Here is a 72089-nt window from a genome sequence, read left to right on the forward strand (position 1 = left end):
CATGAGTTGTGAAACAATTCCACATTTCCTTAAGTGTGTACCAAATTCGTGACTCAAATATTCTCCCCCACGATCTGATCGTAAGAACTTTATTTTCCTGTCACGTTGATTCTACACCTCACTCTGAAATTCCTTGAACTTTTCAAAGGTCTCAGACTTGTGTTTAATTAAGTAGACATACCCATATCTACTTAAGTCATCAGTGAGGGTGAGAACATAACGATAGCCACCGCGAGCCTCAACGCTCATTGGACCACACACATCAGTATGTATGATTTCCAACAAGTTGGTTGCTCGCTCCATTGTTCCGGAGAACGGAGTCTTGGTCATCTTGCCCATGAGGCATGGTTCGCATGTGTCAAATGATTCATAATCAAGAGACTCCAAAAGTCCATATGCATGGAGCTTCTTCATGCTTTTGACACCAATGTGACCAAGGCGGCAGTGCCACAAGTATGTGGGACTATCATTATTAACCTTACATCTTTTGGTACTCACACTATGAATATGTGTAACATCACGTTCAAGATTCAATAAGAATAAACCACTGACCAGTGAGGCATGACCATAAAACATATCTCTCAAATAAATAGAACAACCATTATTCTCGGATTTAAATGAGTAGCCATCTCGCATTAAAATAGATCCAGATACAATGTTCATGCTCAAAGATGGCAGTAAATAACAATTATTGAGGTTTAAAACTAATCTCGTAGGTAAATGTAGAGGTAGTGTGCCAACGACAATCACATCGACCTTGGAACCATTTCTGACGCGCATCGTCACCTCATCCTTCGCCAGTCTCCGCTTATTCCGTAGCTCCAATTTTGAGTTACAAATATGAGAAACCGCACCGATATCAAATACCCAGGAGCTACTACGAGTACTGGTAAGATACACATCAATAACATGTATATCACATATACCTTTGGTGTTGTCGGCCTTCTTGTCCACTAAGTACTTGGGGCAGTTCCGCTTCCAGTGACCATTTCCCTTGCAATAAAAGCACTGAGTCTCGGGCTTGGGTCCATTGTTTGGCTTCTTCCCGGTAACTGGCTTACTGGTGGCGCGGCAACTCCCTTGCCGTCCTTCTTGAAGTTCTTATTACCCTTGCCTTTCTTGAAACTAGTGGTTTTATTGACCATCAACACTTGATGTTCCTTTTTGATTTCCACCTCCGCTGATTTCAGCATTGAATATAACTCGGGAATGGACTTCTCCATCCCTTGCATATTGTAGTTCATCACAAAGCTCTTGCAGCTAGGTGGGAGCGACTGGAGGATCCTATCAATGACCGAGTCATCTGGGAGATTAACTCCCAACTGAGACAAACGGTTGTGTAACCCGGGCATAGTGAGTATATGCTCACTGCAGAACTGTTTTCCTCCATCTTACAACTGTAGAACTTGTCAGAGACTTCAAATCTCTTGACCCGGGCATGAGCTTGGAAAACCATCTTCAGCTCTTGGAATATCTCATATGCTCCGTGCTGCTCAAAACGCTTTTGGAGCCCTGGTTCTAAGCTGTAAAGCATGCCGCACTGAACCAGGGAGTAATCATCACTACGCGACTGCCAGGCGTTCATAACATCTTGAGTTGCTGGGAAAATGGGTGCTTCACCTAGCGGTGCTTCTAGGACATATGCTTTCTTGGAAGTTATGAGGATGGTCCTCAAGTTCCGGACCCAGTCCTTATAGCTGCTACCATCGTCTTTCAGCTTGGTTTTCTCTAGGAATGCGTTGAAGTTGAGGGTAACATTAGCGTGGGCCATTTGATCTACAAGACATATTGCAAAGATTTTAGACTAAGTTCATGATAATTAAGTTCATCTAATCAAATTATTTAATGAAGTCCCACTCAGATAGACATCCCTCTAGTCATCTAAGTGATACATGATCCGAGTCAACTAGGCCGTGTCCGATCATCACGTGAGACGGACTAGTCATCATCGGTGAACATCTTCATGTTGATCATATCTGCTATACGACTCATGTTCGACCTTTTGGTCTCTTGTGTTCCGAGGCCATGTCTATACATGTTAGGCTCGTCAAGTCAACCTAAGCGTTTTGCATGTGTACTGGCTTACACCCGTCACACCCGATCATCAGGTGGTGCTTCGAAACAACGAACTTTCGCAACGGTGCACAGTTAGGGGGAACACTTTCTTGAAATTTTATGAGGGATCATCTTATTTATGCTACCGTCGTTCTAAGCAAATAAGATGTAAAACATGATAAACATCACATGCAATCAAATAGTGACATGATATAGCCAGTATCATTTTGCTCCTATTGATCTCCATCTTCTAGGCGCCATGATCATCATCGTCATCGGCATGACACCATGATCTCCATCATCGTGTCTTCATGAAGTTGTCTCGCCAACTGTTACTTCTACTACTATGGCTAATGGTTAGCAATAAAGTAAAGTAATTACATGGCATTTTCATTGACACACAGGTCATACAATAAATTAAGACAACTCCTATGGCTCCTGCCGGTTGTCATACTCATCGACATGCAAGTCATGATTACTATTAAAAGAACATGATCAATCTCATACATCACATATGTCATTCATCACATCCTTTTGTCCATATCACATCACACGACATATGCTGCAAGAACAAGTTAGACGTCCTCTAATTGTTGTTGCAAGTTTTTACGTGGCTGCTATAGGTTTCTAGCAAGAACGTTTCTTACCTACACCAAAACCACAACGTGATATGCCAATTGCTATTTACCCTTCATAAGGACCCTTTTCATCGAATCCGATCCGACTAAAGTGGGAGAGACAAACACCCGCTAGCCACCTTATGCAACTAGTGCATGTCAGTCGGTGGAACCTGTCTCACATAAGCCTACGTGTAAGGTCGGTCCGGGCCGCTTTATCCCATGATGCTCCCAAATCAAGATAAGACTAGTAACGACAAGTAAATTGGCAAAATCGACGCCCACAACAACTTGTGTTCTACTCGTGCATAGAAACTACGCATAGACCTAGCTCATGACGCCACTGTTGGGGATCGTTGCAGAAATTAAAAAATTTCTATGCATCACCAAGATCAATCTATGGAGAGACTAGCAACGAGAGAGAGGGGAGTGTATCTTCGTACCCTTGAAGATTGCAATACGGAAGCGTTGCAAGAACGCGGTTGGAGGAGTCATACACGCAACGATTTAGATCGCGGTCGATTTCGATCTAAGCGCCGAACAACGGCGCCTGCGCGTTCAACACACGTGCAGCCCGGTGACGTCTCCCGCGCTTTGATCCAGCAAGGAGGAGGGAGAGGTTGGGGAATACAACTCCAGCAGCAGCACGATGGCGTGGTGGTGGTGGAGCAGCGTTTCTCCGGCGGGGCTTCGCCAAGCTCAATAGAGGAGGAGGGGGTGTTGGAGAGGGGGAGGGCTGCACCTTGGATGAGGTGCTGCTGCCCTCCCTCCTTCCCTCTATTTATAGGGCGAAGGGGGTAGGGGGCCGGCCCCTGATAATCCTCAAGTGCAAGGAATCATCGTAGCAATTTCCAAAGGTGGATGTGATAAATATGGAGTGTCGAACCCACAAGGAGCTAAAGGTAAGATCAACATTCTCTCAAGTCCTATCTGCCACTGATACGACTCTACGTACACCGAACATTTGCTTCCAACTAGATACGAGAAATAAAACTACGTTGTGGGTATGAAGAGGATAACTTTGCATGATATCGGAGAGCTAAAACATAAAAGTAGTTGTTGTTATCATAAAGTTAGAATATATTACTAAATAATATAAATAGCGAGTGTGGAATAATGATGGATCGGTGTGCGGAATTATCCTAGGCAATTGTTAACAAGACCGGTAGTTGTCATTGCAATTTAATATGAGGGAGAGGCATAAACTAACATACTTTCTCTTCTTGGATCATATGCACTTATGATTGGAACTCTAGCAAGCATCCGCAACTACTAAAGATCATTAAGGTAAAACCCAACCATAGCATTAAAGCATCAAGTCCCTTTTATCCCATACGCCACAACCCCCTTACTCGGGTTTATGCTTCTGTTACTCAAGCAACCCACTATAAGCGAATCATGAACATATTGCAACACCCTACAGCGGGAACCCCTCACGCTTGCGCGACATGGAGGGCACAATAGGACAGCACCAAAAAAAAACATACAACTTGTACCAATCTAGATCATCAATCAACCCAAAGACAAAAGATATCTACTCAAAACATCATAGGATGGCAACACATCATTGGATCATAATATGTAGCATAAAGCACCATGTTCAAGTAGGGATTACATCGGGGTGCGGGAGAGTGGACCGCGTAAAAGAGATGAGGATGGTGATGTTGATGAAGATGATCACTGCGACGATGATTCCCCTCCCAATGGCACTCCGGCGCCACCGAGAGAGAGGAGGAGAGGTTCTCCCCCTTGTGCTTCCTCCTCCATGGCCTCCCCCTAGATGGGGAGAGGTTCTCCCTCTGGTCCTTGGCCTCCGGTGATGATGGCCCCTCCGGGATCCTCCTCCATGGCCTACGGTGATGATGGCCCCTCCGGCAGGGAGCCAGAGAGGGCCTAGATTGATTTCTCGTGGCTACAGAGGCTTGCGCCGGCGGAACTCCCGATCTAGGTTATTTTCTGGAGGTTTCAGTATTTATAGGATTTTTTGGCATAGGTTTCACGTCAGGGGGGTCTCCGGGTTGTCCACGAGGCAGGGGGCGCGCCCTAGGGTGGGGCGCGCCCCCCACACTCGTGGGCAGCCCGGGACTCTTCTGGCCCAACTCTTGCACTCCGGGGGCTTCTTTTGGTCCATAAAAATTCATCAAAAATTGGCACATCATTTGGACTCCGTTTGGTATTTCTTTTCTGTAAAACCCAAAAACAAGGAGAAAATAGAAACTGACACCGGGCTCTAGGTTAATAGGTTAGTCCCAAGAATCATACAAAAAAACATATAAATGCATATAAAACATCCTAGATGGATAATATAATAGCATGAATACTTCATAAATTATAGATACGTTGGAGACATATCAGCCCCTCTAGATGAGATCTAGAGGGGGGCGGCGGCCAAGGGGAGGGGGCTTGCCCCCCAAGCCAAGGGGAGCGCCCCCTTTAGGGTTTCCCCCAAACCCTGGGCGCATGGGCCCTAGGGGGGAATGGCGCCCAGCCCACTTAGGGGCTGGTTCCCTTCCACATACAACCCATAGAGCCCTCTGGGGCAGGTGGACCCTCCCGGTGGACCCCCGGAACCCCTTCGGTGGTCCCGGTACAATACCGGCAAACCCCCGAATACTTCCGGTGACGATATGATGACTTCCCATATATAAATCTTCACCTCCGAACCATTCTGGAACTCCTCGTGACGTCCGAGATCTCATCCGGGACTCCAAACAACATTTGATAACCACATATTATTTCCCATAACAACTCTAGCATCACCGAACCTTAAGTGTGTAGACCCTACGGGTTCGCTAATCATGCAGACATGACCGAGACAGCTCTTCGGCCAATAACCAACAGCGGGATCTGGATACCCATGTTGGCTCCCACATGTTCCACGATAATCTCATCGGATGAACCACGATGTCGAGGATTCAAGCAATCCCGTATACAATTCCCTTTGTCAATCGGTACGTTACTTGCCCGAGATTCGATCATTGGTATCCCAATACCTCATTCAATCTCATTACTGGCAAGTCACTTTACTTGTTTCGTAATGCATGATCCCATGATTAACTACTTAGTCACATTGAGCTCATTATGATGATGCATTATTGAGTGGGCCCAGAGATACCTCTCTGTCATACGGAGTGACAAATCCCAGTCTCGATTTGTGCCAACCTAACAGACACTTTCGGAGATGCCTGTAGTGTACCTTTATACCCGCCCAGTTATGTTGTGACGTTTGGTACACCCAAAGCATTCCTACGGTGTCCGGGAGTTACACAATCTCATGGTCTAAGGAAATGATACTTGACATTAGAAAAGCTTTAGCAAACGAACTACACGATCTTGTGCTATGCTTAGGATTGGGTCTTGTCCATCACATCATTCTCCTAATGATGTGATCCCGCTATCAATGACATCCGATGTTCAGAGTCAAGAAACCATGACCATCTGTTGATCAACGAGCTAGTCAACTAGAGGCTCACTAGGGACATGTTGTGGTGTATGTATTCACACATGTATTACGGTTTCCGGTCAATACAATATAGCATGAACAATAGACAAGTATCATGAACAAGGAAATATAATAATAACCTTTTATTATTGCCTCTAGGGCATATTTCCAACAATTAACACCCATAGTTCACATCGTCATGTGACCAACACCCAAAGGGTTTACTAGAGTCAATAATCTAGTTCGCATCGCTATGTGATTAACACCCAAAGAGTACTAATGTGTGATCATGTTTTGCTCATGAGAGAAGTTTAGTCAACGGGTCTGTCATATTCAGAGCCGTACGTATTTTGCAAATATTCTATGTCTACAATGATCTGCACGGAGCTACTCTAGCTAATTGCTCCCACTTTCAATACGTATCCAGATTGAGACTTAGAGTCATCTGGATCAGTGTAAACGCTTGCATCAATGTAACTCTTTACGACGAGCTCTTTTATCACCTCCATAATCGAGAAATATTTCCTTAGTCCTTACTAAGGATAATCTTGACCGTTATCCAGTGATCTACTCCTAGATTAAAATTGTACTCCCTTGCCAAACTCAGGGCAGGGTACACAATAGGTCTAGTACACAGCACATCATACTTTATAGAACCTATGACTGTGGCATAGGGAATGACTTTCATTCTCTTTCTATCTTCTGTCGTGGTCGGGCTTTGAGTCTTACTCAACTTGACACCTTGTAATACAGACAAAAACTTCTTCTTTGACTGGTCCATTTTGAACTCTTTCAAAAACTTATCAAGGTATTTACTCATTGAAAAATCTTATCGAGCGTCTTGATCTATCTATAGATCTTGATGCCAATATGTAAGCAGCTTCACCAAGGTCTTTCATTGAAAACTCTTATTCAAGTATCCCTTTATGTTATCCAGAAATTCTATATCATTTCCAATCAGCAATATGTCATCCACATATAATATTAGAAATTCTACAAAGCTCCCACTCACTTTCTTGTAAATACAGGCTTCACCGCAAGTCTGTATAAAACTATATGCTTCGATCAACTCATCAAAGCGTATGTTCCAACTCCGAGATGCTTGCACTAGTCCATAGATGGATCGCTGGAGCTTGTACACCTTGTTAGTACCTTTAGGATTGACAAAACCTTCTGGTTGCATCATATACAACTCTTCTTTAAGAAATATCTATTTAAGGAATGTAGTTTTGACATCCATTTGCCAGATTTCATAAAATATGGCAACTGCTAACATGATTCGGACGGATTTAAGCATCACTGCAGTTGAGAAAATCTCGTTGTAGTCAACACCTTGAACTTGTCGAAAACCTTTTTGCGACAAGTTGAGCTTTGTAGATAGTAACAATACTATCAGTGTCCGTATTCCTCTTGAAGACCCATTTATTCTTAATGGCTTGCCGATCATCAAACAAGTACACCAAAGTCCACACTTTGTCCTCATACATGGATCCCATCTCAAATTTCATGGCTTCAAGCCATTTCGCGGAATCTAGGCTCATCATCGCTTCCTCATACTCCCTCCGTTTCGAAATAGATGACTCAAATTTGTACTAACTTTAGTATAAATTTAGGTCATCTATTTTGGAATGGAGGGATTAGTTCGTAGGTTCATCATGGTCTAGTAACATGACTTCCGGAATAGGATTACCGTACTACTCTGGTGCAGATCGTACTCTGGTTGACCTACGAGGTTCGGTAGTAACTTGATCTGAAGTTTCATGATCATCATCATTAGCTTCCTCACTAATTGGTGTAGGAATCACTAGAACTGATGTCTGTGATGAACTACTTTCCAATTCAGGAGAAGGTACAATTACCTCATCAAGCTCTACTTTCCTTCCACTCACTTCTTTCGAGAGAAAACTCCTTCTCTAGAAAGGATCCATTCTTAGCAACGGATATCTTGCCTTCGGATCTGTGATAGAAGGTGTACCCAACAATTTCCTTTGGGTATCCTATGAAGATGCACTTCTCCGATTTGGGTTCGAGCTTATCAGGTTGAAGCTTTTTCACATAAGCATCGCAACCCCAAACTTTAAGAAACGACAACTTTGGTTTCTTGCCAAACCACAGTTCATAAGGCATCGTCTCAACGGATTTTTGATGGTGCCCTGTTTAAAGTGAATGCAGCTGTCTCTAATGCATAACCCCAAAACGATAGTGGTAAATCGGTAAGAGACATCATAGATTGCACCATATCTAATAAAGTGTGGTTATGACATTCGGACACACCATTACACTGTGGTGTTCCAGGTGGCGTGAGCTATGAAACTATTCCACGAAGGCCAAACTCATAACTCAAATATTCGCCTCTACGATCAAATCGTAGAAACTTTATTTTCTTGTTACGATGATTCTCCACTTCATTATGAAGTTCTATGAACTTTTCAAATGTTCGAGACTTGTGTTTCATTAAGTATATATACCCATATCTGCTCAAATCATCTGTGAAGGTCAGGAAATAATGATACCCCCCATGAGCATCAACACTTGTTGGACCGCATACATTGGTATGTATTATTTCCAATAAGTCACTAGCTCGTTCCATTGTTCCGGAGAACAGAGTTTTAGTCATCTTGCCAATAAGGCATGGTTCGCAAGCATCAAATGATTCATAATCAAGTGATTCCAAAAGTCCATCTTTATGGAGTTTCTTCATGCGCTTTACACCGATATGACCCAAACGGCAGTGCCATAAATAAGTTGCACTATCATTATCAACTTTGCATCTTTTGCCATTAATATTATGAATATGTGTATCACTATGATCGAGATCCAACAAACTATTTTCATGGGTGTATGACCATCAAAGGTTTTATTCATGTAAACAGAACAACAATTATTCTCCGACTTTAAATGAATAATCGTATTGCAATAAACATGATCAAATCATATTCATGCTCAACGCAAACGCAAAATAAGATTTATTTAGGTTCAACACTAACCCCGAAAGTATAGGGAGTGTGCGATGATGATCATATCAATCTTGGAACCACTTCCAACACACATCATCACTTCACCCTTAACTAGTCTCTGTTCATTCTGCAACTCCCGTTTCGAGTTACTAATTTTAGCAACTGAACCGGTATCAAATACACAGGGGTTGCTATGAACACTAGTAAAGTACACATCAATAATCTATATATCAAATATACCTTTGTTCACTTTGCCATCCTTCTTATCCGCCAAATATTTGGGGTAGTTCCGCTTCTAGTGACCATTTCCTTTGCAGTAGAAGCACTCAGTTTCAGGCTTAGGTCCAGCTTTGGGCTTCTTCACGGGAGTGACAACTTGCTTTCCATTCTACTTGAAGTTCCCTTTCTTTCCCTTTGCCCTTTTCTTTAAACTAGTTGTCTTGTCAATCATCAACACTTGATGCTCTTTCTTGATTTCTACCTTCGTCGATTTTCAGCATCACGAAGAGCTCGAGAATTTCTTTTGTCATCCCTTGCATATTATAGTTCATCACGAATTTCCAATAACTTGGTGATGGTGACTAGAGAACTCTTTCAATCACTATCTTATCTGGAGGATTACCTCCCTCTTGATTCAAGTGATTGTAGTACCCAAACAATCTGAGCACATGCTCACTACTTGAGATATTCTCCTCCATCTTTTAGCTTTAGAACTTGTTAGAGACTTCATATCTCTCAATTCGGGTATTTTCTTGAAATATTAACTTCAACTCCTAGAACATCTCATATATTCCATGACGTTCAAAACGTCTTTGAAGTCCCGATTCTAAGCCATAAAGCATGGTGCACTAAACTATCAAGTAGTCATCATATTAAGCTAGCCAAATGTTCATAACGTCTGCATCTGCTCCTGCAATAGGTCTGTCACCTAGGGGTGCATCAAGGACATAATTCTTCTGTGCAACAATGAGGATAAACCTCAGATCACGGACCCAGTCCACATCATTGCTACTATGATCTTTAAACTTAGTTTTCTCTAGGAACATATAAAAAACATAGGGAAGCTACAGCGCGAGCTATTGATCTACAACATAATTTGCAAAATACTATCAGGACTAAGTTCATGATAAATTAAAGTTCAATTAATCATATTACTTAAGAACTCCCACTTAGATAGACATACCTCTAGTCATCTAAATGATCACGTGATCCATATCAACTAAACCATGTCCGATCATCACGTGAGATGGAGTAGCTTCCAATGGTGAACATCACTATGTTGATCATATCTACTATATGATTCACGCTCGACCTTTCGGTCTCAGTGTTCCGAGGTCATATCTGCATATGCTAGGCTCTTCAAGTTTAACCCGAGTATTCTGCGTGTGCAAAAACTGGCTTGCACCCGTTGTATTTGGATGTAGAGCTTATCACACCCGATCATCACATGGTGTCTCAGCACGACGAACTGTCGCAACAGTGCATACTCAGGGAGAACACTTATACCTTGAAATTCAGTGTGGGATCATTTTATAATGCTACCGCCGTACTAAGCAAAATAAGATAAACATCACATGCAATCAAAATATGTGACATGATATGGCCATCATCATCTTGTGCTCATGATCTTCATCACCGAAGAATCGTCATGATCTCCATCGTCATCGGCACGGCACCTTGATCTCCATCATAGCATCATTGTCGTCTCGCCAACTATTGTTATTACAACTATTGCTACCTCTTAGTGATAAAGTAAAACAATTACATGGCGATTGCATTGCATACAATAAAGCGACAACCATATGGCTCCTGCCAGTTGCCGATAACTTTGTTGCATAACATGGTCATCTCATACAACAAATTATATCACATCATGTCTTGACCATATCACATCACAACAAGCCCTGCAAAAACAAGTTAGACGTCCTCTACTTTGATGTTGCAAGTTTTACGTGGCTGCTACGGGCTTCTAGCAAGAACCGTTCTTACCTACGCATCAAAACCACAATGATTTTTCATCAAGTGTTTTGTTTTAACCTTCAACAAGGACCGGGCGTAGTCAAACTCGATTCAACTAAAGTTGGAGAAACAAACACCCGCCAGCCACCTATGTGCATAAGCTCGTCTGTAGAACCAGTCTCATGAACGCGGTCATGTAATGTCGGTCCGGGCTGCTTCATCCAACAATATTGCAGAATCAAAGTATGACATGCTGGTAAGCAGTATGACTATTATCGCCCACAACTCTTTGTGTTCTACTCGTGCATATAACGTCTACGCATAGACCTGGCTCAGATGCCACTGTTTGGGGAACGCGGTAATTTCAAAAAAAATCCTACGGTTACGCAAGATCTATCTATGTGATGCATAGCAACGAGAGGGGAGAGTGTGTCCACGTACCCTCATAGACTGAAAGCGGAAGCGTTATGACAATGCGGTTGATGTAGTCGTACGTCTTCACGATCCGACCGATCTTAGTACCGAACGTACGGCACCTCCGCGATCAGCACGCGTTCAGCTCGGGGACGTCCCTCATACTCTTGATCCAGTTGAGGCCGAGGGAGAGTTTCGTCAGCACAACGACGTGGTGCAATGATGATGAAGTTACCGGCATAGGGCTTCACCTAAGCACTACGACGATATGACCAGGTGTGTAACTATGGAGGGGGCACCGCACACGGCTAAACAATGTCAACTTGTGTGTCTATGGGGTGCTCCCTGGCCACGTATATAAAGGAGGGGAGGGAAGAGGTGTCCGGCCCAAGGGGGCGTGCCAGGTGTGGGGAATCATACTAGGACTCCCTAGTCCAAGTAGGATTCCCCTCCTCTTTCCTATTCCTAGTAGGAGAAGGAGGGAAGAAGGAAGGAGGGGGGCCCCTCCTAGTCCAATTCGGACCAACCCATGGGGGGGGGCGTGCGGCCACCCCTTGAGGCCCTTCTCTCATTTCTTGTATGGCCATTAAGGCCCACTACTTCCCCCGACGAATTCCCATAACTCTCGGGTACTCCAAAAAATACCCGAATCACTCGGAACCTTTCTGATGTCCGAATGTAGCCTTCCAATATATAGATCTTTACTTCTCGACCATTTTGAGACTCCTGGTCACGTCTGTGATCTCATCCGGAACTCCGAACAAACTTCGGTCATCAAATCACATAACTCATAATACAAATCGTCATCGAACGTTAAGCATGCGGACCCTACGGGTTCGAGAACTATGTAGACATGACCGAGACATATCTCCGGTCAATAACCAATAGCGGAACCTGGATGCTCATATTGGTTCCTACATATTCTACGAAGATCTTTATTGGTCAAATCGCATAACAACATACATTGTTCCCTTTGTCATGGGTATGTTACTTGCCCGAGATTCGATCGTCGGTATTATCATACCTAGTTCAATCTCATTACCCGGCAAGTCTCTTTACTCGTTCTGTAATACTTCATCCCGCAACTAACTCGTTAGTTACAATGCTTGCAAGGCTTATAGTGATGAGTATTACCGAGAGGGCCGGAGATACCTCTCCGAAACATGGAGTGACAAATCCTAATCTCGATATATGCCAACCCAACAAACACCTTCGGAGACACATGTAGAGCACCTTTATAATCACCCTTTTATGTTGTGACGTTTGGTAGCACACAAAGTGTTTCTCCGGTATTCGGGAGTTGCATAATCTCGTAGTCTGAGGAACTTGTATAAGTCATGAAGAAAGCAATAGCAATGAAACTAACACGATCATAATGCTAAGCTAACGAATGGGTCATGTCCATGACATCATTCTCCTAATGATGTGATCCCGTTCATCAAATGACAACACATGTCTATGGTTAGGAAACTTAACCATCTTTGATTAACAAGCTAGTCAAGTAGAGGCATACTAGGGACTATATGTTTTGTCTATGTATTCACACATGTACTAAGTTTTCGGTTAATACAATTCTAGCATGAATAATAAACATTTATCATGAAATAAGGAAATAAATAATAACTTTATTATTGCCTCTAGGGCATATTTCCTTCACTTTTTACCCATGAGGGATTGACAACCCCTCTCTTACGTCGGGTTGCAAGTATTTGTTCTTTGTGTGCAGGAGCTGTTTACGTGGTGTTGCGTGGTTCTCCTACTGGTTCGATAACCTTGGTCTCATCACCAAGGGAAATACCTACCATTGTTGTGCCGCATCATCCCTTCCTCTTTGGGGAAATGCCGACATAGTTCAAGCAAACATCAATATCGGGTCACTGGAAAGGAGTTTCGGGCAACCCCGACAAAGATATGGGCTTAATGGGCCGAGGGAGGGACATGCTAGCTCACAAGGGGCTGGTGCGCCCCTCCCTGACCGCAGGCCCTAGAGGAAGGAAAGGAGGGGGCGCCACCTCTTCCTGCCTTTCCCCCTTGGTGGGAGAAAGGAAAGGGGGGGGGGCTCCACCTCCTCCTTCCTTCCCCTCATTGCCAAAAGAAGGAAAAGGGGGGCGCCGGCCGAGGGCAGGAGCCCAAGTAGGATCCCTCCTACTTGGGCGCCCCAAGGCTGCTCCCCTCCCCCTCCCACCTATATATATACATAGGGAGGGGGCGCCTAGAACACACAACACGTCATTGAGTTGAACGTGTGCAGAACTCAAAGGTGTCGTACGTTCGGTGCTTGATCGGTCGGAACAAGAAGAAGTTCGACTACATCAACCGCGTTGTCAAACACTTCTGCTTTCGGTCTACGAGGGTACGTAGATGCACTCTCCCCCTCTCGTTGCTATGCATCTCCTAGATAGATCTTGCGTGAAGCGTAGGATTTTTTTTTTGGAATTGCATGCTACGTTACCCAACAACAACTTCTTGGTTTTCCTTGAAGATCACCATGGGCCACCCAAAGTGGCACGGGATGGAACCGACAAAGGGGATCCTCAGCCTGACCCACTAGGCCAGGAGTCGACATGGTGAGAGGCCCCCTAGTCGGGGTACCGTCAGATGGCCTCCTCCATTTCCTAGATCAGGCCTCCGGCGGCCAGCGCCATCCGGCAACAGACTGCATCATTGATCATCCTCTCAAGCTGCGGAATGCAGTGGCCACCGAAGGGTCCTTGTGAGGGTTCCTCTCTCCGGATCCGGTGGCCGCAACTGGCGTCTTGCACTGGCGAGGTTGAGGGATGCAACCAAAAGGCACCTTTGTGGGCTTTGGCGGCTCTCACTCTGGCCAGTTTGCCTTCAATGGTGAGATGCAATCTATAGGCGATGCCTTGCCATAGAGGGTATGGTTGTGTTGTCAAGGCAGTGGGATTTCTAGCCCAACGCATGTAGCTGTTGGCATCACGAAAAAATGATGGTGAGAACACATGATTAACTTCTATTCGTGGTGTGTGACGCCCTCGATTCAATCGTACACTAATCATACACGCAAATGTGTACGATCAAGATCAAGGACTCACGGGAAGATATCACAACACAACTCTAGACACAAGTTAAAATAATACAAGCTTTATATTACAAGCCAGGGGCCTCGAGGGCTCGAATACATAAGCTCGAATACACAAGAGTCAGCGGAAGCAACAATATCTGAGTACAGACATGAGTTAAACAAGTTTGCCTTAAGAAGGCTAGCACAAAAGCAACCTTGATCGAAAAGGCAAGGTCTCCTGCCTGGGAGCCTCCTAACTACTCCTAGTCGTCGCGGTCTTCATGAGGTAGTAGGCGCCCTCGTGGTAGTAGCAGTCGTCACATGTGGCATCTGGCTCCTGGACTCCACCATCTGGTTGCAACAACCAGGAAGAAGAAAGAAAGGGAAAGGGGGGGTAGCAAAGCAACCGTGAGTACTCATCCAAAGTACTCGCAAGCAAGGATCTACACTACATATGCAACATTATCAAAGAAAGGTTGTATATGTGGACTGGGCTGCAGAAATGCCAGAATAGAGAGAAGGCCTAGTCCCGTCGAAGACTAGCATCTTCTGGAAACCACCATCTTGCAGCAAACAGGAGGGAGTAGAGTAACATAAGGTAAGGTAGTAGTAGGGTTATCAACCTCGGCCAGAGATCCTTTCTCGACTCCCTGCGAGAAAGCAATCCCAGAGCCATACTATCCAATTCTCATCACCATCCAATTCTCATCACCATCCAATTCTCATCACAAGTATCCAGTTCTAGTTGTATCGATCGGGATACAACTCCAAGTGTCCGTTACCGTAGGACAGGCTATGCATAGATTAGTTCTTCCCTGCAGGGGTGCACCAACTTACCCACCACGCTTGATTAACTCCGGCCGGACACACTTTCCTGGGTCATGCCCGGCCTCGGCCAAACAATACGCCGCAACCCGACCTAGACTTAACAGAGAGGTCAGCACGCCGGACTAAACCTATGCCCCCAGGGGTCATGGGCCATCTCCCCGAAAACTCCTGCACGTTGCGTACGCGGCCGGTGAGCAGACCTAGCCTCCCTTATACAAGAGAAGGCGTAACCAATCCAACCCGGCGCGCGCCGCTCAGTCGCTGACGTCTATTAAGCTTCGGCTGATGCATACAACGCAGAACGCCCATACTATGCCCACGTGATGGTTAGTGCTATCAGGCCAGAGGCCCCTCGGATCAAATATCCAAATCGTAGTGGATTGGGAACGCGCGGTAACAAGCAGAGACTCACGAAAAATGTGACCCCGTTGCCCCGTCTCGAGGACTTGCGGCAAGGGCTAAGAATGCCCGGCCACGCCTCGTAATTATCTCACGGGCACCTTCCAGGTCAACCCGACTCCTCATCACTCGCAATTATGCTCGCGCGGGCACCCCTTAGGGTCGACCCGTCTTTAGTAACATGGTTCAGTGTAAAGTCATAGTAACCATAGTAACCGTGTGTCCAAACATCAAGGGGAAAACCCGAGGAATCACCCTCGGTGAATTTCACTCGATGTAATCATCAAGGTGAACGTAAGAGGAATCACCCCCGAGGTTCACACTTGAGGGGTTGCACGACAGAGTCGTATCGGAAGTGGTTAAGGCGGAATCACCCTCGATGACCACGACCGAATAGCTACACCACAGGGTTAACATCAGAAGTGCTGTAGAGGTCTCACCCTCGGCACTCGATAGTAACCCAGCAGTGCCGAGCAACTAAGGGGAAAGTGATGTGTGGTGCCGGGGCCTGGTCTTCAATCCCGTTGATCGGGTCTTCAATGATGAAGCAGGGGCAACAAGGACAAGGTGGGGGTCACTGATGGATCACTAACCAACCTATACTAAGCAGTTTAGGATAAGCAGGTAAGGTACAACAGCAAATACAAAAGCAGGCTATGCATCAGAATATGAGCATACAATAACAGTAGCAAAATCTAATGCAAGCATGAGAGAAAGGAATGGGCGATATGGGGATGATCAAAGGGGGGGCTTGCCTGGTTGCTCTGGCAAGGAGGGGTCATCGTCGACGTAGTCGATCACAGGGGCAGCATCGGTCTCGAGGTCTACCGGAAAGGAGTAACGGAGGGGGAACACCATAAATAACAGAGCAATCAAAGTAACACAACATATAACAAGGCAATACGCGGGGTTAGGGGTGACCTAACGCAGTACTAGCCTATACTGGCGAAGGGGAAACATCCAAGAAAGTATCCCCGGTGTTTCGCGTTTTCGGACGGATGAACCGAAGGGGAAAAGTTGCGTGTTTGATATGCTAGGGGTGTGTGGCGGAAGAACGGACTGTGTATCCAAATTCGTCTCGTCGTTCTGAGCAACTTTCATGTACAAAGTTTTTCCAACCGAGTTACAGATTATTTTATATGATTTCTAAGGTTTCAAATATTTTCTAGTAATTACTGGATTTAATTTAATTCGAAAAAAATAACTATAAATACTTTTGTCACCTAGTGTTACTCTAGCCTATGAGTATGCTAGTGGGGCCAGTGGGGTGGGTTGACCTAGTCAAAGATTGAATAGCCAAAGGATGAATAGTTTGGGCGGGTCCCATATGTCATTGTCTATGGTTAAACTAGACTTTAATTACATTAGATTAACTAATAGGGGGGGGTACTGTCATTGGCTGGTAGTTAATCTAGCAATCATTAACCTAAATCTAGATTAGCCTAAACTAATTGATCCTGGCCGGTCACACACACAGAACACACCACGCAACACACTCGACCATGGCCTTGGCCATGGCCAGCCAATAGTAGCAGTAAAGAAGCGCAACAGCAGCGTTGAGGCGAAGCAGCGGCATCAGTGAGCAAGGCAACAACAGTAGGGAGCAGTACCAGCGAGCAGCATAGAGCAAAGTAGCACGGCAGGAGCAGCGTTGGCATCAGGCAGAGCATGCAGCAGCGACGACAACGTCAAGCGGTCAGCACCAACAGCAGAGCAACAACGTGCGGCCAGGGGACGGCCGGCGCGTGGCCGGACGCGGCCAGCGGGAGTACGGGGCGTCGTGGCGTGGGTGGCTTTGGGTGTGCGTGGGCTGCAGCAGCAGTAGCAGGCCGCACCAGTAGCAGCAGTGGCGGCTCGCAGGCACGGCCAAGCTCGGGCGGGCTCCTGTAAGGAAGGAGGCGGCGACTACAGCGGCAGTCCGAGGCGGGGAGAAGGGGAACGGGCGGCGGCTCACCCCGGGGAAGCCGTGGACGAGCTCGGCGAGGCCGGGAGGCGCCGGTGGTGCAGATCGACGGTGATGGCCGCAGCGGCCGTAGTCGAGGAAGACGGACGATTCGGTCGAGGTGGGTGCTTCGAGCTCGAGTGGATCCGCGTAGGGGAAGCAGGGGAGGCAGGTGGAGCTCCTGGCGCAAGCTCGGACGAAAGGGACGACGCTGGCCGCGGAGACGATGAGGCGGTGACGGCGGCGGTGCCGAAGGTGGAAGACGACGAGGATCCGGGGAAGCAACGCCTCCCAGCTCGCACTGCTGGCTGTAGTAGACGCAGGAGATGCCGACGATGCTCCTCGACGTCTTCGCTTGGCTCGGGGAGGTCGTCGGCCATGGTCACGGCGAGGCGGCAGCAGCGGCCGCGTCGGGTGGGCGCAGGGGAGAAAGGGATCTGGGGAGAGGGAGAGTGGAGGACGGAGTGGGGAGCGAGGGGGCAAGTGGGGGAGGGGACCGAGGCGCCGCAGGGGGGCGGCATCCTTATCGCCTCCGCGGTGACGCCGACGAGCTGGTCCGGCAGGGACTGCTCGGTCGCAGGCGCCCGGTCGCGTGAGCAGTGGCGAAGAAAGGCGACCGAGGGAGTGCAGGGTTGGGCCGGCCTGGCTGGCCCGAGGCTCAGCGGGGCTGGGAGGTGGTCTAGGCCTGGGGGCTTCCCCTTTTCTTTACCTTTTCTTTTGTAATATACTTTTTTTTATAAAATAAACAACTAGCCCCTGTTTTATTATTTTTAGAGCATTTAAACACATTATAAAAATATGATCTCAACATGAAAAATATCCAGGGACTATTTGCCACACCTCGAACATTTTAGTTTCATGTTTGATAAAATTTGAATTTTGACTTTAAACTTGGTTTTGAATTTGAGTTTGAAATAAGATTTGGATCAAGCGAGGATTAGTAACAATAATGTAATGACGTGGCACCATTAGCAGGGTTTACTGTAGCATGACACCGGGGGTGTTACATGGTGCTTCGCTAGTATCTAGTCTCTAGTTATGGGGTGAAAACCCTAGGTCTGACCCAAGTTAGTTATACCCGATAATGGCGATGCTTTTGCATCGTTATCATGTTGAAGGCATTGTTGGGATATGCTTAGACTTGTTCTTTAGGGTGAAGACCTAGAATCCAGGATCTAGTGGTTGAATTTGATGACGTCGATGCTTGCCATCGTTTCCTTCCTGAAAAGAGGGGGTAATCGACTTCCCAGTTGGCGGAGACAGAAACTCGGTCCATGACCAAACAAATCGGGGAAAGTTGCATGATTGTCCAAGTAATCTGTATCCCACACGATGGATTTCTTTGAGGACCATGTTAGCAATGGCCACATTGAACCCGTTGATACAGTACCAATAGATGTTGTTTGAATTCTTATATGTCGCCTCCTTAATGAGGTTAAAATTCCCGCCCATTATCACCGAGAAGTTTGAGCTATTAATCTTGGTTTTGATTTCCACCAAAAAAGCTATAGGAAGTGAGTGGACGCCTGGAAAAGCTCCCAATATTTATGTGTGGCAATTGTCTTGATGGAAGAACTAAGAAAGAAACTCCCCAAGGTCCAGCACAACACCTTATAGGACTCTCTGCTGACGCCTAGTAGAAGGCCTCCCGAATGTCCATTAGTCGACACCCATTGCCAGCCGCTTTTTTCAAGAGGATCAATTGTTCCAAATTCAAAGAAAGAAAAATCAATCTCGATACTATTGGGGAGCAATTGAATATTGTTCTCGCTGACAATATAATCCTTCAGTTGGGTTCGGCGCCCCGTATGGCCAAAACCTCGAATATTCCAGAAGAAGGTCCTCATTGATTGTTTTTCTATTCTTCTAATATGCACCCCCTTGATGCCGATCGACTTCGGCTTGGATTTAAAGATAGCATTGGGTGCGTTGGGATCCCCCTGGTCGCCTTCGACCAATGCAGTAGCCCCTTTTATGGTGGGAAGGAAAGTGGAGGCCTCCTTGGCAGCCTCAGTTGCAGCAACCTTTCGGTGAGCCGCCTCGAATAGCGCCGCTTGGGTGAGTTTTGGCAAGGATCAAGTCAATAGTACCTGGCACACCCTGACATCCCCAACTAAACTAATCACACTATCCTAAATAAAAGAAGATATATGTGAGTATTCTAAACATTTTGGAGTTAAAGGTTTGAAAATACTTATATGAATACTTTCTTTCCTTCACCTTTTTGAAGTATTCTAAACATTTTCTCAAACCTCATGCTTTCACTTTCCTCTTGTATCTCCTCAAAAAAGAATTTTTTGCAAAATTTGTGGAGCATGCACACGATCATGACCTGCTATTTGACGTTTAAACTACTACTTCCTCCGTCCGAAAAAACTTGTCCCAAATAGGACCAAACAAATAAGTACGTATTTTTCTGCAGGGGTGCATTGGATCACTTTATTTTGAAAGGCTACAAGATGATAGTTAAAAGTTTCAAAAAAAATTGACCTTTTTTACATGGACATTTATAGATTTTCTCTTAGTATTTTTTTCAAGACAAATAGATTTTCTCTTAGTACTATTAAGGCTGCACAAAAATAACAAATTCGGGCCCAAAACCAGGAAAACTGGAGTAAGCCCATATTTTGCATGTATTTGTTTTTTCGTATATAGTATCTCACGTATAAACACGTACTCCAGTATATTGATGAAACCTTTTCTGCCTTGTTTCCTTTCCTTCTGCCTTTCCTCTTGTGTTCTACCGCATCCCATACTCTTCCTTCGCGAGAGAGGGCGACTGGGGACGGGCTGAAGCGCCACCGCCCGCGCCCCCGGTCCGGTGCCACCGCCATCACCTCCAGGCGAAGTGTCGCGCGGGCGCGCTGTAGCCGCGCGGCGGACGGGAAGCGCCGTCTCCGTCGAGCTTATTAGCTGCCGAGGCTACCGCTGGCCGCTGCAGCTTGCCGCCGCCGCCAGCCGTGCATCTCCCTGCTGCGTGCGCCCCCGGCTGCCGCTGGGCACACGCCGCAGCAAGGTCACCGCGCCCGACAGGTGAACGCCGCTCTTTGATCTACAGAACGCGTTTTCCAATCTAATTGGACGGTTTCTTGCGGATCTTGTTGTTACTATCTGCGTTGAGCAAACCCTAGATGCTAAGGAAAACCAATTTGGGATTCCACCTGTGAATACACGAAACAGTACATTGGGGATTGGTCTTACAATCGCTGTGGACATCTATAGTTTATCACTTTGATGTTTCCTTGGAGTTTCGATTACTGCCGTCCAGCTTGGGGAAGTTGGTTTGCTAGATTTGGGACCGGTTCACACTAAATAATTGTTTGTGGCTTTGATGGTTATGTGCTTTCTTTCGCCTGTAGCCGTTTTGATGTTCTAGATGTCAAAGTTGGGTCTTTGGCTGACTATATGGTCTTTGCTTTTAACCGACCCAGTCAGTTTTGGTAGGGAGAAATGCCTATGCCCGCCATATGCAGAATAACCTAGGGTATAGAAAAATGATTCAAGAAGTTCAATCTTGAGTGTGCAGGCTGCGTTTGTTAATTAAATTATGCCCCTGCATATCCTCATTATAGATATTATATGTAGGCTCCTTATCCATCTACCGTAGAACCCGTATCTGCTTCTCGCATTTCCCCTGCGTGTCACTAAGAAAGTAGGTCGATGATTATTGTAAGATTTGCTTTCTGTACACTATTTATTATGTATGTTGTGTGTATATTCATGGTGTTTGGCACTTGTGCATTATGTGTAAATATTGATAAATAAGGTCCAATTATGTGCTTTTGTCAAGGTGTCAGGTCACGGGGCTCGGGAAAGTTTCCGCAGCACTGTGTTGTAGCATGTCCCGGCGGCAGTGAATGCGGTTTTGTTTGCGAGGAAACATCTTTTGTTATCTCTTAGTTTCTCCCTTAGATAATATGTTATTTCTTGGATTGAGTTCTTGGGGCCTTCCCCTATTTAAAGAAGAGATGACATTGCTTAAGTTGAAGAAATAATAATTGATGTCCTTCCTTCTTGGTGCAATCTTTTCCTATGAGCACTCACAACTCTCTAGAGATATGTCCCTATTCCTAAGCCTTTTTGCCTACACCTGGTTGTGGTCTATGGGATCGTAGCACATAGCCAATGATGGCACATTTCGTATAACTCCTGTTATCAAGGTTAATAGTGCACTGTTGTACATACTCATGGTGAAAATCGCCCAGTGCATATTTCATTTATCTATTCTCAATTTCTAATTTCGACAGTTGCACTTAACATCATGTAGGTATTATCCTATCTTTTTTGGAGTTAGTTTTCTGTTTTTGTTCCACACTGTTGTGGCCTAATAATTACTCTATGAGCATTTAATTATATGCTCACATTTTTTTCTTATCTCTATTTTTGTTTTTTGCAATAAGATATAGGACATTTTGCTCACCACATCTTCCTTAGGGGTTTTGCCTTAAATCTGGTAATGTGCTGATATAGCTACCATGGGTTTTCTGTGATTCAATTGAGGCATGGAATTCTATTCCATTGTTTCATGTTGAGATCTATTGTCCGTAATATGTGTTATAGCTTATATTAGATTGCTTTCTTAAACTAGTATATGCCTGTACATGCAAAGCACCTTCTAGTCCAAAGTCTAAATGCACTAGCTTGAAACACCAAAAGTTTTATAGGAAAACACATGGAAATGTCAACAATGCTGACATCCATAAATCCCAAAATTCTAACAGCATGCCCAATAACCCTCTGCATCAAGCTCTGAAACATCTCTTTCCCCTGTATTCTCAGATCTATCTATCTACCTTCCTGTCTTCCCTTTTTTGCAATTGTTATCCTTGTTCTGTGCAGTATACTCTTTGTTGTTTCCTGCAATGATTGGTTTGATCCTGGGACACCCATGTGGTATATCTGAAGGTGAGTTAGTTGAGAGCCGCATGCCTTAGGAAGCAGGGTCTATGATGATGGGGTTTGGTGAGGGTGGCAAGGAGCCGATGAGCTCGCCGTGGGGATCGTCGAGGGATGACCAGATGATGCGCTCGCTGGTTGATGATTTTTCTTAAGTATAGATGAGGATGGTTACAGAATACTGTAGAGAGCACTGTTCAATTGGGACACTGTAGACGGGAATCCATGCAACCTAGACCATTGGATCGACAATGATCAACGGTTGATTTTGTGTCTCGATCCTAGGATTCAACATTTCAATACTGGTACACTATGTGGTACTCAACTGCAAAAACGTCCTACATTTGTTTACTGAGGGAGTAGTATAGTTAGCATTGATATTGGTTTCAACTATCCTATGTTAAATTTGTTTCATGAAGTATTTTGATAATGTCGTGCGTATATTGTTTCGTCACTGTGCTGAAGTGGCATTTTATTTTGCTTGAATCCAGGTAAATCGTTGAATGAACAACTGAAAATACTTTGTTGGAACTCTTGTCCTCTGTAGCTTTAAACTATGGAAATTTATACTTTATCAGGTAGAATAACTATATACATTAACAAGAATATCTGATATATACCAAAACTGTACTAATTAGTACATATATGGCTAAACATTCAATTTATTTCTACCTGCTGAGTTTTGATACTTGTTTTTTATTCATCGAAAGAATATATCCACATATTTTGCATTACCATTGCTTAGATGTGCTAAATGGTATATAGGTTATACATCCCCCCTCCCCTCCTGGGGCAGCAATTTTGGATTTTCAGAAGTAACTATGATTATTGGCAGTTCGAAACTTGATTTAAGAATAGCTATTGATGTTATGTTTTCCTTTAATAGGGCAATTCCCCTCTCAAGGAGGAAAGCACATATGTGAGTCAGGACCTTCTTGTTAAAACGTGAACCAGGGACATGCAGATGGATGACGTCATTGACGTGAGTTCTTTTCTTTTCCATAGTTTGCTTATAAAGACACATATGTTCTCCAAGCACATATACCCAATATTGTCTTGTTACTTGTCTTTTTTTTGTTATGATTGAATTCTTTCCAAATCGTGTTCGGAAGTGATGTATTTGCATGCCAATACAAACTACATACTATGTGTCTGTCATTGATTTTGTATTTTAAATGTAATTTGTTGGAAATTATTTGATAACCAGCTTGTGTCAGAAGACGATATTGCCTCCTATGAGGAGACAACTTCTGAAGATACTGAAGATGTAAGTCCGAAACACTGAATTTCTGTCGTATCATTTTCTTGCATCAACACCATTGGTTACAATTAAAATGTGAAAGGATGTTTTTCCTCAGTCTAATTGGTTAATATTGTGGGTTTTAAGTCACCTGAATCATGGAATCTAATTGAAAATTATAGGTGAAAGTCTGTGACGTATGTGGAGATGTTGGTGAGGAGAAGAAGCTCGCTGTTTGCAGCAGATGCAATGATGGTGCTGTGCATATGTGAGAATTCTTTATACTATTCTCTTTTCTGTAATCCTAGCCAGTTAAGATTATTGTATGGTGTGCCATAATACTTGTTTACATCTCCATAGTGTCTTATCTATTTTTTTCTCTCTACAGTTACTGTATGTTGGTAATGCTTAAAGAGGTTCCAGAGCGCGGGTGGTTGTGTGATGAGTGCCAAGCTGAGGTAGAAATTGAAATTGAAAAGAAGAAACTTGAGAAATCTCAAGTAAATTTTGTCATGGTTTCCATGGAGAATAAAGTTGGTGCTGAAAAGGTGAGACATAAAGAATCAGAAGTAGATAATGTCACAAGTGGTTGTACATCTTCCATAAAGGAGGGCGACACTGGGTTGTGCATGCTAAACAAAGCTTCTCATGATTGTGAGCCGATGTCCAATGATAGAAGTGGCATTTCTAATTTGAAGTCACTAGATTGAGAGATACACATCTTGGGAATGCACGATAATTATGTTTCATCTGTTTCTAAGGCTAAAGACGGGTCTAATGTGGCTCGTGATAGTGAAAAAGTGGGACATAAAGAATCAGAAGTAGGTAATGTCACAAGTGGTTGTATATCTTCCACAAAGGAGGGCGACAGTGGGTTGTGCATGCTAAACAAAGCTTCTCATGACTGTGAGCCGATGTCCAATGATAGAAGCGACATTTCTTATTTGAAGTCATTAGATAGAGATACACATCTTGGGAATGCATGATAATGATGTTTCATCTGTTTCTAAGGCTAAAGACGCGTCTAATGTGGCTTGTTGGAATAAAAGGTTAAACAGACAGAGTGAGGCCAATTTTTTAGAAGAGATCAAAGATGTGAGTGCTAAACTCTCGTGTTCTGTTTTATTTTTACCACTTATTCCAGGTCAAGTACGCATGCAAAATGTGATTAAGGCGTTTCATCTTTCTCTGACCATAGTGAGTTTTGAATTATTTTTAAATGACAATAGGTGAAAGTATGTGACATTTGTGGAGATGTTGGTGAAGTGGAGAAGCTCACTGTTTGTGGTAGATGCAATGGTGCCGAGCATGTGTAAGATTCTCTTTGCTCCATCGCTTTTTACGATGTTGGTTATTCTCGGTTGATGGTTGGCATATCACCGCGGTTAAGGTCAAATTATTGTTTTTTCATTTCTTTTGGCATGTAAACTGGAAGCTGAACGACTTATGTGGTGCACACTGATAAAGTAACAACTTACACAATCATTATGCTTTCCCACAATAGCAGGAACTAAGCTTCTCAATTCATCATTTCTTTTGCATAATCTCTTCTCAGAAAATTGTGGTATTTTTATGCTCTAAGGATGTTAACTCCTTTCTTTGTCCCAGTTATTGTATGCAGGTGATGATGGAAAAGGTTCCAGAGGTCATGTGGTTGTGTGAAGCATGTCAAACTGAGGTAGAATTTGCAGAGGAAAGGATGGAACTAGAAAAATCCCAATTAATGGTTGGTGCATGTAAATTAGAGTCCTTTGGAGGGCAAACGAATAAACCTGTGGATGATGCAAATAGTGGAAGTTATTTTGAGGATGAAATGGAGGCTGGACATGTGAGTAGTAAAACCTCAAACATGAGAAATCAATCCAACAGTATGGCTACCAAGAGGATAGGAGACGATGCAACAATTACATTACTGATTGGAAAAGATCTTTCTGAATCTGGTGGTGTATCCATGGAAGGTGACTCCGCAAAAAGAGTGCCGCTTTCACGCAAAAATTCACTCAAGCTGGAAACAGAGAAAGGAAAGGAACCTGCTAGGCCAATGCCAACACCATTGACATTGAATGCTCTGAAGAATCAGGCACCACCTCTTTGTGGTAATTTTTTATCATTATTTTCAACTAAGGAGCTTATACCTACAATCTAGAATGTTCAACTTCTCTTACAGTTGTGGGGACTGTCCCTACGAGCTGCTATTGGACAAAACTATAATCAGTAAGGTTTCCGCAGGTCCACTCCCGAAGTCTATTTCTTTCAAGAACTCAAAGGTCCCGAAGGTGAAACAACTGGTCATTGAAGTTCCTCAAAAGCCCAAAAATCTGAAGGAACCTATATCCTTAATTACAAAACAAGACGGGCCAGTGATCACACTTGCTAAGTCGACATCAGTCAAAAAGCCAAACTCTACTGAGCCAGTAAGTAAAGGAAAGTCTTCCATCTTACTAGATGTTGAGGAACCAAGAATGATGAATTCAGTAATGAGCCGAAATGTAACGAATAAGAGGGGCACTTCTATATCTGGATATCCCTCTGTTGCTGCATCAATGCTTGTGCCAGTTCCTTCGAAAGCAGAATCCGCAGCTCAGCATCTCAATAAACAAAATAAGACGGATAATTTAGGCATCGCTTATGGACAAGACGGTAGAAACTTTCCTGGTATATTCCCTTTTCCTTTCCTTTCCCTTTTAGACTCTGCTCTATTTCTGTGCTGTAGGAGTGTAGGTCATGTTTTTTATGGCATACTTTACACTATAGGATAACTATACTTATTTCTTTCAGCACCTAGTGAACCAAAGAGACAGCTTGTAGCAAAAATCCCGGGAAGCCTAACGTTAATTAGTGCTGAGACATCCTCAGGTATGCTTTGTTCTGGTGCACAGATGAAGGGAATTCAAATCCCAGATACTTCACTGGTTGATAAAATAAAGAACCCACCTAGCTTGAAGCCAGGTACTTCTTACAGCAGTTGCACAATGCATTGTCAACAATGTGATGAAGTGGGACATTCTACACAATTTTGTCCTGTTGGCAGATCTAGCTTGTTTGTAACAGAACCTTTGAGTGAGCAAACCAGTGACCAAACTGCCAGATGCAATAGAACATCTGAAGCTACTACTTTGTCTGCTACTGAAGACATTTTGAAATCAGCATATCAATCTGAGCCAAGTCCAAAACGCCGCCGCTATCATAACCCATCATATAAGCCTATAAATGTTTTATGTACCTCCATTAGTCATGAGGAAAGCAGTGAGCAGGATGTGAGAAATGGTATGCCTACTCCTAGTACTACAGCTCCTGTAGATTGTCACGAGCTAAAATACAAAGAGCATCAGGCTGCATCTGCCATGGGAGGAAGATTTGTGGACAGCAGTTCAACTATGTTGAATGATCCTGCGGACAAATCGCCAATCTTTTCACCTAGTGATGACAGAATAACTTCTAGTGTTCCAGAGTTGGCTTACATTTGGCAGTAATATTTCTACCTCTCTATCTCATATATATTTTGATGCTTATTCTAGATAGACTTGATTGCTACAGAGACCTGCCATTACCATTGAACTAATAAACCTAACAGGTGTAGTCAGGCCATCTTCGAAAGCAACTTTTGTGGAAACACTCCTTTAGGTGAAATCCATGAGATTGAAACAGATGGATGTCTAAAAATATCATAAGATGTTCCGAATGTTTTTGAAAAAATTGACACAAGATGCTTTTCGTATGTCACAAATTCCAAACCAAAATTTGATTGGCACTTGAAAAAAAGACAATTTTTCTCTATGAATAGTTACTCCCTCCGACCCTGAAGATAGGGCGTACAAGGCGAGGTCCAGCTGTTGTTTTCTTGCCCATACTACCCCTAATAATGCTTAGATGAATATTTAATGTCATGGGTGCATGCACCATGCACGGCCTGCAGTACCAGGTCGCTCGGTTTGATTGGTCAGATGGAGCCCTTGCATAGGGGTATTTCCGGGAGAGAGTCCAAAAAACTGCATGCACGGCCTCCTTTTAGCATTTTCTGGTAGAAAGATACATGCCTTGTTTTCATGATTGGAGGGAGTAACTCTCATTCTTTTGTTTATAATGAGCAACAAAAAAAAAGTCTTCTTTTTGTCGCTTTGCGTGGATCGAATTCGGACTTGAAGTTACAGGATAGATGCATCTTGTCTGAATGTTGTCAATTTTTATCAGTACTCTGGTTACTTTTTGGACCACCAGATGCAGATCTGATGTATCACACCCAAAGGGGTGGTTCATACACTTCATGTTTCATACTTGGTTTTGTATCATCTCATGTGTGCTTGATAGTTGCAACTATCCATGATTGCAACAAACTTGTATTTAAGTAATTGTTTTCATCAATATGTGTTAAAATTTATTTTAGTTACTTATCTTTGAACAGAGGTTGTTTTGAAATATGGAGGACTGGACGGTCATCTAAGTTTTGTAAGGGCTTGCAAGGACACTTATCATGTTCTGCTTCACAAAAGGTTTTGGATATAGCAAAGAAATTCCCTTCTAAAATCCGGCTTGAGCAACTTCCTCGCCGGAATATATACCCCCCACAGTTCCATGGAAATGGCCTTTCATATGACAGTATTGGTCTTTTTTTCTTTGCAAGAGATATCCAGAGGTATTTCACTTGAAGCTTTTCTCTTTCATTATTATATTTCAATTGTTTGAAAAGGATATTAGTTGAACTGCACACAAACTTATAATTTAAATTGCTTATATTTTTGCCTACAGTTATGAGAGGCATTACAGTAAGTTAGTAGAATGGATGCTGAAAGGCGATTTGGCACTCAGAGGAAACATTGAAACAGCTGAATTGCTCATATTTCCTTCCAATATCCTGCCAGAAAGCTTTCAAAGTAAGAAGTCGCTCACCTATTCAAGTGGTGCTTTTATCTTATCACAGTTTTACGCTGATAGATCTTACTTTTCCTTATTCTGCTTCAGGATGGAACATGTCCTATTATCTATGGGGTGTATTTAGAGTCAGAAGAAAAGACCCTAACCTTCCATATCATATACCCACAAGAAAACATTGTAATTTCAATGGGAATCTCTTGGCCGTGGGTCGAAGAACTCATGCTCACGCTTCTTCTGGCCCCAGTTTCTATTACTCACCTACTTGTGAAGACTCTCCACCTATCATGCCCTTGGAAGCTAATCATGAGGGTTGCCCCAATGGTGAGAGTTCTCTAGGTTAGCCTTTCTGTGGACGACCTTTAGAAGATCAGCATCATGATTCAGTTACAGCTAGCTTATCAACAAATAAAAATAGCGCTATTAATGAATTTTTCACAGCTCCAACAAGAAAAAAGCAGGTGGGTGTTATAATTTAATTTGACGTGTTGCATTTTTTTCCTTGCAATTGTTTTTTTCTAAATTAATCACTCTACTGGATGCATTTGATTAAAGAATAAGATGACACCTGCCATTGTGTGTGTGGATGTCATGCTTGTCTGCTTACGCCATCTTGGCTATTGGCCTTTGCCTGCTACATATTTGTTTTATAGAAATATTAATATGATTGCTTGTATCAACTCAAATGTTTACTCTTGGCTATACGTATGCGGAAACATGTTTATTCAGAACATTAAGACAATGCAGGAGTATTATCATAATGGTCAGTGAACATTTGTTTCATTTTCTCTTGATTTTCATTGTCTAATTTATTTATCTTGTTGAAAAACAGGTAAAGAGAGCACAACTGTCAACCATGACAGTGCAGAGGACCTGTGGGGACCCGGTCTAGTTGACCTACAACGGCGACCGCAATCAGTATGTCGCTAATTGATATCATAGGAACATCCACACAGACCAATCACGCACTTACATTGCTGGGACCAGATTGGTATACATGCATATATATACGTGTGTATGAAGGAATTCTTTGTGAAGTTTGGGTACGCTTAATATGAGCGGTGAGCAGAACATGTTGCTTCTCCCCTTCTCCCTAACGAAAGTGGGAGCTCGCCTAGGCAGATTGCGTAAGCTGTAGGCGGGTGCTGGGCGGAAGAAAAGTGATGACCAGGCGAGGTGAGTGGCGAAGAGAGGGAGCAAAATTGAGACAAGACAGGGGAAGGGTCTCAGGGTAGGGTTGGGAAACTTATCAGATCAAGAGGGGTGAGGGTGAAACAGAAGAGAGCTTGGTGGCGGGAGTAAGGACCCCCACTCTGCCGCGTGCTCCTCTTCCCCTGCTCGCTCACTGTTTGAGTGATTGGTGCTTGCTGCTGCTTGGTTGTTGGCGTTCGAATCACTTGTTTCATCAATGTGACTTTCTTGACTGCAGGTTTTTTTTCCTGCTGTTGCTATGTTTGATTGCTGATGCTGTTGTGTGGAACTGTTGATGTGTCATTTTTTGTTTACTTTTTGGATGTGTCGACGGATAAGATAGGAGCAGAGACAACCCAACCGGAGTCATCGAATGTCCATCCTTCGTTTTTATTTTCTATGCACGAAGTACTCAAAACAATCAAGGATAAATAGCATAATTCTTAAGCAATTGAAATATCAATATTTCAATATAACAATACTTCAAATAAAATTATTCCAATCTAAACATAAAGTTTTGGAATAAAATAGTTCAAGTTTTAGTCGGACACATGTTCTAATTGTCCATTTGAAATGCCCAAAGATGCTCAACTAGATCATTCTGTAGCTGCTCATGATTTTCTTGATATTGAATTTGATGATGCATTGAGATAAAATCTAAAATATCATAGATTTTGCTTTGAATTTGATGATGCATTGAGATAAAATCTAAAATATCATAGATTCTGCTTCGCTTTTGCTCTAGAAGCTGAATATGATCACCCACGTTTTAAAAATCCAAACCATGGTGAATTCCATCATTCTCATCCTTCACAATCATGTTGTGTAGGATAACACAAGATATCATCACTTCCCATAATCCCACAATTTAGTAGGTCCGCACTTGTCTTTGGGCAGTGACATCTTTTGCTATCCCTTGGGTCGGAGATGGTCTTGACGGAAGTCACACTCGGAGCATAGACCATCACAAAGATAATACTGCCATGTTGTAGTTATAATGACCATTGATGGTATAGCTGCACTCACGAGCTTCACACGCACACAACCTTGCGCACAATGAAGACTGCTGCAACACGTTGATGTCATTGTGAGACACAGACATACCAAAGAAAGAATGCTAATTCCATAAGTCATGTGATCCAACTACGTCAAGAATAAAGGTGGGCCTTTTGCAATGGTGACCTTGTTGAGCATATGGGCAATTCTTCTATTTTCGGTGCATGCAATCCATGGATCCAAGTATACCTATTAAACCTCTTGATTCTTCAATTGACATGAGCATTGCTGTGACTGTGGGAGTTGGTTCCCTCAAGTAGTCCGGTCCCAACACCTTCACCACTGAAGTGGCAAATTCGACCATCGCTTCAAAGCATGTGCTTTCAGACATCCAGAGGTCCTGATCGCACGAATCTATGGTAGTGCCATAGACAAGCATCCTCATTGCAGCCACACACTTCTGATAACCAGAGAACCCAATGGTTCAAATGGCACCCTTCTTCAGGATGAAGTAATCATCATAGGTCTGGACATCATGGTAGATGAGATCAAACACTTGTCGTCGCATCCAAAATTGATGGCGCAAATAGGGCTCGAATAGTGCATCGAGGGAAAAGTAGTGGTTGACCAACATTAGATGCCCTTGTGCCCTATTTCGTTTCAACAATAGATGTCACTTTGTTGAACCCTTGTAGTTTGAGAACATTCCCCTCCACAAGTACCGCGTCTGCAAGAGCTTCCATCATCATCATCATCGTCGTCGTTTCATCTTCATCTTCATTCTCCTCACTTGACGAAGATGACTCAGTGAACTCGTTGTTGAAGTACTCCTCGTACGAATCCATCGTGTTTGCCTCAAGTAAACAATGAGAACCTAAAATAATTTGGCAACAACACTTGGCTAAACACTTGTCGGACGTGCTGTTTGCCATGGACGGCGACAACAGGGCACATGCCGTACCCGAGATGGAACGACGACATAGTCCAAGGAGGGAAGGCGCCTGGATGGAGAGGCGGAGGTCCGACTAAGCCTGGACAGTGGTCAAGGTGGCACAGTTGTGATGTCGGTTGTCGAGGGAGCGGATACAGAGCACAAGGGAGGGACGGAAGGGGGGGAGGGCCCCGAGTGGGGTTTTTGGATAGGCCGGATATGTCGGAGTTCTACATGGTGGATGCGGCAAACCTCCCCTACGTTTGGTTTTGGTTTGTGGGATTTAGACATCTATATCAGTTCGGACATTTTTTGGTGACCGTCGTTGGATGACAAAAAATGTCTAGACTGTTTGATCCGGAGATTTGCACGTGATTTAGTGATCCACATTATAGATGACCTTAGGCGCTCATTCCACTTCTTTTGGTGCCTTTCGCTTAAAGTTTCCTTGTTCTAATCTCCGTGAACACGTTTGGATGTGTTGACGGATAAGATAGGGGCAGAGACAACCCAACCGGAGTCATCGAATGTCCATCCTTCGTTTTTTATTTTCTATGCACGAAGTACTCAAAACAATCAAGGATAAATAGCATAATTCTTAAGCAATTGAAATATCAATATTTCAATACAACAATAATTCGAATAAAATTATTCCAATCTAAACATAAAGTTTTGGAATAAAATAGTTCAAGTTTTAGTCGGACACATGTTCTAATTGTCCATTTGAAATGCCCGAAGATGCTCAACCAGATCATTCTGTAGTTGCTCGTGATTTTCTCGATAATGAATTTGATGATGCATTGAGATAAAATCGAAAATACCATAGATTCTCCTTCGCTTCTGCTATAGAAGCTGAATATGATCACCCACGTTTTAAAAATCCAAACCATGGCGAACTCCATCATTCTCATCCTTCTCAATCATGTTGTGCATGATAACACAAGATATCATCAACTCCCATAATGTCTCTAGATACCACAATTTAGTAGGTCCACACTTGTCTTTGGGCAAAGTGACATCTTTTGCTATCCCTTGGTCAAAGATGGTCTTGATGGAAGTCGCACTCGGAGCATAGACCATCCCAAAGATAGTACCGCCATGTTGTAGTCATAATGACCATTGATGATATAGCTGCACTCACGAGCTTCACACGCACACAACCTTGCAAACAATGGAGACTGCTGCAACACGTTGATGTCATTGTGAGACCCAGACATACCAAAGAAAGAATGCTAATTTCATGTCATGTGATCCAACTACTTCAAGAATGATGGTGGGCCTTTTGCAATGGTGACCTTGTTGAGCATATGGGCAATTCTTCTATTTTCGGTGCATGCAATCCATGGATCCCAGCATACCTATTAAACCTCCTGATTCTCCAATTGACATGAGCATTGCTGTGACTGTGGGAGTTAGTTCCCTCAAGTAGTCCGGTCCCAACACCTTCACCACTACAGTGGCAAATCCGACCATCGCTTCAAAGCATGTGCTTTCTGACATCCAGAGGTCTTGATCACACGAATCTACGGTAGTGCCATATACAAGCATCCTCATTGCAGCCACACACTTCTGATAACCAGAGAACCCAATGGTTCATATGGCACCCTTCTTCAGGATGAAGTAATCATCATACTTCTGGACATCATGGTAGATGAGATCAAACACTTGTCGTCGCATCCAAAATTGATGGCGCAAATAGGGCTCGAATAGTGCATCGAGGGAAAAGTAGTGGTTGACCAACATTAGATGCCCTCGTGCCCTATTCTGATTAAACAATCGATGTCACTTTATTGAACCCTTGTAGTTTGAGAACATTCCCCTCCACAAGTACCGCGTCTGCAAGAGCTTCCATCATCATCATCATCGTCGTCGTCGTTTCATCTTCATATTCATTCTCCTCACTTGACGAAGATGACTCAGTGAACTCATTGTTGAAGTACTCCTCGTACGGATCCATTGTGTTTGCCTCAAGTAAACAATGAGGACCTAAAATAATTTGGCAACAACACTTGGCTAAACACTTGTCGGACGTGGTGTCGGCCATGGACGGCGACAACAGGGCACATGCCGTAACCGAGATGGAACGACGACATAGTCCAAGGCGGGAAGGCGCTTGGATGGAGAAGCGGAGGTCCGACTAAGCCTGGGCAGTGGTCAAGGTGACACCATTGCGATGTCGGTTGTCGAGGGAGCGGATATAGAGCATAAGGGAGGGACGGAGTGGGGGATGACTGTCGGTGTCAAAACCGACGGATCTCGGGTAGGGGTTCCCGAACTGTGCGTCTAAGGCTAATGGTAACAGGAGACTAGGGACACGATGTTTACCCAGGTTTGGGCCCTCTCGATGGAGGTAATACCCTACTTCCTGCTTGATTGATCTTGATGATATGAGTATTATAAGAGTTGATCTACCACGAGATCAGAGGGGCTAAACCCTAGAAGCTAGCCTATGGTATGATTGTTGTTGTGTCCTATGGACTAACCCTCCGGTTTATATAGACACCGGAGGGGGCTAGGGTTACACAGAGTCGGTTTACAGAGGAGAAGATCTACATCCGAATCGCCAAGCTTGCCTTCCACGCCAAGGAGAGTCCCATCCGGACACGGGACGAAGTCTTCTGTCTTGTATCTTCATAGTCCAACAGTCCGGCTAAAGTATATAGTCCGGCTATCCGGATACCCCCTTATCCAGGACTCCCTCAGTAGCCCCTGAACCAGGCTTCAATGACGATGAGTCCGACGCGTAGATTGTCTTCGACATTGCGAGGCGGGTTCCATCTCCGAATACTCCAAGATGAATTCCGAACACAAGGACCATGTCCGGCTCTGCAAGATAAATACCACCGTAGAGAGAATAATAATCCATGAATCTAATCTGCTGACAATTCTTCGAAAAGTGACATCACGCCACGGTCCGGTTTTTATTCGAACCGTTTTTTACAACCTGCTTCCGCACATATCGCGAGGCGGTTTCTTTGGCACGTCTTGTCAAAGTAGAGAGCGTGTCCCCTTAATGCGGGATCCTCTTCAATACGGGCGTGGGTAACCCAACCGTACCACCAATTACGGTAAGTGGGGAACGAGCAGGCTCCGTCAGGCAAGCGGGGAGGCATAAAGTTTCATCGTCTTTATAAAGGGGAAAAGCTTCCTCCTTTCTACCCACGCCTTCTTCTACTTCTGCTTGCCCCTTTCCTTTTGCCCAAGCCCTAGCTCCCAAGCACTCATCCTTCCTACCAACAAAGGTCCCTCAAAAATGTCCGGATCCGGAGCAGGAGGCAAGTGGATGGCCTCCTCCGTCCAGGAGAAGGATACTAAAAAGCTGCGGGCGGCCAGATATTTGGCCAAGAAAATCGGCCACCGTCTTCCAACGGCGGGACAGATTGTCCCGACTCCGGAGCCCCACGAGAGAGTCGTTTTCCTCCCTCATTTCGTCCGCGGGCTCGGGTTCCCCATCCACCCTTTTGTTCGCGACATCATGTATTACTACGGGATTGATTTTCATGATCTACCCCCCAATTCTTTCCTAAACATCTCGACATTTATTGTCGTGTGCAAGGCCTTTCTCCGTATCTCGCCGCACTTCGGGCTATGGCTCAAGAGTTTCAACGTGAAGCCCAAAGTGGTGAATGGCGAACATGCCGAGTGCGGAGGTGCCATGGTGAGCAGGATGCCCAAGGTGACATGGCCGACGGGTACTTTCAATGACTCCGTCAAGGAGTGGCAGCAACAGTGGTTATATATCACTGAGCCGCGCGGCAAAAAGTGGGCCGCTGCTCCTGAGTTTCAATCTGGAGCCCCTTTGCGGCTCACATCCTGGCCCAAGAAGGGCGTGAACTGGTCGTCGTCCGACGAACTGTCAGTGATCCAGGCGCGCGTCAAAGGTATGGAGGACAAGGCCATCAGTCTTGTTGACGTGGTCCAGGTGATGCTGGTTTGCCTGATCCTTCCTTGCCAGCACAGAGCTGTGACTTATGGGAGTATGACCCGGCCGAACACCAGACCCTGCGGGAGCTTTTCGACTCCTCGCACAAGGACATCTGGAAGGTGCTCTTTAAGTCCGGCAAACCATGGCCGGACTCGGCCACAGACCGCGGGTACCAATTGTCCCACCCCGCCAGTCCGGTAAGTCGTCATCATATCTTGGCTATTCGCATGTTTCATTGATATGTCCCGAAGGAGATGTTTTTTAACGTGTCTTTCCACGATTGCCTCAGGGATGGACGAAGGTGGCGGAGCGGATTCATTGTCCGGCCCCACTACCAGAAGAACTGGCGGGACCTCTTCTGACGAAGATGCTGGTCCCAACGCCTTACAAGGTGCCGAAGAAAGAGGCCAACAAAAAGGCCAAGGAGACTAGGAGCGGTCTCCATCGTCGCGGTGCTTCGGACACGAAGTCCGAAGACTCCAGTGACCCTTCCTCCTCTGGAGAGAACGAGGAGGAGGAAGAGGATGAGGAGGAAGAAGAGCCCGAGTCCCCTACGAGGGGGAGGAAGAAAAGGAAAGCCTCCTCATCCTTAGAGGCAAATTCACCTAAGAGGGGAAGAACATCCGTCCCCGAGGCGTCCACCATGACTACCGACAGCAAACCAGAGTGGGATCCCAGGGCCCAGCCCCTGGTAAAATCGTAAGTGCATGAAATCCGAACATATTCATGCATCCAGAATTTACTAGAATGTAGTATTTTGATTCGCACCATGCTTTTTACAGTCCGGCGAGGTCTCCGGCCCAATAGGCCTCATCAAAGGACTCGTTGAGTTCCGATGCCTTGGAGAGTGAGACACCTCCCAGGGCCCCTTCCCCAAAGCCTGGCTGTGACACCGAGGTGTCGTCCAAAAGGGACCTGAGCCAAGGGGGGCGTACCTCAGGGGCCGGACGCGCGGGAGCGGCGGTTCCCATGAATGTCGATGGCGGGGGCGATCGTGGATCCAGCCCGCAGCCGGACACAGTCCCGGAGGCCCTTAAGGCTCCGGGATCAGGCAGGCAGCCCCTCTTGGCTGGAGGGGGCGACCCTACTCCGCCTGCGATCTCTGTCCAACCAGAGGTGTCAGGCGGCCTGTCGACAGCACTGGAGAGTGCGTCCATCATTGATGAACACCGCGCCCTTATGGGTGTCGTGATAGAAAAGATTCAGTCTGCCGAGAGCGGACTGAATGAATCCCGCGTCAGCCTTATAAAAGGCTTGGAGGTACGTGTAGAAGACTGTCATAGTATAGATAGTAGTCCCTGATACACTGTTCGGAGAGGACATGAACCAGACAGGTGATCAACTTCCCGTCCGCAGGAGACTTAGCTAATGACATATATATTTTATGAATCAGATGTCTGCAGCGACTGCCTCCTCTCATATTGCGGAGGTGTCCGGACTCAAGCAGAGTCAGGTGCGGGCCGAAGAGGAACTCGGCCGAGTGAAGAAGCAGATGGAGGATAAACAAGGTATGTTTTGAAACTTTTAGTAAGTTTTAGCACAAGTAAGTAGTTGTGACTATCTTAGAGTAAATATATCATGCACTCCAGGGGAAAATGCCGAAATTGAGGCGCTCAAGAAGGTTGTTGCCTTGGCCGAAAAGAAAGCGGCCGTAGAGCAGGCTCTCCATGAGAAACACGAGGCGAGGGTCGTGGAAGCTGAACGAGAGCTTCAGGAGGCCGCAGGGAGAAGCGAGAGCTTGGAGCAGAGTCTATCATTGAAAGAATTCGAACTCGCCCAAGCTCTCCGGACCGTGAATGAGGCTCGGGAGGAAGCCCAGGCTGCGCTGAAGGATATTCAGGAGGCGCGGAAGATTGTGGCCGGTAAGGGTTTTATATTTTTTTTGTTCAAAGCGCCTTACACTTTCGCAGGGAAGATTCATGGTGACCCATTGAATCCCGATTTTTCAGGGGCATTTGCGGATTTGCCGTGCAACATATCTGATGCTGCCCAATTCTGCCGAGCTGAGAAAAAGGAAACTACGGAGAAGCTTTTCTGGTCGCAGTATTTGGCGCCGAACTATCCGGTGCCATTTGTCGACCAACTCAAACAGCTGATCGAACTGCATCAGGCGGCCGAACTAGCCATGAAGGATTTGGTTATCCGGCTGTGGCCCGCCGAGCCTATACCGAGCAGTTTCTTTGGGCTCGTGAAGCGGATTGTGACGGTCTGCCCTCGGCTGGACGTCATTAAACGATCGGTTTGCATAGAAGGGGCACGAATAGCATTTGCCCGTGCGAAAGTGCACTGGGGGAAGCTTGATGCTGAGAAGCTGATGACCGAGGGGCCGCCGGAGGGGAAGAAGCACCGCAAGCCTAAACTATATTATGATGGTGTCCTGAAAGGCGCCCGCCTCGTGGTCGAGGAATGTACGAAAGACATTATTTTCCCATGAAAGCAGATGTGCTATCCTTTGTAAGGCAAAACAGAGTCACTTATATGTAGGTGCCTGCTATGTGTAAATTTTATTCCTGCGCGGTCGTTTAATATGTTAGTCTTGAGAGTTGGCTAGTCGTCGGCTTCTGCCCCCACGTAGGAACTACGGGGGTGTTCGGGATAAACCTGAACACTCTTTATCCCATTCTTGGATCCATGAAGGAGGTGTTCAGCACAGCGAACCAGGCAATCAGACTATAGGGCTTTATTACTCTCACCTAGCCATAGGAATTTGAGTATGGGAGGCGCAACCCCTGGTGTTCGGAAGACCGCACGGGGGATCTAATAGCGCCTGATCGGTGGACCGATCCTTCGCACACTGCATTTTATTATGGCATTTATGCGGAATAAATCCTTAATGATTTTACAACCTCTCGAACATCTGACCAGCTCTCGCCTTATCATGACAGTCGGTTTTCGGCTTTCTCTACTGAGGTGTTCGTCCGGCAGAACCAGGACACAATCGCAGTAGTTCTCCCAGCGCTACCTTAGCCGATATTGCGGAACATAAGGTACCAAAACATGGGAGCTGGGCAAACCCAACCAATGACCCAAGACATGATTCGGAGCTGATGCATATAATGCTATAAGTTCGGGGTGCCGATTGACCGAAAAGGTGTTCAGACTTTAGTCGCCGTAGTACGGGTGCAAGGAAGCCCCTGACGTTCGAAGGCATAACACGATGTTCAGATGCCGTTATGACAAAGTGTCGTTGAGAAATAACAGATAAGCGTCAAATGACTCTACATGCTGTATTTAAGTAATACGTCTATGCGTATGAGTACGGTGCATGTTATAAAAGAGAGGCATGACGGCAGGACCTGTTGGGGCCGGATGGTGGTTGGCTGTGCGTGAGTCTGGAGGAATATCCGGATTGTATTCAGGTGGGGTGGAGACCCCCCTGTGTGCGTCCGAGCTGCTTCTGAGTCACCGGTCCAGTTGTGCGCGAGGGAGAACCTGCAAATAATGCTTAAGAGGCATGTGTGAGCAGTGGCTGAGCCGTGGATGTGATCCGTCCGACTTACGCTGAAGGATCTGTATGAGCTATGGTTAGGTTGGGGTATCATGAAGTAGTTCGGACTCCTTTGTCGGTGTCCGGGAGTTTGGCTGTCGAATCTAAGTTCGATTGAAAAAAAAACCATGACTCGCTGCTTCAGTGAATAAAGTAGCCGAATATTCTTCGGCGCCGAGGCGAAGCTCGGTCTTGACCTCATTTGTGACTTCATCACGTGGGTCTTGGGTGGTAATGCGTCGAGTCGCAGTGTATCCTGGCGGTGCTGAATAGCTACTGCCTAGAGGTGTAAGATCGAAAGTTGGTATGACATTTTTGGCTATCCGGAGACCATCTCCGGGGTGGCGGGGCCTAGGTGGCTGTCACACCTATTTATGACTCTAAAATGAGTTTTTTGGTGGGTCTGATCCTTGAGTGATTGGTCCCTAGACTTGATAATCTGGGCTTCTTCATGCTCCTTCCGGTGCCGGCCTGCCGATTTGTTTAAAGACCCAACATTCTCTATTTGTGTGATTGGCTGCCGCTCCTGGGGTGCCGTGAATTTGACATGGGCGGTCAAGTATGCGGTTCAAGCTGGAGGGGCCCGAATTAAGATGTTGAAGTTTCTTCTCCCGCTCAACGGGTTGAGGATTATGGGCTCCTGTGTTGATCGCCGTTCCCTGGGCGCCATTTTTTGCCTTGGGACGCTTATATTTGTTGCACCAAGGTTTGTAGACTCTATTTTTGTTCGCTGATGCATCCGGGGTGCTTGCCATGTTGCTGTTTGGTATGTAATGCCGGTCTTGTGCGCAGCCCCTTGTCGTAGTGTGCTGTCGGCGGGGTGTAGGCCTGTGTTTGATTTTTAGTGCCTCCTCCTCGAATTGAGGTAGCAGCCTGCACTTTGGGTAGTATTTTGTTCGGCGCTCGAGTCCGTATTCTTTGGCTACCCGGGCCTTAGTCCATCTGTCTGTGAGCAGATTTTGTTCAGCTTGGAGCTGTTGCTGCTTCTTTTTCAGGCTTCTTGCAGTGGCTATAAGCCTGCGCTTGAAGCACTCTTGCTCTATGTGATCCTTTGGTACGCCGAATTCGTCGTCACCGAGGCTCACCTCGTCTTCGGAGGGAGGCATATAGTTATCATCCTCCAAGTATCCGTCCGTCGCGTGTTCGTTTGGGCTAGCCTGCCCGTGTTCCTGTTCGGCTTGCTTGAAGGTGGGTTGATCAGGATCGTATTCCTCTTCGGCACCATCTGGATTTTCTCCAGTGCCGGTATTGTTGTGGCGAGGCTTGGAGCGGCGCCGATGACGCCCATGTTTCGCTTTCTTCCCTGAGGGGTTATCTCCCGTTGCCTTATCGCCATTGGTTTCTTTGGGAGTATTCACCATTTCACCATATATATATATATATATATATATATATATATATATATATCATATGAAGAGGCGGCAGTCCAGCACCCTGTGGGCGGTGGTTCCTGTTCTTCTCCCGCATCATCGTCTATACCGTCGATGTCTTCGGAGTCGAAGTTAAGCACATCGGTTAAGTCATCGACCGTGGCTATTAAGTGGGTGGTGGGTGGGTAACGAATTTCTTCGTCGCCAGCTTCCCACTCGAGCTGGACATAGTTCGGCCAGGAGTCTCCTGACAAAGAGAGAGACCTTAATGAGCCCAGCACATCTCCGAAGGGGGAGTGCTGAAAGATATCCGCAGCGGCGAACTCCATGACTGGAGCCCAATTAGATTCGATGGGCACAGATGCACGCGGTCCGGGACATACTACCGGAGATGAGTCCGGGGGTCCGGAGGTACATATTTCCTGAGGAGAGGAGTCTGTGTTCGGCTCCAACGCCGATGAGCATGCGGCCTTTGGGGCGGGGTCCATCCACTCGTCCTCGGAAGGCACGACCTGCTCTGGAACAAAGTCCGGAGCTGTAGCAGGTGCGATGTTCCGAATACTGTCTGACTGCAGATCTAGGTCATGCGCGTCGTGATTTTTCGGCGCTCCTGACACGGGCCCAAATCCGTCGAAGATCAAGTCTCCGCGGATGTCGGCAGTGTAGTTTAGGTTTCCAAACCTGACCTGATGGCCAGGGGCGTAGCTATCGATCTGCTCCAGATGGCCAAGCGAGTTGGCCTGCAGTGCAAAGCCGGCGAACACGAAGATCTGTCCGGGGAGAAAAGTCTCACCCAGGACAGCGTGGTTGAAGGTTGGAGAAGCCATCTAGCCTTGTAGCGATGACACAGAGGAACTCTCAATGAAAGCACCAATGTCGGTGTCAAAACCGGCGGATCTCGGGTAGGGGGTCCCGAACTGTACGTCTAAGGCTAATGGTAATAAGAGACTGGGGACACGATGTTTACCCAGGTTCGGGCCCTCTCGATGGAGGTAATACCCTACTTCCTACTTGATTGATCTTGATGATATGAGTATTACAAGAGTTGATCTACCACGAGATCAGAGGGGCTAAACCCTAGAAGCTAGCCTATGGTATGATTGTTGTTGTGTCCTATAGACTAAACCCTCCGGTTTATATAGACACCGGAGGGGGCTAGGGTTACACAGAGTCGGTTTATAGAGGAGGAGATCTACATCCGAATCGCTAAGCTTGCCTTCCACACCAAGGAGAGTCCCATCCAGACACGGGACGGAGTCTTCTGTCTTGTATCTTCATAGTCCAACAGTCCGGCCAAAGTATATAGTCCGGCTGTCCGGATACCCCCTTATCCAGGACTCCCTCAATGACCCCGAGTGGGGCTTTTGGATGGGTCGGATATGTCGGAGTTCTACATGGTGGATGCCGCAAACCTCCCCTATGTTTGGTTTTGGTTTGTGGGATTTAGACATCTGTATCATTTCGGACATTTTTTGGTGACCGTCGTTGGATGGCAAATAATGTCTAGACAGTTTGATCCGGACATTTGCAGGTGATTTAGTGATCTACATTATAGATGACCTTAGGCGCTCATTCCACTTCTTTTGGTGCCTTCCGCTTAAAGTTTCCTTGTTCTAATCTCCGTGAACACGTTTGGATGTGTCGATAGATAAGATAGGGGCAGAGACAACCCAACCGGAGTCGTCAAATGTCCATCCTTCGTTTTTATTTTCTATGCACGAAGTACTGAAAACAATCAAGGATAAATAGCATAATTCTTAAGCAATTGAAATATCAATATTTTGATACAACAATAATTCAAATAAAATTATTCCAATCTAAACATAAAGGTTTGGAATAAAATAGTTCAAGTTTTAGTCGGACACATGTTCTAATTGTCCATTTGAAATGCCCAAAGATGCTCAACCAGATCATTCTGTAGCTGCTCGTGATTTTCTCGATAATGAATTTGATGATGCATTGAGATAAAATCTAAAATATCATAGATTCTCCTTCGCTTCTGCTCTAGAAGCTGAATATGATCACCCACGTTTTAAAAATCCAAACCATGGCGAACTCCATCATTCTCATCCTTCACAATCATGTTGTGCATGATAACACAAGATATCATCACCACGCATAATGTCTCTTGATCCCACAATTTAGTAGGTCCACACTTGTCTTTGGGAAAAGTGACATCTTTTGCTAACCCTTGGGTCGGAGATGGTCTTGACGGAAGTCGCACTCGGAGCATAGACCATCACAAAGATAGTACCGCCATGTTGTAGTCATAATGACCATTGATGGTATAGCTGCACTCACGAGCTTCAGACGCACACATCCTTGCACACAATGGAGACTGCTGCAACATGTTGATGTCATTGTGAGACCCAGACATACCAAAGAAAGAATGCTAATTTCATGTCATGTGATCCAACTACTTCAAGAATGATGGTGGGCCTTTTGCAATGGTGACCTTGTTGAGCATATGGGCAATTCTTCTATTTTCGGTGCATGCAATCCATGGATCCCAACATACCTATTAAACCTGTTGATTCTCCAATTGCCATGAGCATTGCTGTGACTATGGGAGTTGGTTCCCTCAAGTAGTTCGGTCCAAACACCTTCACCACTATAGTGGCAAATCCGACCATCGTTTCAAAGCATGTGCTTTCAGACATCCAGAGGTCCTGATCGCACGAATCCGCGGTAGTGCCATAGTCAAGCATCCTCATTGCAGCCACACACTTCTGATAACCAGAGAACCCAATGGTTCAAATGGCACTCTTCTTCAGGATGAAGTAATCATCATAGGTCTGGAGATCATGGTAGATGAGACCAAACACTTGTCGTCGCATCCAAAATGGATGGCGCAAATAGGGCTCAAATAGAGCATCGGGGGAAAAGTAGTGGTTGACCAACATTAGATGCCCTCGTGCCATATTCCAATTCAACAATCGATGTCACTTTGTTTAACCCTTGTAGTTTGAGAACATTCCCCTCCACAAGTACCGCGTCTTCAAGAGTTTCCATCACCATCATGATCATCGTTGTCGTTTCATCTTCATATTCATTGTCCTCACTTGACAAAGATGACTCAGTGAACTCATTGTTGAAGTACTCCTCGTACGAATCCATCGTGTTTGCCTCAAGTAAACAATGAGAACCTAAAATAATTTGGCAACAACACTAGGCTAAACACTTGTTGGATGTGGTGTCTGCGATTGACGGTGACAACAGGGCACGTGCCGTAACCGAGATCGAATGACGACGTAGTCCAAGGCGGGAAGGCGCCTTGATGGAGAGGCGGAGGTCCGACTAAGCCTGGGCAGTGGTCAAGGTGGCCCAGTTGCGATGTCGGTTGTCGAGGGAGCAGATACAGAGCACAGGGGAGAGACGGAGGGGGGGGGGGGGAGGGCCCTGAGTGGGGTTTTTCATGGGCCGGATATGTCGGATTTCTACATGGTGGATGCCGCAAACCTCCCCTACGTTTGGTTTTGGTGGGATTTAGACATATGTATCAGTTCGGAGATTTTTTGGTGACCATCATTGGATGGCAAAAAATGTCTAGACCGTCTGATCCGGACATTTCCAGGCGATTTATTGATCCACATTATAGATGACCTTAGGCTCTCATTCCACTTCTTTTGGTGCCTTCCGCTTAAAGTTTCCTTATTCTAATCTCCGTGAACATGTTTGGATGTATTGATAGATAACATAGGGGCAAAGACAACCCAATCAGAGTCATCAAATGTCCATCCTTCAATTTTATTTTCTATGCACGAAGTACTCATAACAATCAAGGATAAATAGCATAATTCTTAAGCAATTGAAATATCAATATTTCAATACAACAATAATTCTAATAAAATTATTCCAATCTAAACATAAAGTTTTGGAATAAAATAGTTCAAGTTTTAATCAAACACATGTTCTAATTGTCCATTTGAAATGCCCAAAGATGCTCAACCAGATCATTCTCTAGCTGCTCATGATTTTCTCGATATTGAATTTGATGATGCATTGAGATAAAATCTAAAATATCATAGATTCTGCTTCGCTTCTGCTATAGAAGCTAAATATGATCACCCATGTTTTAAAAATCCAAACCATGGCGAACTCCATCATTCTCATCCTTCACAATCATGTTGTGCATGATAACACAAGATATCATCACCTCCCATAATGTCTCTAGATCCCACAATTTAGTAGGTCCGCACTTGTCTTTGGACAAAGTGACATCTTTTGCTATCCTTGGGTCGGGGATGGTGTTGACGGAAGTCGCACTCGGAGCATAGACCATCACAAAGATAGTACCGCCGTGTTGTAGTCATAATGACCATTGATGGTATAGCTGCACTCACGAGCTTCACACGCACAAAGCCTTGCAGAGTGGAGACTGCTGCAGCACGTTGATGTCATTGTGAGACCCAAACGTACCACAGAAATAATGCTAATTTCATAAGTCATGTGATCCAACTACTTCAAGAATAATGGCGGGCCTTTTGCAATGGTGACCTTGTTTAGCATATGGGCAATTCTTCTATTTTCGGTGCATGCAATCCATGGATCCCAACATACCTATTAAACCTCTTGATTCTCCAATTGCCATGAGCATTGCTGTGACTGTGGGAGTTGGTTCCCTCAAGTAGTACGGTCCAAACACCTTCACCACTACAGTGGCAAATCCGACCATCGCTTCAACGCATGTGCTTTCAGACATCCAGAGGTCCAGATCGCACGAATCTGTGGTAGTGCCATAGACAAGCATCCTCATTGCAGCCACACACTTTTGATAACTAGATAAACCAATGGTTCAAATGGCACCCTTCTTCAAGATGAAGTAATCATCATAGGTCCGGACATCATGGTAGATGAGATCAAACACTTGTCATCGCATCCAAAATTGATGGCGCAAATAGGGCTCGAATGGTGCATCGAGGGAAAAGTAGTGGTTGACCAACATTAGATGCCCTCGTGCCCTATTCCGATTCAACAATCGATGTCCCTTTGTTGAACCCTTGTAGTTTGAGAACATTCCTTTCCACAAGTACCGCGTCTGTAAGAGCTTCCATCATCATCATCATCATCATCATCGTCGTCGTTGTCGTTGTTTAATCCTCATATTCATTCTCCTCACTTGACGAAGATGACTCAGTGAACTCATTGCTGAAGTACTCCTCGTACGAATCCATCGTGTTTGCCTCAAGTAAACAATGAGAACCTAAAATAAGTTGACAACAACACTTGGCTAAACACTTGTCGGAGTGGTGTCTGCCATTAACGGCGACAACAGGGCACATGCTGTAACCGAGATGGAACGACGACGTAGTCCAAGGCGGGAAGGCGCCTGAATGGAGAGGCGGAGGTCCGACTAAGCCTCTGCAGTGGTCAAGGTGGCACAGTTGCGATGCCGGTTGTCGAGGGAGCGGATACAGAGCACAAGGGAGGGACGGAGGGGGGTGAGCCCCGAGTGGGTTTTTTTGATGGGTCGGATATGTCGGACTTCTACATGGTGGATGCCGCAAACCTCCCCTACGTTTGGTTTTGGTTTGTGGGATTTAGACATCTGTATCAGTTTGAACATTTTTTGGTGACCGTCGTTGGATGGCAAAAAATGTCTAGACCGTTTGATCCGTACATTTGTAGGCGATTTAGTGATCCACATGATAAATGACCTTAGGCGCTCATTCCACTTCTTTTGGTGCCTTCCGCTTAAAGTTTCCTTGTTCTAATCTCTATGAACACGTTGGGATGTGTCGACGGATAAGATAGGGGCAGAGACATCCCAATCGGAGTAATCGAATGTCCATCCTTCATTTTTATTTTCTATGCACGAAGTACTCAAAACAATCAAGGATAAATAGCATAATTCTTAAGCAATTGAAATATTAATATTTCAATACAACAATAATTCAAATAAAATTATTCCAATCTAAACATAAAGTTTTGGAATAAAATAGTTCAAGTTTTAGTCGGACACATGTTCTAATTCTCCATTTGAAATGCCCAAAGATGCTCAATGATGTCTACTACACAACCTTCTTCTTGTAGACGTTGTTGGGCCTCCAAGTGCAGAGGTTTGTAGGACAGTAGAAAATTTCCCTCAAGTGGATGACCTAAGGTTTATCAATCCGTGGGAGGCGTAGGATGAAGATGGTCTCTCTCAAGCAACCCTGCAACCAAATAACAAAGAGTCTCTTGTGTCCGCAACACACCCAATACAATGGCAAATTGTATAGGTCCACTAGTTTGGCGAAGATATGGTGATACAAGTGCAATATGGACAGTAGATATGGGTATTTGTAATCTGAAATTATAAAAACAGCAAGGTAACTAATGATAAAAGTGAGCGTAAACAGTATTGCAATGATAGGAAACAAGGCATAAGGTTCATACTTTCACTAGTGAAAGTTCTCTCAACAATAATAACATAACTGGATCACATAAGTATCCCTCAACATGCAACAAAGAGTCACTCCAAAGACACTAATAGCGGAGAACAAACGAAGAGATTATGGTAGGGTACGAAACAACCTCAAAGTTATCCTTTGTGATCTATCTATTCAAGAGTCTGTAGTAAAATAACATGAAGCTATTCTTCCTGTTCAATCTATCATAGAGTTCATACTAGAATAACACCTTAAGACACAAATCAACCAAAACCCTAATGTCACCTAGATACTCCACTATCACCTCAAGTATCCGTGGGCATGATTATACGATATGCATCACACAATCTCAGATTCATCTATTCAAACCAACACAAAGTACTTCAAAGAGTGCCCCAAAGTTTCTACCGGAGAGTCAAGACAAAAACGTGTGCCAACCCCTATGCATAGGTTCATGGGTGGAACCCGCAAGTTGATCACCAAAACATACATCAAGTAGATCACGTGAATATCCCATTGTCACCACAGATAAGCACGACAAGACATACATCAAGTGTTCTCAAATCCTTAAAGACTCAATCCGATAAGATAACTTCAAAGGGCAAACTCAATTCATCACAAGAGAGTAGAGGGGGAGAAACATCATAAGATCCAACTATAATAGCAAAGCTCGCGATACATCAAGATCGTGTCATAGAGAAAACATGAGAGAGAGAGAGAGAGATCAAACACGTAGCTACTGGTACATACCCTTAGCCCTGAGGGTGAACTACTCCCTCCTCGTCATGGAGAGCACCGGGATGATGAAGATGGCCACCGGTGAAGGATCCCCCCTCCGGCAGGGTGCCGGAACGGGCTCCCGAGAGGTTTTTGGTGGCTACAGAGGCTTGCAGCAGCGGAACTCCCGATCTATCTTCTGTTCCAATGGTTTTAGGGTATATGGGAATATATAGGCAAAAGAAGTCGGTCGGGGGAGGCTCGAGGGGCCCATGAGACAGGGGGGCGCACCCAGGGGGGTGGGCACGCCCTCCTATCTCCTGGCCTCTTCGAAGCTTCCCTGGCTTGTACTCCAAGTCTCCCGGATCATGTTCGTTCCAAAAATCACGTCCCCGAAGGTTTCATTCCGTTTGGACTCCGTTTGATATTCCTTTTCTTCGAAACACTGAAATAGGCAATAAAACAACAATATGGGCTGGGCCTCCGGTTAATAGGTTAGTCCCAAAAGTAATATAAAAGTGTATAAGAAAGCCCGTAATCATTCAAAACAAATAGTATAATAGCATGAATGCTTCATAAATTATAGATACGTTGGAGACGTATCAGCATCCCCAAGCTTAATTCCTGCTCATCATCGAGTAGGTAAATGATAAAAGAAAGAATTTATGAAGTGTGAATGCTAGAAGGTGCACAAGTTTGATCAATGATAATTTCAATCACCTTTTCTAGCATGATTATTTGTCATAACAGTAATTCATCTCATAAAACTTCTCAAGATCAAGTAATAAGCTATTCACATGTTAAAGCATAGACCATAAACTTTCTTGAAAACTAGCAAACTTCATTCTTAGTCATCAAACAATTGCAATTCATCTTATTTTCAGGAAGGGTCTACGTTAGAGCTTTGATTTAGAAAACTTCACATACTCAACTATCATATAGTCTTCTACAATTGCTAACACTCATGCAATACTTATGGTTATGAAGTTTTAATCGGACACTGAGAAAGATAGGGGCTTATAGTGTTGCCTCCCAACATATTCACCTTTGGGTGATGTCAACAATAATAGTTCATGGTAACTTACATCCAATTGGATATATATATATATATATATATATATATATATATATATATATATACACACGAGGTGCTTGCCAAAGGATAAAATGAAAAAGGGAAAGGTGAAGATCACTTTGACTCTTGCATAAAGTAAAAGACATAAAGTAAAAGATAGGCCCTTTGGTGAGGGAAGCAGAGGTTGTCATGAGCTTTTATGGTTGGATGCACAAAATATTAATGCAAAAGAACGTCACTTTATATTGCCACTTGTATATGGACCTTTATTATGCAGTCCGTCGCTTTTATTGCTTCCATAACAAGATCGTATAAAGCTTATTTTCTTTACACTAACAAGTCATACATATTTAGAGAGCAATTTTTATTGCATGCACCGATGACAACTTACTTGAAGGATGTTACTCAATCCATAGGTAGGTATGGTGGACTCTCATGGCAAAACTGGGTTTAAGGATATTTGGAAGCACAAGTAGTATCTCTACTTGGTGCAAGGAATTTTGGCTAGCATGAGGGGGAAAGGAAAGCTCAACATGTTTGAATGATCCATGACAATATACTTTAACTGAAATGTGATAAAACATAACCCATTATGTTGTCTTACTTGTCCAACATCAACTCTTTAGCATGTCATACTTAATGAGTGCCTTCAATTATAAAAGATGTCTAAGATAGTATATTTATATGTGAAATCTCTCTTCCTTCAATATTCTTTCATGAATTGTTCAAATGACCAATACAATGCTTGCTAACCTTCAATAAATTTACAACCTCTACTTCTTAGATGTGAAGTCATTACTCCCCATGGGATAAGAAAATGAAACATATATAATTTCAGATTTATGACATTCAACTCATTCAACCATTTACTCATATGATATAAGTGAAGCACACGAGTAAATGACAAACTACTCCAAGAAGATATAAGTGAAGATCACTGAGTAGCTAAATAATTATGTAGCTATGTGAAGACTCTCTCTCATTTAAGAATTTCAGATCTTGGTATTTTATTCAAACAACAAGCAAAGCAAAACAAAATGTCATTGCAAGGATAGCACAACTCATGTGAAGAAGCAAAAATTTAGGCTCAACCGATACTAACCGATAGTTGTTGAAGAAGAAAGGTGGGATGCCTACCGGGGCATCCCCAAGCTTAGATGCTTGAGACTTCTTGAAATATTATCTTGGGGTGCCTTGGGCAGCCCCAAGCTTGAACTTTTGTGTCTTCTTAATTCCTCTCATATCATGGTTTCTCTATTTCTCAAAAACTTCATCCACATAAAACTCAACAAGAACTCGTGAGATAGGTTAGTATAAAACAGTGCAAAACTTTATCATTTTCTACTGTAACAAATCACTAAAATTATTATTCAACATTGCATACTAAATGTCTCTGCATATTTAATATTCCTATCCTCAAATAGAATCATTAAACAAACAAACATATGCAAACAATGCAAACATAACAGCAATCTGCCAAAACAGTATAGTCTGTAAAGAATGCAAGATTCATCATACTTCCCTAACTCCAAAAGTTATGAGAAAAACAATACGTTGTAGAAGATTTATCAGAGCTTAGTATGCAGAAATATTCAACATTATATCATTGTCTGACTTTTCTAGGGAATTTTTGCAACAGCGGTAAACTTTCTGTTTTCAAACAGCAACATGGATACTAGCAAAATAAGCATGGTAAGGGCTATCCTTGACTTTTTTATTGAAAATATAGATGCAAAACATTATTATAAATAACACCAACCAAATACTAACAAAATAAAATGACGCTCCAAGCAAAACACAAATCATGTGGTGAATAAAATATAGCTCCAAGTAAAGTTACCGATGAATGAAGACGAAAGAGGGGATGCCTTCCGGGGCATCCCCAAGCTTAGGCTCTTGGTTGTCCTTGAATATTACCTTGGGGTTCCTTGGGAATCCCCAAGCTTAGGATCTTGCCACTCCTTATTCCATAGTCCATCAAATCTTTACCCAAAACTTGAAAACTTCAACCACACAAAACTCAACACAAAACTCGTAATCTCCGTTAGTATAAGAGAATAAAACCACCATGTAGGTACTGTTATGAACTCATTCTAAATTCATATTGGGGTAATTACTACTGTATTCCAACTTCTCTATGGTTCATACCCTCCGATACTACTCATAGATTCATCAAAATAAGCAGACAACACATAGAAAAAACAGAATCTGTCAAAAATAGAACAGTCTGTAGTAATCTGTATCATTAGAATACTTCTGTAACTCCAAAAATTCTGAAATAAATTGGTGAACCTGAGGAATTTGTCTATTAATCATCTGAAAATATAATCAACCTAAAATCTTTCTCGAGTAAAAAATGACAGCTAATCTCGTGAGCGCTAAAGTTTCTGTTTTTTTACAGCAAGATCATATAGACTTCACCCAAGTCTTCCCAAAGGTTCTACTTGGAACTTTATTGAAACAAAAGCTACAAAACATGATTACTACAGTAGCATAATCATGTGGACACACAAAAACAGTAAGGGTAAATATTGGGTTGTCTCCCAACAAGCGCTTTTCTTTAATGCCTTTTTAGCTAGGCATGATGATGGCAATGATGCTCATATAAAAGATAAGAATCGAATCATAAAGAGAGCATCATGAAGAATATGACTTGCACATTTAAGCCTAACCCACTTCCTATGCATAGGGATTTTGTGAGAAAACAACTTATGGGAACAACAATCAACTAGCATAGGAAGGTAAAACAAGCATAACTTCAAGATTTTCAACACATAGAGAGGAAACTTGACATTATTGCAATTCTTACAAGCATATGCTCCTCCCTCATAATAATTTTCAGTAGCATCATGAATGAATTCAACAATATAACTAGAATCTAAAGCATTCTTTTCATGATCTACAAGCATAGAAAATTTACTACTCTCCACATAAGCAAAATTCTTCTCATTCGTAATAGTAATGGGAGAAAACTCAACAAAATAACTCTTATGTGAAGCATAATCCAATTGAAAACTAAAATCATGATGAAAAGTTTCATGGTTATCATTATTCTTAATAGCATACAAGTCATCACAATAATCATCATAAGTAGAAACTTTGTTCTCATCATAATCGACTGAAACCTCTTCCAAGATAGTGGAATCATTACTAAATAAAGTTGACACTCTTCCAAATCCACTTTCATATTCATCACAATAAGATTCAACATACTCCAAAATAGTGGGACCATTACTTCCTAAATTTGACACTCTTCCAAACCCACTTTCATCAATATAATCATCATAAATAGGAGGCATGCTTTCATCATAATGAATATTCTCATAAAAGCTTGGGGGACAAAAAATATCATCTTCATCAAACATAGCTTCCCCAAGCTTGTGGCTTTGCATATCATTAGCATCATGGATATTCAAGGAATTCATACTAACAACATTGCAATCATGCTCATCATACAATTTAGTACCAAACATTTTAATACATTCTTCTTCTAGCACTTGAGCACAATTTTCCTTTTCATCATACTCACGAAAGATATTAAAAAGATGAAGCATAAGAGGCAAACTCAATTCCATTTTTTGGTAGTTTTATTTTATAAACAAAACTAGTGATAAAACAAGAAACAAAAAGATTCGATTGCAAGATCTAAAGATATACCTTCAAGCACTCACCTCCCCGGCAACGGCGCCAGAAAATAGCTTAGTTGACGGGGTGTGAGTGCCGCTTACCTAGCCTCCCCGGCAACGGCGCCATAAAAGAGCTTGATGTCTACTACACAACCTTCTTCTTGTAGACGTTGTTGGGCCTCCAAGTGCAGAAGTTTGTAGGACAGTAGCAAATTTCCCTCAAGTGGATGACCTAAGGTTTATCAATCCGTGGGAGGCGTAGGATGAAGATGGTCTCTCTCAAGCAACCCTGCAACCAAATAACAAAGAGTCTCTTGTGTCGCCAACACACCCAATACAATGGCAAATTGTATAGGTGCACTAGTTCGGCGAAGAGATGGTGATACAAGTGCAATATGGATAGTAGATATGGGTATTTGTAATCTGAAATTATAAAAACAGCAAGGTAACTAATGATAAAAGTGAGCGTAAACAGTATTGCAATGATAGGAAACAAGGCATAAGGTTCATACTTTCACTAGTGCAAGTTCTCTCAACAATAATAACATAACCGGATCACATAACTATCCCTCAACATGCAACAAAGAGTCACTCCAAAGACACTAATAGCGGAGAACAAACAAAGAGATTATGGTAGGGTACGAAACCACCTCAAAGTTATCCTTTTTGATCTATCTATTCAAGAGTCCGTAGTAAAATAACATGAAGCTATTCTTTCCGTTCAATCTATCATAGAGTTCATAATAGAATAACACCTTAAGACACAAATCAACCAAAACCCTAATGTCACCTAGATACTCCATTGTCACCTCAAGTATCCGTGGGCATGATTATACAATATGCATCACACAATCTCAGATTCATCTATTCAAACCAACACAAAGTACTTCAAAGAGTGCCCCAAAGTTTCTACCGGAGAGTCAAGACGAAAACATGTGCCAACCCCTATGCATAGGTTCATGGGCGAAACCCGCAAGTTGATCACCAAAACATACATCAAGTAGATCACGTGAATATCCCATTGTCACCACAGATAAGCACGGCAAGACATACATCAAGTGTTCTCAAATCCTTAAAGACTCAATCCGATAAGATAACTTCAAAGGGCAAACTCAATTCATTACAAGAGAGTAGAGGGGGAGAAACATCATAAGATCCAACTATAATAGCAAAGCTCATGATATATCAAGATCGTGTCATAGAGAGAAAACGAGAGAGAGAGAGAGAGAGAGAGAGAGATCAAACACGTAGCTACTGGTACATACCCTCAGCCCCGAGGGTGAACTACTCCCTCCTTGTCATGGAGAGCGCCGAGATGATGAAGATGGCCACCGGTGAGGGATCCCCCCCTCCGATAGGGTGCCGGAACGGGCTCCCGAGAGGTTTTTGGTGGCTACAGAGGCTTGCGGCGGTGGAACTCCCGATCTATCTTCTGTTCCGATGGTTTTAGGGTATTTGGGAATATATAGGCGAAAGAAGTCGATCGGGGGAGGCTCGAGGGGCCCACGAGATAGGGGCACGCCCAGGGGGTGGGCGCCCTCCTATCGCCTGGCCTCCTCGAAGCTTCCCTGGCTTGTACTCCAAGTCTCCCGGATCATGTTCGTTCCAAAAATCATGCCCCGAAGGTTTCATTCCGTTTGGACTCTGTTTGATATTCCTTTTCTTCGAAACACTGAAATAGGCAATAAAACATCAATATGGGATGGGCCTCCGGTTAATAGGTTAGTCCCAAAAGTAATATAAAAGTGTATAAGAAAGCCCGTAATCATTCAAAACAAACAGTATAATAGCATGAATGCTTCATAAATTATAGATACTTTGGAGACGTATCACTCAACCAGATCATTTTGTAGCTGCTCGTGATTTTCTCGATAATGAATTTGATGATGCATTGAGATAAAATCTAAAATATCATAAATTCTCCTTCGCTTTTGCTCTAGAAGCTGAATATGATCTCCCACGTTTTAAAAATCCAAACCGTGGCGAACTCCTTCATTCTCATCCTTCACAATCATGTTGTGCATGATAAGACAAGATATCATCACCTCCCATAATGTCTCTAGATCCCACAATTTAGTAGGTCCGCACTTGTCTTTGGGCAAAGTGACATGTTTTGCTATCCCTTGGGTCGGAGATGGTCTTGACGGAAGTCGCACTCGGAGCATAGACCATCACAAAGATAGTACTGCCATGTTGTAGTCATAATGACCATTGATGGTATAGCTGCACTCACGAGCTTCATGCGCACACAACTTTGCACATAATGGAGACTGCAGCAACACGTTGATGTCATTGTGAGACCCAGACATACCAAAGAAAGAATGCTAATTTCATAAGTCTTGTGATCCAACTACTTCAAGAATGATGGTGGGCCTTTTGCAATGGTGACCTTGTTGAGCATATGGGAAATTCTTCTATTTTCGGTGCATGCAATCCATGGATCCCAGCATACCTATTAAACCTCTTGATTCTCCAATTTCCATGAGCATTGCTGTGACTGTGGGAGTTGGTTCCCTCAAGTAGTCCGGTCCAAACACCTTCACCACTACAGTGGAAAATCTGACCATCGCTTCAACGCATGTGCTTTCAAACATCCAGAGGTCCTGATCGCCTGAATCTGCGGTAGTGCCATAGACAAGCATCCTCATTGCAGCCACACTTATGATAACTAGAGAACCCAATGGTTCAAATGGAACCCTTCTTCAGGATGAAGTAATCATCATAGGTCTGGATATCATGGTAGATGGGATCAAATACTTGTCATCGCATCCAAAATTGATGGGGCAAATAGGGCTCGAATAGTGCATCGGGGGAAAAGTAGTGGTTGACCAACATTAGATGCCCTCGTGCCCTATTCCGATTCAACAATCGATGTCACTTTGTTGAACCCTTGTAGTTTGAGAACATTGAAGGAAATATGCCCTAGAGGCAATAATAAAGTTGTTATTTATATTTCCTTATATCATGATAAATGTTTAGTATTCATGGTAGAATTGTATTAACCGGAAACTTAGTACATGTGTGAATACATAGACAAAACAAATTACCCTAGTATGCCTCTACTAGACTAGCTCATTAATCAAAGATGGTTATGTTTCCTAACCATAGATATGTGTTTCATTTGATGAATGGGAGCACATCATTAGGAGAATGATGTGATGGACAGGTCCCATCCATTAGCTTAGCATTATGATTGTTACAGTTTCATTGCTACTGCTTTCTTCATGACTTATACATGTTCCTCAGACTATGAGATTATGCAGCTCCCAAATACCGAAAGTACACCTTATGTGCTATCAAACGTCACAACGTAAAAGGGTGATTATAAAGATGCTCTACAGGTGTCTCTGAAGGTGTTTGTTGGGTTGGCATAGATCAAGATTAGGATTTGTCACTCCATGTTTCGGAGAGGTATCTCTGGGCCTTCTCGGTAATGCTCATCACTATAAGCGTTGCAAGCAATGTGACTAATGAGTTAGTTGAGGGATGAAGCATTACAGAACGAGTAAAGAGACTTGCCGGTAACGAGATTGAACTAAGTATGATGATACCGACGATTGAATCTCAGGCAAGTAACATATCTATGACAAAGGGAACAACATATGTTGTTATGCGGTTTGACCGATAAAGATCTTCATAGAATATGTAGGAGCCAATATGAGCATCTGGGTTCCGCTATTGGTTATTGACCGGAGATGTATCTCGGTCATGTCTACATAGTTCTCGAACCCGTAGGGTCCGCATGCTTAGCATTCGATGACGATTTGTATTATGAGTTATGTGTTTTTGATGACCGAAGTTTGTTCGGAGTCCCGGATGAGATCACGGATGTGACGAGGAGTCTCGAAATGGTCGAGACATAAAGATTGATATAGTGGACTATGTTATTCGGACACCGGAACAGTTTCGAGTGGTTCCGGGTAACTATCGGAGTGCCGGAGGGTTATCGAAACCCACCGGGGGAACTAATGGGCCCTCATGGGCCTTAGTGGAGAGAGAGAAGGGCCACAAGGGCTGGCCGTGCGCCCCCCTTAGCAGTCCGAATTGTACAAGGGGAAGCGGGGCGACGTCCCCTTTCCTACTCCCTCTCCCTCTCCTTCCTCCCCCTCTCTTCCTTGTAGAGGAATTCTACTAGGACTAGGAAGTCCTAGTAGGACTCCCTCTCTTGGTGCGCCCCTAGGGCCGGCCAGCCTCCCCCTCCCTCCTTTATATACGGGGGCAGGGGGCACCCTAGAACACACCAAGTTTTGCCTTAGCCGTGTGCGGTGCCTAATGTCTGCTAGAACTACGTCGGTATTTCCCCAAACAGGAAGGGATGATGCAGTATAGCAACGGTAGGTATTTCCATCAGTGATGAGACCAAGGTCATTGAACCAGTAGGAGAACCTCCTCACACCACGTAAACAACACCTGCACACAAGTAACAAATACTCACAACCCGACGTGTTAAAGGGGTTGTCAATCCCTTTCGGGTACGGTGCCTCAAGTAGGCAAATAACGTGAGGTAAAAAGTGGTAGATAGGATAAATGGATCGTGGAACAAATAAATTGCAGCAAGGTATTTTTGTATTTTTGGTTTAATAGATCTGAAAATAAGTGCAAGAGAAAATAGATCGCAAAGGCAAATATGATGAAAAGAGACCCGGGGGCCGTAGGTTTCACTAGTGGCTTTTCTCGAGAAAAATATCAAATGGTGGGGAAAAAATTACTGTTGGGCAATTGATAGAACTTCAAATAATCATGACGATATCCAGACAATGATCATTATATAGGCATCACGTCCAAGATTAGTAGACCGACTCCTGCCTGCATCTACTACTATTACTCCACACATCGACCGCTATCCAGCATGCATCTAGTGTATTAAGTTCATGAGAAAATGGAGTAATGCAATAAGAACGATGACATGATGTAGAAGAGATCCGTTTATCTATTGCAATAGATATAGATCTCATCTTGTTATCCTTAGTAGCAACTATACATACGTGTTGGTTCCCTTTCTGTCACTGGGATCAAGCACCATCAGATCGAACCCACTACAAAGCACCTCTTCCCATTGCAAGATAAATAGATCAAGTTGGCCAAACAAAACCCAAATATCAGAGAAGAAATATGAGGCTATAATAAATCATGCATATAAGAGATCAAAGAATACTCAAATAACTTTCATGGATAAAAACATAGATCTGATCATAAACTCAAAGTTCATCGGATCCCAACAAACACATCGCCAAAAGACTTACATCATATGGATCTCCAGAGACCATTGTATTGATAAACAAGAGAGAGAGAGAGAGAGGGAGAGAGAGAGAGGAAGCCATCTAGCTACTAACTACAGACCCGTAGGTCTACAAAGAACTACTCACGCATCATAGGAGAGGCACCAATGGAAGTGGTGAACCCCTCCATGACGGTGTCTAGATTGGATCTTGGTGGTTCTGGACTCTGCAGCTGCTGGATCAATATTTCGTCGACTCCCCTAGGGTTTCTGGAATATTTGGGTATTTACAGAGCAAAGAGGGGGTTCAGGGGGCACCCGAGGTGGGCACAACCCCCAGGGCGCGCCTGGGCCTCATGGCGCGCCCTGGTGGGTGCTGCTCCCCTCGAGCAGCCCCTCAGGTGCTTCCTTGGCCCATTGGATTTCTGCTGCCCCAAAAAAATCGTCCAGGAGTTGCGTTGCATTTGGAGTCCGTTTGATATGATTTCCTACGATGTAAAAAGCATGCAGAAAACTGTTGGAAATATGCCCTAGAGGCAATAATAAAAGGATTATTATTATATTTCCTTGTTCATGATAATTGTCTTTTATTCATGCTATAATTGTATTATCCAGAAATCGTAATACACGTGTGAATACATAGACCACAATACGTCCCTAGTAAGCCTCTAGTTGACTAGCTCGTTGGTCAACAGATAGTCATGGTTTCCTGACTATGGACATTGGATGTCATTAACAACGGGATCACATCATTAGGAGAATGATGTGATGTGATGGACAAGACCCAATCCTAAGCATAGCACAAGATCGTGTAGTTCGTTTTGCTAGAGCTTTTCCAATGTCAAGTATCTCTTCCTTAGACCATGAGATCGTGTAACTCCCGGATACCGTAGAAGTGCTTTGGGTGTTCCGAACATCACAACGTAACTGGGTGACTATAAAGGTGCACTACAGGTATCTCTGAAAGTGTCTGTTGTGTTGGCACGGATCGAGACTGGGATTTGTCACTCCGGATTACGGAGAGGTATCACTGGGCCCACTCAGTAGTGCATCATCATAATGAGCTCAAAGTGACCAAGTGTCTGGTCACGGGATCATGCATTAAGGTACGAGTAAAGTGACTTGCCGGTAACGAGACTGAACAAGGTATTGGGATACCGACGATCGAGTCTCGGGCAAGTAACATACCGTCTGACAAAGGGAATTGCATACGGGGTTGATTGAATCCTCGACATCGTGGTTCATCCGATGACATCATCGAGGAGCATGTGGGAGCCAACATGGGTATCCAGATCCCGCTGTTGGTTATTGAACGGAGAGCCGTATCGGTCATGTCTGCGTGTCTCCCGAACCCGTAGGGTCTACACACTTAAGGTTCGGTGACGCTAGGGTTATTAGGAAGACTTGTATGTGATTACCGAATGTTGTTCGGAGTCCAGGATGAGATCCCGGATGTCACGAGGAGTTCCGGAATGGTCCGGAGGTAAAGATTTATATATGGGAAGTTGTCATGCGGACACCGGAAAGTTTCGGGGCCATATCGGTATTGTACCGGGGCCACCGGAGGGGTTCCGGGTGTCCACCGGGAGGGGCCACCCCTCTTGGTGGGCCACATGGGCCGCGTGGGGCAGGGAACCAGCCCCTGGAGGGCTGGGCGCCCCCCCTTGGGCCCATGCACCTAGGGTTGGGGGGGGGGACCCTAAAGGGGGCGCACCCCCTTTGCTTGGGGGGCAAGCCCCCTCCCTGGCCGCCGCCCCCCCTCTAGATCTCATCTAGAGGGGGCCGGCCCCCTTCCCCCTTCCCCTATAAATAGAGGGGCGAGGGGAGGGCTGAACACCTGATCCAAGGCGCAGCCCCTCCCCTCCCCAACACCTCTCCTCCTCCGTTGTGCGCTTGGCGAAGCCCTGTCGGAGTACTGCCTCTCCACCATCATCACGCCGCCGTGCTGCTGCTGGAGCCTTCTTCCTCAACCTCTCCTTTACCCTTGCTGGATCAAGAAGGAGGAGACGTCGTCCGTACCGTACGTGTGTTGAACGCGGAGGTGCTGTCCGTTCAGCACTTGGTCATCGGTGATCTGAATCACGGCGAGTACGACTCCATCATCACCGTTCCCTCGAACCTTCCGCACGCAATCGACAAGTGGTATGTAGATGCAATCTCTCTTCCATGACTCGTTGCTTAGATGAACTCATAGATGGATCTTGGTGAAACCGTAGGAAAATTTTTAATTTTCTGCAACGTTCCCCAACAGTGGCATCATGAGCTAGGTCTATGCGTAGTTCTCTATTGCACGAGTAGAACACAATTTTGTTGTGGGCGTAGATCTTGTCAATTTGCTTGCCGCTACTAGTCTTATCTTGCTTCAGCGGTATTGTGGGATGAAGCGGCCCGGACCAACCTTACACGTACGCTTACGTGAGACCGGTTCCACCGACTGACATGCACTAGTTGCATAAGGTGGCTGGCGGGTGTCTGTCTCTCCCACTTTAGTTGCAGCGTATTTGATGAAAAGGGTCCTTATGAAGGGTAAATAGAAGTTGACAAAATCACGTTGTGGTTATTCATAGGTAAGAAAACGTTCTTGCTAGAACCCAATTGCAGCCACGTAAAAGATGCAACAATAATTAGAGGACGTCTAACTTGTTTTTGCAGCAATTGTCATGTGATGTGATATGGCCAGAAGTTGTGATGAATGATGAATGATATATTGTGATGTATGAGATCATGTTCTTGTAATAGGAATCACGACTTGCATGTCGATGAGTATGACAACCGGCAGGAGCCATAGGAGTTGTCTTTATTTTTTTTTGTATGACCTGCGTGTCATTGAAGAACGCCATGTAAATTACTTTACTTTATTGCTAAACGTGTTAGCCATAGAAGTAGAAGTAGTTGTTGGCGTGACAACTTCATGAAGACACAATGATGGAGATCATGATGATGGAGATCATGGTGTCATGCCGGTGACGAAGATGATCATGGAGCCCCGAAGATGGAGATCGAAGGAGCTATATGATATTGGCCATATCATGTCACTACTATATAATTGCATGTGATGTTTATTATGTTTTATGCATCTTGTTTACTTAGAACGGCGGTAGTAAATAAGATGATCCCTTATAATAATTTCAAGAAAGTGTTCCCCCTAACTATGCACCGTCGCTAAAGTTCATCGTTTCAAAGCACCACGTGATGATTGGGTGTGATAGATCCTTACGTTCACATACAACGGGTGTAAGACAGATTTACACATGCAGAACACTTAGGGTTAACTTGACGAGCCTAGCATGTACAGACATGGCCTCGGAACACAGAGACCGAAAGGTCGAACACGAGTCGTATGGAAGATACGATCAACATGGAGATGTTCACCGATGATGACTAGTCCGTCTCACGTGATGATCGGACACGGCCTAGTTGACTCGGATCGTGTAACACTTAGATGACTAGAGGGATGTCAAATCTGAGTGGGAGTTCATTCAATAATTTGATTAGATGAACTTAATTATCATGAACTTAGTCTAAAACCTTTGCAAATATGTCTTGTAGATGAAATGGCCACCGCTCATGTCAACATGAACTTCAACGCGTTCCTGGAGAAAACCAAGCTGAAAGATGATGGCAGCAACTATACGGACTGGGTCCGGAACCTGAGGATCATCCTCATAGCTGCCAGGAAACAATATGTCCTAGAAGGACCGCTAGGTGATGCACCCGTCCCAGAGAACCAAGACATTATGAATGCTTGGCAGTCTCGCACTGATGATTACTCCCTCGTTCAGTGCGGCATGCTTTACAGCTTACAACCGGGGCTCCAAAAGCGTTTTGAGCAACACGGAGCATATGAGATGTTCAAGGAGCTGAAACTAGTTTTCCAAGCTCATGCCCGGGTCGAGAGATATGAAGTCTCCGACAAGTTCTATAGTTGTAAGATGGAGGAAAATAGTTCTGTCAGTGAGCATATACTCAAAATGTCTGGGTTGCACAACCGCCTGTCCCAGCTGGACATTAACCTCCCGGATGAGGCGGTCATTGACAGAATCCTTCAGTCGCTCCCACCAAGCTACAAGAGCTTTGTGATGAACTACAATATGCAGGGGATGGTGAAAACCATTCCTGAAGTATTTTCAATGCTGAAGTCACCAGAGGTTGAAATCAAGAAAGAACATCAAGTGTTGATGGTCAATAAGACCACTAAGTTCAAGAAGGGCAAGGGTAAGAAGAACTTCAAGAAGGACGGCAAAGATGTTGCCGCGCCCGGTAAGCCAGTTGCCGGGAAGAAGTCAAAGAATGGACCCAAGCCTGAAACTGAGTGCTTTTATTGCAAGGGGAAGGGTCACTGGAAGCGGAACTGCCCCAAATACTTAGCGGACAAGAAGGCCGGCAACACTAAAGGTATATTTGATATACATGTAATTGATGTGTACCTTACCAGTACTCGTAGTAACTCCTGGGTATTTGATACCGGTGCTGTGGCTCACATTTGTAACTCACAGCAGGAGCTGCGGAATAAGCGGAGACTGGCGAAGGACGAGGTGACGATGCGCGTCGGGAATGGTTCCAAGGTTGATGTGATCGCCGTCGGCACGCTACCTCTACATTTACCTACGGGATTAGTTTTAAACCTCAATAATTGTTATTTAGTGCCAAGTTTGAGCATGAACATTGTATCTGGATCTCGTTTAATACGAGATGGCTACTCATTTAAATCCAAGAATAATGGTTGTTCTATTTATATGAGAGATATGTTTTATGGTCATGCCCCGATGGTCAATGGTTTATTCTTAATGAATCTCGAACGTAATGTTACACATATTCACAGTGTGAATACCAAAAGATGTAAAGTTGATAACGATAGTCCCACATACTTGTGGCAGTGCCGCCTTGGTCACATTGGTGTCAAGCGCATGAAGAAGCACCATGCTGATGGACTTTTAGAGTCTCTCGATTATGAATCATTTGACACATGCGAACCATGCCTCATGGGCAAAATGACCAAGACCCCGTTCTCCGGAACAATGGAGCGAGCAACCAACTTGTTGGAAATCATACATACCGATGTGTGCGGTCCAATGAGTGTTGAGGCTCGCGGAGGGTATCGTTATGTTCTCACTCTCACTGATGACTTGAGTAGATATGGGTATGTCTACTTGATGAAACACAAGTCTGAGACCTTTGAAAAGTTCAAGGAATTTCAGAATGAAGTAGAGAATCAACGTGACCGAAAGATAAAATTCTTACGATCAGATCGTGGAGGAGAATATTTAAGTCACGAATTTGGTACACACTTAAGAAAATGTGGAATCGTTTCACAACTCACGCCGCCTGGAACACCTCAGCGTAACGGTGTGTCCGAACATCGTAATTGCACTCTATTGGATATGGTGCGATCTATGATGTCTCTTACTGATTTACCGCTATCATTTTGGGGATACGCTCTAGAGACAACTACATTCACTTTAAATAGGGCACCGTCTAAATCCGTTGAGACGACACCGTATGAATTATGGTTTGGGGAGAAACCTAAGCTGTCGTTTCTAAAAGTTTGGGGATGCGATGCTTATGTCAAGAAACTTCAACCTGAAAAGCTCGAACCCAAGTCGGAAAAATGCGTCTTCATAGGATACCCTAAAGAAACCATTGGGTATACCTTCTACTTAAGATCCGAGGGCAAGATCTTTGTTGCCAAGAACGGATCCTTTCTGGAAAAAGAGTTTCTCTCGAAAGAAGTAAGTGGGAGGAAAGTAGAACTCGATGAAGTACTACCTCTTGAACGGGATAGTAGTGCAGCTCAGGAAAATGTTCCTGTGATGCCTACACCAACTGAAGAGGAAAATAATGATGATGATCAAGGTACTTCGGATCAAGTTGCTACTGAACTTCGTAGGTCCACAAGGACACGTTCCGCACCAGATTGGTACGACAACCCTTTCCTGGAAATCATGTTGTTGGACAACGGTGAACCTTCGAACTATGAAGAAGCAATGGCGGACCCAGATTCCAACAAATGGCTTGAAGCCATGAAATCCGAGATAGAATCCATGTATGAAAACAAAGTATGGACTTTGACAGACTTGCCCGATGAACGGCGAGCGATAGAAAACAAATGGATCTTTAAGAAGAAGACGGATGCAGATGGTAATATTACCGTCTATAAAGCTCGACTTGTCGCTAAGGGTTATCGGCAAGTTCAAGGGATTGACTACGATGAGACTTTCTCTCCCGTAGCGAAGCTTAAGTCCGTCTGAATCATGTTAGCAATTGCCGCATACTATGATTATGAGATATGACAGATGGACGTCAAAACGGCATTCCTTAACAGGCATCTTAAGGAAGAACTGTATATGATGCAGCCGGAGGGTTTTGTCGATCCTAAGAATGCTAACAAAGTGTGCAAGCTCCAGCGATCCATTTATGGGCTGGTGCAAGCATCTCGGAGTTGGAACATTCGCTTTGATGAGATGATCAAAGCGTTTGGGTTTATGCAGACTTATGGAAAAGCCTGCGTTTACAAGAAAGTGAGTGGGAGCTCTGTAGCATTTCTCATACTATATGTAGATGACATACTTTTGATGGGAAATGATATAGAATTCATGGATAGCATTAAGGCCTACTTGAATAAGTGTTTTTCAATGAAGGACCTTGGAGAAGCTACTTACATATTAGGCATCAAGATCTATAGGGATAGATCGAGACGCCTCATAGGTCTTTCACAAAGCACATACCTTGATAAGATTTTGAAGAAGTTCAAAATGGATCAGTCCAAGAAAGGGTTCTTGCCTGTACTGCAAGGTGTGAGATTGAGCTCGGCTCAATGCCCGACCACGGCAAAAGATAAGGAAGAGATGAGCGTCATCCCCTATGCCTCAGCCATAGGATCTATTATGTATGCCATGCTGTGTACCAGACCTGATGTAAACCTTGCCGTAAGTTTGGTAGGAAGGTACCAAAGTAATCCCGGCAAGGAACACTGGACAGCGGTCAAGAATATCCTGAAGTACCTGAAAAGGACAAAGGACATGTTTCTTGTTTATGGAGGTGACGAAGAGCTCGTCATAAAGGGTTACGTCGACGCTAGCTTCGACACAGATCTGGATGACTCTAAGTCACAAATCGGATACGTGTATATGTTGAATGGTGGAGCAGTAAGCTGGTGCAGCTGCAAGCAGAGCGTCGTGGCGGGATCTACATGTGAAGCGGAGTACATGGCAGCCTCGGAGGCAGCGCATGAAGCAATTTGGGTGAAGGAGTTCATCACCGACCTAGGAGTCATACCCAATGCGTCGGGGCCGATCAAACTCTTCTGTGACAACACTGGAGCTATTGCCCTTGCCAAGGAGCCCAGGTTTCACAAGAAGACCAGGCACATCAAGCATCGCTTCAACTCCATCCGTGAAAATGTTCAAGATGGAGACATAGATATTTGCAAAGTACATACGGATCTGAATGTCGCAGATCCATTGACTAAACCTCTCTCGCGAGCAAAATATGATCAACACCAGAACTCTATGGGTGTTCGATTCATCACAATGTAACTAGATTATTGACTCTAGTGCAAGTGGGAGATTGTTGGAAATATGCCCTAGAGGCAATAATAAAAGGATTATTATTATATTTCCTTGTTCATGATAATTGTCTTTTATTCATGCTATAATTGTATTATCCGGAAATTGTAATACACGTGTGAATACATAGACCACAATACGTCCCTAGTAAGCCTCTAGTTGACTAGCTCGTTGGTTAACAGATAGTCATGGTTTCCTGACTATGGACATTGGATGTCATTGACAACGGGATCACATCATTAGGAGAATGATGTGATGGACAAGACCCAATCCTAAGCATAGCACAAGATCGTGTAGTTCGTTTTGCTAGAGCTTTTCCAATGTCAAGTATCTCTTCCTTAGACCATGAGATCGTGTAACTCCCGGATACCGTAGAAGTGCTTTGGGTGTTCCAAACGTCACAACATAACCGGGTGACTATAAAGGTGCACTACAGGTATCTCCGAAAGTGTCTGTTGTGTTGACACGGATCGATACTGGGATTTGTCACTCCGGATTACGGAGAGGTATCACTGGGCCCACTCGGTAGTGCATCATCATAATGAGCTCAAAGTGACCAAGTGTCTGGTCACGGGATCATGCATTAAGGTACGAGTAAAGTGACTTGCCGGTAACGAGACTGAACGAGGTATTGGGATACCGACGATCGAGTCTCGGGCAAGTAACATACCGTCTAACAAAGGGAATTGCATACGGGGTTGATTGAATCCTCGACATCGTGGTTCATCCGATGACATCATCGAGGAGCATGTGGGAGCCAACATGGGTATCCAGATCCCGCTGTTGGTTATTGACGGAAGAGCCGTCTCGGTCATGTCTGCGTGTCTCCCGAACCCGTAGGGTCTACACACTTAAGGTTCGGTGACGCTAGGGTTATTAGGAAGACTTGTATGTGATTACCGAATGTTGTTCGGAGTCCCGGATGAGATCCCGGACGTCACGAGGTGTTCTGGAATGGTCCGGAAGTAAAGATTTATATATGGGAAGTTGTCATGCGGACACCGGAAAGTTTCGGGGGCATATCGGTATTGTACCGGGGCCACCAGAGGGGTTCCGGGGTCCACCGGGAGGGGCCACCCCTCTTGGTGGGCCACATGGGCCGCGTGGGGCAGGGAACCAGCCCCTGGAGGGTTGGGCGCCCCCCCCCTTGGGCCCATGCACCTAGGGTTGGGGGAGGGGGAACACTGAAGGGGGCGCACCCCCTTTGCTTGGGGGGCAAGCCCCCTCCCTGGCCGCCGCCCCCCCTCTAGATCTCATCTAGAGGGGGCCGGCCCCCTTCCCCCTTCCCCTATAAATAGAGGGGCGAGGGGAGGGCTGAACACCTGATCCAAGGCGCAGCCCCTCCCCTCCCCAACACCTCTCCTCCTCCGTTGTGCGCTTGGCGAAGCCCTGTCAGAGTACTGCCTCTCCACCATCATCACGCCGCCGTGCTGCTGCTGGAGCCTTCTTCCTCAACCTCTCCTTTCCCCTTGCTGGATCAAGAAGGAGGAGACGTCGTTGTACCGTACGTGTGTTGAACGCGGAGGTGCTGTCCGTTCAGCACTTGGTCATCGGTGATCTGAATCACGGCGAGTACGACTCCATCATCATCGTTCCCTCAAACGCTTCCGCACGCAATCTACAAGTGGTATGTAGATGCAATCTCTCTCCCATGACTCGTTGCTTAGATGAACTCATAGATGGATCTTGGTGAAACCGTAGGAAAAATTTTAATTTTCTGCAATGTTCCCCAACAATGATAAAAATGATAAAAATTATGTCAATAGGTTAGTACCAAAAAATGATAAAAATTGATTATAAAACATCCAAGAATGATAATATAACATCATGGAACAATAAAAAATTATAGATACGTTGGAGACGTATCAGAATCCCCAAGCTTAATTCCTGCTCGTCCTCGAGTAGGTAAATGATAAAAACAGAATTTTTGATGTGGAATGGCTCCTAACATGTTCATCACATTCTTTTCTTTATAGCATGGACATATGGACTTTTATATGGTTCAAAGAAATACTCTATTTTTGACATGAAGACTTTAATACTCAAGCATACTAACAAGCAACCATGTGTTTCAAAATATCAACACTAAAGTAAGTTATCCCTACCCCATCATGCTCAATCATTGATCCATTCATGAAACACACTCAAATATCAGGTACACCCAATGCTCAAATATGATCATAGTGCCCCTTAGTTGGTGCTTTATAAGAGAAGATGGAGACTCAAATTCAAAATAAAAATTGCATAAGTAAAAGAAAGGCCCTTCGCGGAGGGAAGTAGTGATTTGTAGAGGTGCCAGAGCTCAAAGCTTAAATTGAGAGATAAAATTATTTTTGAGAGGCATACTTTTCCTACCAACGAAAACGACTTGGAGCATCCCAACACTTTCCATGCTAGATACATCATAGGCGGTTCCCAAATAGAAAATAAAGTTTATTCCTTTTTCGACCACAACTTTCACTTTCCATGGCTAACTGTATCCACGGGTGCCCTCCATACCAACACTTTCCAAGGAATTTATTATTTGACAACATAAAGTAAATTCATTTACTCATTTCGGGACTGGTCATGCCTAGTACTTTTGCCATACTCTCGTGCAATGACAAGTGAATAAACACTCATCGTGAGAATAACACATCCAGCATGGAAAATATTGGCTACCCTTTACCGCCTCGTGAGTAGTAGAGCACACAAAAGAGAAATTTATTTCGAACATTAGAGATGGCACATGCAAATTTGCTTAGAACGACATGGAAGCACTACAAAAAAATACACTTCCATGATGATACGTGTTTGTCACAGTAGGTCGCGTTTTTTGTCATGCATGTACATCCATGACAAATTTATGACAGAATCAAGATAGTCATACCTGTGCTGTCGTAGAAGTGTTCCATGACATTACCAAAATTATCATCACGGAAGTGTCCACTTCCATGACGATAAATCGCGCGTCACAGAACTGCTTTCGTCAAGGGTGACCGACACATGGCATCCACCGTAACGGAACACTGTTAAGCTATCGGGTTGAGTTTTGGATCCGATAACCTGTTAACAGCCCCGACCAATGGGGATTTTCCACGTGTAAAATCATCATTGGCTGGAGGAAACACGTGTCGGCTCACTGTTGGGACATATGTCATCCACTCATTGAACAGAAGGCGCCTATGATATGTTGACACGTGGCACGACCCAACAGAGGCCCATTCCTGTGAAAAGGCCGACCCGTTTGACTTGGTCAAAAGGTGGCGGGCCGGCCCACGGAAAGCCTGTTAATGGCCTGTTCGCATATAGCCCATTTACAGCCCGCTAACCGAGGGCCCGTTACGCCCTATCCGAATTAGGCCCAGTAGCGTCATCTGGGCCGTCCAATATGATTCAGCCTGTTTTAACTTCCGGCCCATGTGTGGCCGATGACTTCTTTCAGCCCATATGAGGACCTTTGTAACTCTTGGCCCATTCACGGCCCGTTGTGAAACTGGCCTGTAATGAACAGTGTATCACTTTATACCCATTAATGGCCCGTTATTCCATTGGGCCGTTTCCAGCCCAAGTTATCTTTCGGCCTTCTCAGGGCCCATTGGTTCTTGGGCTCATTTTCAGCATTCGGTTACATACGACCCGTTACTATCATTTTCTGTTTGTGGGCCAAATTCAGCCCGTCGTTATAGTCGGCCTGTTTACGGACCGTTAATACGTTGGGCCGTTTTCATGTCAAAAGAAACCCGTTGGGCTGTTTTCATAGAGTTATCAAATACGGCCTATTAACGGCCCGTTATGGTCCATGAATAGTACGGCCCATGATTGGCGAAATGATGATACGCCCCGTAGAAGGCCCATGGATCCTACGGCCCGTATGAGGCCCATGGATGGGATGCCCCGTAGAAGGTCCATGGACCCTACGGCCCGTAGAAGGCCCATTGATCCCTATGGCCCGTATAGAAGGCCGATGGATCCTACGGCCCGTATAGAAGGCCAATGGTCCTACAGCCGAACGAAGGCCCATGGATCATACGGCCTGCAGGAGGCCCATGGTTACAACAGTCCGTGTGTTGCCATGATTATTTTGGCCTAGTTTCCAAAAATAGGCTATTGTGGCCACTAGAAAAACACAGAAAAAGAACTGCAGTGACTACAAGCAAACAACTAAACAAGACAATAAGGAAATAAATAAGCAAGCAATTAAGGCTAGCCTATTACCGCTATTACACATATTACATCCACTGGGCATCAAAGTTCGCCAGCAGTGCAAATATAGGGAACAAAGCAGCATATTACATACACTTGGCCGTCAAAATTGGCCACCAGTGCAAATAAACGCGGCAGCAAAACAAGAGCATAACTGAAACAACTTCAGAAGAGCTCAAGAAACGTTATCCTGGGTATCCACCATGCTGGCAATAAGCTTAGCAAGCTGATTAGCTTTGTCCTGTTTGGCGCTAAAATCCTCCAATGCTTGCTGTTGCACCAGAAAGTATGCATATGAATGCTCCAGGGACTTTCGTAGTCCTTCCGCTTCTTGTCGCAGCACAGCTGATCGATGTCTTTCAGCTTGTAGTTGAGACTCAAGAAACCGAACTGATTCCGACAGTGAGTTTAAATAGCTTGTGGATGTGGTAGTGGCCAGTAATTCAAACACTAAACCAAAACAGTACTTTGGGGTTGTCTCGCTGTCTTCAAGATAGTCTTACTTAGTTGTTTTATCAGCTTTGTTGGAGACCAACAAGGATGTGTCGCTATCCTGAACCTTATCTGCATTACTTCCTTTACCATTACTTAATAAGGCACTCTTCCCCAATATTCTGTCAGCATTCTAAAAGAAGAAACAAACAGACACATATCAAGTTTAGCATGTACTAGTATATGAAACTCATTTCGGTGAACCAGTTCATTAGTAAGGTGGATAGGATTAAACTACCAAGTCTTCTATTGCCAAGTACTAGTACATAATAAAAGCATCAAACAAACATATATCTATGTCCTATGGTCACTGCATTGTCTTGCCAAATCAAAATAGAGACACGGTTCAAATCATATCAGTTCAAGACAAAGAAGCAGTGAAAGAATACAAAGCGTGGGAAACTACACGGCACAACAAGATTTCAGATGGGTACCACGGGTCTACATGTACAACAACACTATTGGCTCTATTGTGATGCTAGTAATGTGCATGATATGAAAGTCAACTGTATACACAATTGAAATTGAAATCAACAGAGCTATTGATAAGAGCAAACCTGTTAAAGAAACATGCGTGAACATACCTGCTGTGCCATTGGAGTTTCGATTGGATCCTTCAATTTAAAAATAAGTTTGTATCAGTAAATACAGTGATACAAGAGCAAAACAATCATAGTTAAAAAAGGCGAGCCTAAGCAAGCGCTTAAGCACGCCTAGGCTCTAGGCGTTGGCAAAACGCATTGCGCATAACTACGCATAATCTGTGCATAACTGCGCATAAGCATGCGCTTTGGTCAGTAAAGCGCAAGGCGGTGGCAAAACGCACAATTAACGCCTAGCGCTTTTTTGAAGGGAAAATTTTGTTTTTACCACTCTAGATTTTGCCAATTTTCCTTATGCCACTCTAGATTTTGACATTTCACTTTTGCCACTCTTAGTTTTTGACAATTATCACAATTGCCATTCCCGTGGCAAAAGCAAAACTTTCAGAGTGGCAATTGTGATAATTGTCAAAAGCTAAGAGTGGCAAAAACAAAATAAAATTATTTTGATTTTGCCACCGAATGGCAATTGTGATAATTATGAAAAAATAAGAGTGGCAAAAGTGAAATGTCAAAATCTAGAGTGGCATAAGGAAAATTGGTAAAATCTAGAGTGGCAAAAACAAAATTTTCCCTTTTTTGAACTATGATAGCAATGGAATCTTAAATTAGAACAGTTGTTCTTCAGGTTTAGCCACTTGCTCTACATGAACAGAGTACAGTAAGACGCAAGAATAAAATACTTAAAAATAGAAAATGATCTCATAGACCTTACCACATTCTTGGTTCGGGACCAGTACAGAACAAGGCGTTCCCAGTCATCGTCCAGTAAATGTGTCTCAGGAGAACGTAAGGGAATTTGATGAGTTTCTTTGCCGGTGAAGTACGTTTTCTTCAGGTAATTCTGATACTGTCACCAAGCATTCTTCAAGATAGCAGAGGTATTAGCACAGGTTACCTCATCCCGAGTTTCCAAATCGGTCCTTCTCTATAGAGAAAAATGGGAAAATTTGCTGTATTATAACCATCATGGAGGAAGGATGTATGGGATGAAGCAAAGTAATTGCCATGAATAACATTACTTACACATAACTCCTAGACAAACACCTGCAACTGGCATTTTCCTTCGCCTTCAGTATAATATTTCCAAGATGGGAAGATACGCACATACGGTTTAACAACATCAAATGCGATATATGCTAAACTACGACTGGCTGGTTGTGCTTCCTCCACAGGAATAGGCACTACCTGGTGGAGTTGGGGTTCGCCGTGATAGTACTGGCCCTTTGGGCACTGGAGCTGTCTTACTAACTGCTGTTGTTTGGGAGCTCTGTGGTGGAGATGGTGCTGTGTCAACATGAGATGGGTTACTATCGGCTGGGGTTGGGGTTAGATTGGGTGAAGCTGGTTCTCTGTCCATGGCGGTAGGGGTACAATCTGCGAGAGTTTGGGTTATGTGTGGTAGGGCTGGTTCTTGTGCATGTACAACCGGGGTGCTATCTCCACCAAGAGGTAGCACTGTTTTATTTGAAGACCGTGTTTTTATTCCACTAGATACTGGCATCACCCGCTCCAATTCAAATGGCTGATAAACATGAAACATAGTTGAATGTACAGAAATTGTATGAGAGACAGATGCAATAGATAGTGTGGAAAAAAGAGGGCATGAAATAGTTGACATGTATATTGTTAAACTAAAATGGATAGCATGGCATAATTTCACATATATGATGTCTATCTAAACTGGATAGCATA

The 72089-nt window shown here is 44.3% G+C and overlaps 2 protein-coding genes across 4 annotated transcripts; one reads left to right on the plus strand and one right to left on the minus strand.

Moving 5' to 3' along the window:
* Window positions 1-14560: 14560 nt before the first annotated feature.
* LOC123112746 (vegetative cell wall protein gp1) lies at window positions 14561-18268 on the minus strand. Its single transcript, XM_044533821.1, has 2 exons — window positions 17651-18268; window positions 14561-14820 (listed from the first exon to the last, which is right to left on the minus strand). Exons 1-2 carry the CDS (start codon window positions 18157-18159, stop codon window positions 14787-14789), a joined length of 543 nt encoding a protein of 180 aa, XP_044389756.1. The 5' UTR covers window positions 18160-18268; the 3' UTR covers window positions 14561-14786.
* Window positions 18269-20334: 2066 nt separating this feature from the next.
* Window positions 20335-30052, plus strand: LOC123112744 (uncharacterized). 3 transcript variants are annotated; one of them, XM_044533819.1, is made up of 14 exons: window positions 20335-20671; window positions 23421-23516; window positions 23742-23801; window positions 23957-24042; window positions 24163-24322; window positions 24786-24869; window positions 25004-25086; window positions 25383-25870; window positions 26004-26429; window positions 26553-27243; window positions 28177-28407; window positions 28521-28645; window positions 28734-28982; window positions 29476-30052. In XM_044533819.1, exons 2-14 carry the CDS (start codon window positions 23493-23495, stop codon window positions 29571-29573), a joined length of 2805 nt encoding a protein of 934 aa, XP_044389754.1. In that variant the 5' UTR covers window positions 20335-20671; window positions 23421-23492; the 3' UTR covers window positions 29574-30052. The 3 variants fall into 3 exon arrangements, 2 of the variants coding, with proteins under 2 accessions (XP_044389754.1, XP_044389755.1); XM_044533820.1 differs by having other exon boundaries at window positions 20336-20671; window positions 28734-28967; XR_006455664.1 differs by having other exon boundaries at window positions 20337-20671; window positions 28734-29104.
* Window positions 30053-72089: the final 42037 nt, after the last annotated feature.

This window comes from Triticum aestivum, chromosome 5B (assembly GCF_018294505.1).
Source record: "Triticum aestivum cultivar Chinese Spring chromosome 5B, IWGSC CS RefSeq v2.1, whole genome shotgun sequence".
Lineage (NCBI taxonomy): Eukaryota > Viridiplantae > Streptophyta > Magnoliopsida > Poales > Poaceae > Triticum > Triticum aestivum.

Coding starts and splice junctions, on each gene's coding strand:
- LOC123112746 (XM_044533821.1), bottom strand. CDS start 18,159: ATGCCGCCCCCCTGCGGCGCCTCGGTCCCCTCCCCCACTTGCCCCCTC. Junction 14,821..17,650: donor TCGTCCACGGCTTCCCCGGG/GTGAGCCGCCGC, acceptor TGTTGCAACCAG/ATGGTGGAGTCCAGGAGCCA.
- LOC123112744 (XM_044533819.1), top strand. CDS start 23,493: ATGCAGATGGATGACGTCATTGAC. Junction 23,802..23,956: donor CTTCTGAAGATACTGAAGAT/GTAAGTCCGAAA, acceptor TGAAAATTATAG/GTGAAAGTCTGTGACGTATG. Junction 28,983..29,475: donor CAATGGTGAGAGTTCTCTAG/GTTAGCCTTTCT, acceptor GTTGAAAAACAG/GTAAAGAGAGCACAACTGTC.